At 45.0% G+C, this 57,364-nt stretch overlaps 4 protein-coding genes; 2 read left to right on the top strand and 2 right to left on the bottom strand.

Annotated features, from left to right (window-relative positions):
* Positions 1–19,955: 19,955 nt before the first annotated feature.
* GSTUM_00000938001 (uncharacterized protein) lies at positions 19,956–24,834 on the bottom strand (the record flags this gene model as incomplete). XM_002838176.2 has 9 exons in its annotated part: positions 24,523–24,834; positions 24,266–24,466; positions 22,750–24,186; positions 22,375–22,668; positions 21,606–22,319; positions 20,381–21,554; positions 20,196–20,326; positions 20,071–20,142; positions 19,956–20,009 (listed from the first exon to the last, which is right to left on the bottom strand). The coding sequence occupies exons 1-9, from the start codon at positions 24,703–24,705 to the stop codon at positions 19,956–19,958; spliced, it is 4,260 nt and encodes a 1,419-aa protein (XP_002838222.1). The 5' UTR covers positions 24,706–24,834.
* A 3,016-nt stretch (positions 24,835–27,850) lies between these two features.
* On the bottom strand, positions 27,851–30,559 carry GSTUM_00000937001 (uncharacterized protein; the record flags this gene model as incomplete). XM_002838175.2 has 3 exons in its annotated part: positions 30,339–30,559; positions 29,787–30,285; positions 27,851–29,733 (listed from the first exon to the last, which is right to left on the bottom strand). The coding sequence occupies exons 1-3, from the start codon at positions 30,501–30,503 to the stop codon at positions 27,851–27,853; spliced, it is 2,547 nt and encodes an 848-aa protein (XP_002838221.1). The 5' UTR covers positions 30,504–30,559.
* Positions 30,560–31,122: 563 nt separating this feature from the next.
* Positions 31,123–36,324, top strand: GSTUM_00000936001 (uncharacterized protein; the record flags this gene model as incomplete). The annotated part of the gene is made up of 9 exons (XM_002838174.1): positions 31,123–31,342; positions 31,399–32,129; positions 32,265–32,579; positions 32,643–33,339; positions 33,409–33,554; positions 33,607–34,570; positions 34,627–35,175; positions 35,269–36,161; positions 36,250–36,324. 9 exons carry the CDS (start codon positions 31,123–31,125, stop codon positions 36,322–36,324), a joined length of 4,590 nt encoding a protein of 1,529 aa, XP_002838220.1.
* Positions 36,325–36,913: 589 nt separating this feature from the next.
* GSTUM_00000935001 (uncharacterized protein) lies at positions 36,914–38,697 on the top strand. XM_002838173.2 has 6 exons: positions 36,914–37,099; positions 37,215–37,237; positions 37,326–37,728; positions 37,868–38,006; positions 38,228–38,454; positions 38,530–38,697. The coding sequence occupies exons 1-6, from the start codon at positions 36,994–36,996 to the stop codon at positions 38,610–38,612; spliced, it is 981 nt and encodes a 326-aa protein (XP_002838219.1). The 5' UTR covers positions 36,914–36,993; the 3' UTR covers positions 38,613–38,697.
* The last annotated feature ends 18,667 nt before the right edge of the window (positions 38,698–57,364 follow it).

The raw sequence follows: 57,364 nt of genomic DNA, 5'->3' as shown, positions 1-57,364 counted from the left end.
TCCTTACAGAATAATATCTATATCGTTTACCTACCAGCACATACCTCTCATATACTCCAGCCCTTGGATGTACTAGTTTTTTCTCCTCTTAAGCATGCTTCTCGGAAACACCTTGATGACATGCTTTCTCAACGCTTATATGATTCTACAGTAGCTGGCAAACATGCCTTCCTTGCCTGTTATTGGAAGGCTAGGCAGGAAACACTCACGCTAAGAACTGGGAGAGCAGGATGGTCAGCAACTGGCCTGTAGCCGGTCAACCTGGACAAGCCTGTAATGAGCCACCTCTTCCTTCCAAATTCCAACAATCCCCAGACTGGTGCTTCTGCTACACCTGCTCCAGAGTGGGAGAAATTTGATAACCCACTTGTGAAAGACTTTGCCCCCTCCCAGATACCATAGTCTACACCCCGGAAGCAGAGTGAGTTCACAGAACAGGCCGCACGATTTGCACGCTCAGTTAAGGCCAGACCAGCAGAGAAGGTGTTCCTCCAAAAGGTTGGTAAGGCACTCGATTAAAACCAAGCTGAATTGGCAATCGCCAAGCGCAAAATTGAGGCCCTGGAGGAAGAACTGGTCTCTGTAAAAAGGACCAAGCAGTGGAAGGTCTAGGAAGATCCAAATTTGAGGTTTGAAACAATTCAGACTATAAGGCACGCTCAAATAGAGGCTGGAAGGGTTGAGGCAGAGGATTCAGTTTCAGAGACCAATTCTGAAGGGTCCAGTACTGAAGGTTGTATAGAAATAGGTAGTTCTGATATAAATAATTCGAATTGAACAAGGGGGGTGGATGGTTGTCATGGACTAATACAGTAGTTACAGAAACCCCCCTAGGCGGAAACCCCCCCCCCCTGACTTAATACTAATTATGTTTACAGATAAAAGAGATCAAAAAGTAAGCTCTATGGTACATGTTTTTTGATTGTGACTATAAGTTCTACAATGATGATATGTTTGGCTTCCTTTGCCTTGTGGTAGTGGTATTGCGGTTCTGTCCAACAATGCTTTGTGCTCAAGTAATTTTCTTTTATTGGCCTCTAGGGTCGCACTACTGCCTTTGTAGTTTGCCAGTTCATGACCTCTCATTTGTTGATAGAATAATTTGTTGTAGGATACCCTCTTCCATCTCGTTTCCTAGATTTTCTTCAATTATAGGATTTATAAATACACTATTGTCATCTAATAAAATAGGAAAAAAATTACTACTCTATGTCTTCTTCCATGTTTGAACAAGAAAGAAAAAAAGGAACAAAATCTCAGTCATTGGTTTGGTCTTTGTCGAATTAGGGAGAAAGCAAGACAATACAGAATTCCATTCGACTGAAAATGACTACAAGAACATATCCGGCATTCTAGATTTACAAGATATATCCCACCATTCATTCGCTGAACTTTCCCCTCAACCTCTGTTACCATGTATACCTGATTCTGCACTGTCTATTGATTGCTTTCCTGCAATTGGGTAAGGCAATAGTCAGTCTGAAGTTGGTGGCTAAGTTTGAGCTGAGAGGCTTGAGTGTATCATCGGTAACATTGATCTATCATATAGTACCAAATTTCGTTTAGCAAGTCGAATATTGACAATTCTCGGTCTTCTCGAAAGACACAAATCATAGACTCAATGATATTCGAAGTTTTCTGGCTATAGTACAGTGCTGGATAATAGGCTGCTACCTAAAGGGAAAGGTCAATCTTCATCAGATACTCTGCTATATTTAGATTTTGTTACTGTAAGTCCTCTATATGTCTTGTAAAGTCTTGTTGTGATTTAGAATTCACTGCTTGCCAGAAATAGGTACTTAACTGACCACCATAGCACTTGCAGAAATTCTGTTTCAAATCAAAGCAAAAAATTAACCGATTTATTCTATTTCCATATACTGCACGGTCAGCTGCCAGTAACTATTTATCTCGATCGCTTATTAAAGTCATTCCAATCATTTCTGTAATGGCGGATTTCAAATTTTGCAAAACCCAAGTCCATGATTCTGTGTTTTTGCTTTTGACCACACCCTATACTAGTAAAAGGTTCTCACTATTTCCATTAATACCGATAGCAAACAGAAGGATTTGAATCAATTGTGCCTTTAGGAAAGCTCTATCGACCGCTAGGGACTTTCATATATGTATAAAGAATTATTGAGATTCATCTGAACAGATAAATAACCATTGGGAAGTATTTTGATTGTTTTCTTCTGGGATCTTGATTGTGATTAGGTCAATATGGATATCTGGGTTTTACTATTTAACAAGTGCAATATAGGTAGAAATTTTGGTAAATTGATAACATTGGTGTTCGTGTCAGTCTTTAACCAAAGTAGATTTCATTATTCGAGTTGATTTATAGTTCACTTTAACATGATAGTGAACTCTCAAACAGTCGACTATCTCCTGCGGTTCAGTACTTTTAGTGACAAACAGGTAGAAAGGAACAACGAATCATAACTAAGACTGGATATTGGATACCTGATGATTCGTTTCATGTACTCAATCACATTAGTATTCCTGTTTGACTTTCTCGACTTGAATGTTACTATGTTGACCTATTGAGGCATATACATGCTATATGTATCCTGAGTTATGGTATTTGCATCGATAATCTGCCCGTGTTTGGTCTTTATACGTCAACATAAACTGAAAGTGTTCTTCAATTGACCAGTTTTCTACCTTCGCCCTTAGCTCCTCCAGGTGGTAAACAGAGCTCTGATTTCAATTAGCATTTTTGCTTCGTTTGGAAGACTAGCAGAAAAGTATTTAAAAAAAAAATTCATAATTTGAGGTTTTCTCAGGCTGACAAGTCTTTCAATTCTCAATTGAAAGACCTAAATACTTCTTTTTCCTCGCTATTTATGCTACAAAATAATCTCACTATTTGTTTTGTTTTACTCTTCCTGTCTGTTAGAAAGGAAACCATTGTCATTGCTTGTTATTGGGGTAATAGTTATTTTTTTTTATGTTAGTTGATTGAGCAAAGCCTATTTTAGTTCTAAACCATTTAGTACGCTAGTATATGGAAACATTGAGTAGTATTCTATAGGAAACATCTGTGACATGCTGGTATTGTATAAGTTTTCTTTCTGATAATAACCTAATAGTTCTTTATATATGATACAATATATTACTTTTTTTAAAGTAATTTAAATATTATTTTTACTCTTATCTATCAGTATATTAGAAGTTTTTAAGTCTATTAGGCCTTAAATACTGTATATACAAATCCTGGCTTTTTTAAAATTTAAAATATAAAATATTTATCTATAAAATAATATAGAAATTAGGTTTCATTAGCATTACAATATGAGGAAATTAGTTATTAGTAATATATAGAGCTATAATAGAATAGAAAAAAAAATGTTTAAGTTATTAGTAGCTTTAATACCATGTATAATAGTTAATATTATATAATAATTTAAAAAAGTAAGTTTTTACTATTCTTGTTTATATAATAATTTATTATCAAATTATTATTCTGTAAATATCTGCTCATCTATGTAGTATGTCTATTGTTACTTTTTATAGAACTAAATACCTGTACTTTTTGAAAAAAACAAATCTTATAATAATTTTCTTGTATTTTTATAATAATATAATATTATTATGATAGAAACCCTCTATTATACAAATTATTTATCTTTTATATTATTGTATTATAGTTATAGTCAATGAAATAATATTAATTCCCTGTCAATTATGATAATATTATTATAGTATTTTTCACTATTTCCCTTACTGCAAATTTTATAAAATATAAAATATAAAATATGGTAGTAGAAATAACAGTATTGGAAAATTTGATGTTAGAAACTCTTATGCTATTATTTGAGAAGAGGAAAAACATTTAACGGAAGATGAGATTGAGTTAGCAGTGTAAGCTCTCTCTCACCCGCAATATCTGAGATGTCCATATTTACTCCATCTCCTTCGCCTCCATTCTCATTACTATCGAGTTCAAGATCTTCCGCTCAGTCCGGTGTATCAACTGAAGGAACATGTGAGTCCATTCCTTTCGCTACCTATGGCCAAACCTCATCTTCTTCATCAGCCCTCACGCCTCTATTATCGCTCGCGTCTTCTATCTCGAGCCCCACTTCCTTGCCCTTTGGACCGCACTGGTTTTCGTTATTCTCCTTCTTCGCCCCAACGTCTTCACCTCTATCCTCCTGTTTCGTTTTGCCCCCTTCTTTTTCTTTCATAGGGCTGAATCGAAGGCGCAATTTGGATATATAGCTTTAGATACCCTAAGGCATAGTGTGCCTAAGGATAGCCTTGGTGCTCTAGGGTAGCAGTTCCGAATTCAGAAAATTCCGAACAAATAGAACCTATTACTCAAGTACAGTACAGGGGAACGGGGGAGCCAAACACTTTCTTGAATTTATCAATTGGTGCTAGCGAGAGAGCGGGACTGGGCATGCTCTATGCCTCTCTCTTACCTTAATGGAGCTCGACCGATAATACCAAATGAATTCGTAACCTGTGCATACATCCCCCCTTCATAAAACTCTGTCCACAGAGTAATAGTAATCTGTGAAGATAATTCACTTCCAATCTCCGGCGAGCTACCCTCGGAGTAAATAGGTACCGTATAGATCCTGATATCTAGGAGCCGCGTCAATCCGAGTACCCTATCACTAATGATACCCCGAATATTCAAGAGCAACCGCTTCTAAAATGATTTCGAATCGATACTGAGCTGACCCATCTGGCCAATCGCGGGTTGTCTCACCTGATGGCTCTCATCCAAGTCGGTACGAATCAAATATCGAGCCGGCGGTGGACGAACCTAGACGCCAATATTTCGGACATAGATGGAGCCTCTACGATGTTACCTGAGCCACCAACAGCGGAAATCCCGAGTTGGCACATATCCTCAAGGAGCTGCTTGTAAGATGTGCTTGGAAATCGCGTTCGACGGGATCTCCTGCCAAGGCACCTCTAACTCACCATGCCTGGCGCATGGGGTCTTATGGCCAAAAGTTCTGAATGTGGGTCTACCAGTAAAATGTGCAACAGCGAGTATATCATTGTCAAGCCGGGAGAAACCACCAGCAAACAGGCGACCAAAATCATATAACCAATCCCTACCTTCGTTTCATTCAGAAACGCGGGTACCCGGAGAGCTCTGAACCCACATAGATAACCATATGAGGGCATAAAAACCGACCCAAGCTACTCAGGTTAAGTCAATGACTGCGGCCTCTCAGGTTGGGCAAAATTTCTCCTTCAATCCCGTGGATTCATCCTCAGATATTATCCACATTCGAGAACTCTAAGAGTTCGGAGAGTGCTGTGATAAGCGATCTCTTCAGGGAAGGGACCACTTCAAAGAAGCCTATTTGTAAAGTCAGTAACCCGATTAATATGCGTGAGAGGTTAAAGAAGCCTTTGAATATCAACGTCACAACCTCAAATCGATTAGCAATTTCTCTCTTAATAGATTCTAATATACAGTAAATCAGTTAACAAAGGATGCAAGAAGTCCCTTCCATCCTCCACCTTGGCGTGTATTCTGCACCACAAAAACTGCGGGGACGGTATGTTGTCTGATGGCACTATAGAGCTCCGAGATACATGTCTTCTCGCGATGAGCCAAACAGGCTTTCAGACCCTCCAGCACCGGCTAGACGACAGGTTCATCTCATCCGGTACGATAGCACCCAACGTCCGGCTTCCCTCGTCAGAGGGAACTGAGCATCCCGCCAGGTAAATTCTCCGCTTTGGCCACCCTCAACGGGAACATAGGAAGTCGAAATTATCCATTAAATTATTTTGCTCTGAGAAATTGACTCTCGTCAGGGAACTTCCACTGGGCTCTGAAAGGGCGGATATCAGATTTATTTTACCACAGCAGGGCTACCTGCCAACAATATTTTGAAAGATTTCAAAATACAATCTTTGCGACAAAATTAGTCCCCCCCCCCCGATTCTATACCAAGAATGAGTGTTTTCACTTTGTAAAACCGGAGCTTTTTTGCTCTACAAAAAATGGGAAAATTTGCTAGCCCCTTTAGAGCCATTTGGATATTATCACACATGAGTGACAAGCTGTATTGTCACTATCCATGGTATAATACTAAAAATAATAAAAGAGGGTGAAGGGTCTTTCCAATTTTGTTTATTTTTTCCTGTATATTGTAAAAGGTATCTATGGTACCGGACAATCAAAATCCGTTCCCCCTCGACCAACTAAGTTGGAGACCGAGTGATATGCTATGATGACTTTGGTTAGCATAGTGCTCAATCCTTAAATGCATAGTGGGCCAGGAATGCTTGGGGTGGATGTGGATTGAGTCTTGCTCGCGTTCTTTGTTTCATTTTTCCCCTTATCCAGCGATATTTTTCCCTTTACCTGACCAACTTTGTTATAACAGGAATTAAGGTATCATATCTTTCTCGAATAGGATTCTTTGGCAACTTGGCACCATACCTTTTTTCATTACGCTAACCCATCCGGTGTCATACAAAATGCGCTATTTTTTCACATCAATATCTCATCAAAAAGTCCTTTTCTGGGTGATTTCCTTGTGAATTTCTTTACTAGTTGCTATTCAATATAACTATCAAATCAAGAAGATTTCCCATATCTACAGTTACCGTCGTGTTGTTGATCGCGTTGCCCAATGTTTAGCGGTTTTTGACTGCCCGGCACCATACAGTACAGTACATTGCAACCATGTTCAATTTGGGCCCCTACGCTCTCAGCCATGATGGCGGAATGGGAAAAATTCTCATGGTATGATACCTACACAGAAAGTCTGGGTAATTGCCCACGTTATGGTATTGATTTCATCGGTTCTGTATTGCTTTTAGGTGAGTATTGGCGGTGTAAAATTAGGTACTTTTGGTGCAAAATGGGGTGGGGCAATGAATTTTGTTGCCATGATTGAATCAGATTCTAAGCTGGGTCACCGTTGGTCGCTCAGGTTTAGCATGGGCGAGAAATAATTCCTTATCTCTTAATAGTGGTATGAAGGAGGAGATAACAAATTGAATTAATTGGAAATCAGGATTTTGCAGTAACAAGTGCTACCGGTAACCAAGATTGCGGAATACGGTATTATATGCGAACATTTATGGTCATGGCTTCTCTTCTATATTTGTATGATACCTACTGCGAAACGGCTTCATACCTAGGCCATCCAAAGGAGCCGGAAGCTCAACCTCTCCATCACATTCTGAGTACATTTGAGGTTAACTCAATTCTGACAACCTTTTTTTTACCAGTTGATTTGCCCTTCTAAACTCTCTAACGCTTATTAAACCCAGGAAAAATCAAACACATGACCTTTGATACGGGTGTTCGAGATTGAAATTTAGACTCCCCTAATACTCTCTTGTTCATTCCGCAGTGCTGCTGTCTTGCTTGCTGTCTGACAGCTACCAGACTTGATGGGCACAATATTAGCATATCACTTCTGAAGGGAGTTAGAGTGTGTACCGGGGGCAGATGTGGCAGGGAGTGGGGCTCCGGGAATACGGGGTCTTGAGGCTCGGTTTTCTAGGCAAAGGCGTGGAGAGCTTGTGTGGAGCCTCACGTCAAATGCAATGGGAGTCGCACATCCCGCCATGGCGTGGGGAGGGGGATGAGAGGTGAGAAGGTAAGGGGACGTGAATCGCGTGCGTTGGTTTACCTCTACCCGTAATGTCGAAGTGTTTTTAGAAAAGACTGCTATTGCCTATCATGTCATACCATCAAAAATTGGCCCTTTTCTCGGATCTGGGCGGTATGCAGTAAAAGTTCTTTTAAAAACGCTCCGGCACTGCAAATAAATGGTTTACGGTATATCGTAGCTCATGTACCAGCACTATGTCGTAGGGGTTTGCATGCTCTGCCAGTTCTACCACCTGGGTACCCCCTACTTTCCGACCAATGAAATTCACTGACAATTAGGTGTTAGCGGGTAGAGTTATAATGCGATATCATGTCTTAACATTGATGAGAAGAGTACAAGCACTCGAGTACAGTCTTGGCAAAAAAAAATTCATAGCATTTGGTGATCAATATAATCTGTTGGGCAATAGCACAGAGATCCTCTTTAAACTATGGGTAGTTAATAGAGCGACGAGGATGGTAGGATAACGGGAAGTGCTTATGAGTCAGCGCCTCCCACCCAGTGCAACCCCAACCTGACCCCCGCCATCTTACCATTCTCGGCGTCCTATCAACTTGTCCAGAATTTCTGTGGGATGTTGCTCTCAGACTTTCTATGCGGTTGGAAGTTAGGACTTTGCCAAACCTTTTCCTACTCCCGGGATGAAAGTAGTGGTATAGTGGTACGGCACTGGTATCTGCAACGTTGCTTTGACACCAGCACACCCCTCACTTTTGTCCAGTTTTCGGGGATATCGCTGGCCTTCTAAATTAAATAACGTCTCCTCCACAATAGTGTGGGCAAGCAAAGACCAGAAGATGTTCCAATATACTACCAATGATCATCCCAACTTCTAAAATGCTGGTAACTCCATGAATATGGAATAACTATATCATTCCGGACGATCGGTCTCAACTCCTAGCCTGGCTGTCACCCAGCAGCCCAAGCTATGGCATCGGGACACTCAAGAGTACCACACAGAAAGTGTGGGGGAATGAATGGCTGGTGCAAATCGAAGAAGTTCAGAATTTGGCATGACCGAGTGAAAAAATCAAAGGTGATAATGCGTCTAGTTTTTGCCATGGATATCTGGGGGTCAGCAAGACATTTACCAGGTAACGGGGATTATTATCCCGGGAGAGAAGGAGGAAAGCCCTTGCTAACAAGCTGCGATGTTAGTTTTCTGGTGGTGTGGACAAGTTGTGCGATCAGACTGGAGGGTAAAGCACTGCGGGTACTTGTTTTTTCCCTTCCTTTGCGGCCCGGGGCAGTCTGCGGCCAGTATGCTAGTTCCTTGTTGAAATAGATAGTTAGCAGAATGGAGTGGATTCCTGAGGATATATCATGGGCCTTCCTAGACCAGAAAAACACCATTTGTGGGAACTCACTTTAACTCGATGATATCGTGAAGATTCTACCGGCCATCATGCCCTTGCAGCCCACATCCATGTGCGCTGACACTCTGGGCGAATGTGCGGGGGTGAAACGAGTTGGGCTCCTTCATTCGCTGAATTAAATCCTTGAGAAGTTCACGGGCACTCGCATATCTGTAATTTGAAGGCCATACCATAAGAATTGTAATAATTTAGAATCCCGCTAGGGCATTGGAGCTGCCTCTCCTAGTAAGGTCTTCCTCAGCCTTAGATGAGTGCTGAAAGTGAATCTTTTCGCTGTGTTTTCCTCCCCGTAATCCAATGGGGGGGGGGTGGAAGTCCTAGTGGTATTCTCATCATAGTACTTGCGGAATTCGAGCTGAGATTGAAAAAGCACCCTGTGGGACTTGTGATAAGTATATCCGTAGGTCCCACCAAAAACTATACCATTAGATACCTTGGTATTAGGCCTGGCCAGGACGAAACACCAGGTACCATGGACGAGGGTCTGGAGGAAGAGATTCTGGGGAAGATTCCCGAAAATATATCGGAAATGTGTGCGGAAAAATCATGGTCAGAACACCATCCCATCTTCTGAGCTAATAGATATATTTAGGTTTCTACTCGTTTCCATAAATATTGAGGCAATCTTGCTAGAATCGACAACATATCAGGGATGAGAAAGGGTCAGCAAAATGACAGATGGATTGGAGTTGGGAGATGCTTACAATGGGACGATAGAACGGATTAAGGCGAAGGGTTGGGATAAATCGAGACTCAGGGTGCTGGCTGTGATGTTGATCAGTCATGTGGGGCGGCTGACGAGCTACACACTACAGGCCTCAATACCAGGAATGTTCCTTCGATGTTAAATTGGTGGAATTTTGCCAAGGGATCACTGCTGTGAGTGGGGAGGCATCAACTGTGCGACTGATACACTTTACTCTCCAAGAGTATATACTGTAATATTTCTTCTTCCTTCCTGATATTTTCAGTAGATATCAATTCAGTGTAATTGGAAATTTGTTTGATATCATGAGTCTGAAAAAGACTTTATACAAAACAACTTCCTATTAAATAAGAATTACATATTTAGATTCTCCATACTTAAAAGCACTTGCTGACCAATTTTCAAGGTTGTTTCATAATTATTCGCAGAGTTGTTCAAATTTAACTTCAGTCTCCACTCGTCGCCACATGTGGGCGATTTCTAGTTTGTGGGCTATTTCCCGGTGAGATATGCAAGGCGGTTAAGTAATTTCCTCGCGAGGCGATCGGATACAGCCAGAAGCGAGGAACCTCCACGTAAAATATAATTTGGGCGGACAAGATCGCACGTAATGCCTGATCCCAGACAAAATCAAGGGACCTGCAAAGGGCGAACTTTACGCATTGATGTCGACAAGATATCCACAGTTTGCCTACCAAGCCTGAAAATCGTTAGTACGAAGTAATTGTCCAAGGGACGGGAAAGGTTGTTTTTTTTGTGTTTTTTTGAATGCAGCTGTGATAAACTATTGTACACTGTGCCAATTGCATAGTCGAAGGAGTACCGGTAGTAGGGGCTTTATTTGTATTGTGAATCACTGATGCTCAATACTTTGACATGAACAAGGAGTAATGAGAACAAGCAGGACATATCCAGAACTCCTTATCTCTTGCAAAAAGAACAAAGAAGAAAAATTTGCGAGCCTGAGGGGGGTAATAGTAGCATGCAGAAGAGAAGACAAGCTACAGTGAAGAGAAGGGGAGAGGAGAGAAAAAGCGATGTTATTAGAGGAGGTAAGATAAAAAGAAAAGGGGGGTGGGTAGTATTATCAAAGGGAAAGTGATGATGAAATAGGAAGTAGATGGAACGCAAGAGTTCTCGGATTCATATATATTCAAGGATTCCCGTTTGCCTGTAACTTAGTCGAAGAGCGATGAAAAGGGCTGAGGCTAAGACATCACCCTCCTCCTCCGACATAAGACCGTTTAGCGAGCGTAAAACGGCCAAATGACGATCCCAGTTAACGAAAGTTTGGATATTGAAAGTGTGGATAAGTGGACGACATTGACCCACCCCAAGAAGAGCTACAGAAATACCGCGTAGTACAGGTTGCTTTTATTGTTCTCATCCAGGCGAGGACCACCAACAACAACCTGGCTACTTCCCCCGGGCTGCCTAACCCCTCGACTTGGAGCCTGTCTGGGGCCCACAGACTTTGACGGTCGGCAGCATTTAAGACGGACTGGCCTAGTGTCTTCAAAACCATCACAGGATTGGCCAGAGTGTCGACCCTAATGTCTAGCATTGAGTCGGACTGGCCGCTTAGGATCGCTGCCGGCATGATACTGGGTGCTGGGTAAAAGTGCCGGGAATTGGCAAGGCTGGCTGGGATAGATCTGAATGGGGGATATCTTCCATGAGAGGTACAGCCAGAGCACAGCTTGAGCCGAGTATTGTACTGGCCTTGTTTCCAACAGCTTCTGTGAAGAGGGGGTTTTTTTTTTTTAAGAGAGAGATATTTGTTATAGCTGGGATGCTTGTGTGGCTACCTGGGGTCGCTAGACCCATTCAGATCACCGTCGATCACTCGCTACTCTTTGGATAACATTTGTTGAAAATGGCAGTTAAGTACCCGTAGCTGGAAACTACGGTAGTGTGCGTACCTCTCATATGAGGATGCGTAAGCAGTGAAAAGTTTTCACCTCCCTATTTCTCTTCTTTTCTTTCCTTTCTTTCCTTCTTAAGAAGTCAACCAACTCCACTCCACACCTCTTGTATGAAACTCTCCTCACTCCTCTTTCTCTATTGTTCACACACATACAATACAAGGTTCCCTCATTACCATCAGAGCCAACTCTATCCACTGTGTAAAACCCACCTTTCAGTCATTACTGTTGCAACTACAACCGGTTTTATCCTGTCTGTCTTCCTCAATTTCCAACAACATTGTTGAAACATGCTTCTGATACTACTATGGTATCACGCTACGATAGACTTTTTCCTTTACATCAAACTCTATCACTGGTCCACCCCTAATAATACCCCCTTGCTTCTTTCTCCTTTTTCTTTCCTTTGTTATTGTTATTGTTCACTTGACTTTTTTTGCCTCGCTCTCAGCAGTAGATAGTTAGGGTCTTTTGCTCTTCCAGTTGAGATAGTCAAGCATTCGAGTCTCTCAAGCAATTATTCACTTCGCCATATCATCGTTCCATTCAATACTCTCACAACACGTAGAAACTTGAATAATTGAGCCGGGTGCTAGATTATGTCTGTGAGCTTTCCTTTCTCAGAAAGGTCGAGGAAGGGGAAAAGGGGTTGTGCTTTTGCTTTATTTTTTTTGCTCCCTATCCATACAAGGCGATTTTGGACTTCATAGCACAGGATTCAATTATTCGAGTTTCTGCTGTGGACCGTATGATATCAGATAATTCTTTAACCCCCCCCCCGCAAAAAAAAAAAAAGGAGCTAATCTTGGCCATTACTATGGTTACATACGCAGTTTTGCCCAACCAAACAAAAGTTCACCTAACTCACCCTCAAGATGTAAACACTGCTCAGTGGTATCACAATAGAAGTGGACCCCATGCGTATCACACAGTCACTGCCTGTAGGAGGAAGAGATAAAAACAGAGCAGTCATTTGGGATAGTATAATTTACGGGAATAAAACCGCCGTCGTCCACTCCCGTCATAGGGACACAGTAGAGGAGGTGAGGTAGAAGACAGCTTGATTAATTTGTAGTGGGGGGTGCAAAGAGGCATCGCACACACAAATATCATACGCAGAGCAATGGCCATTCAGACTCTCTAACAGCAATATAGTTACCTGTACGCTATAACCCTTAACCCCTTTATAGTATCATACATATCATATTGAATTCAAGCTTTAGTACCATACCCCGCCACGTCCACCACTGCGACAGTATGATGCCGTACAGTACGCATGAGGTCTCTAAACGTGTCTGAAAAGTGTTTGGGTTTTCTCTTGTTTCTGCCCTCAATAATTCGTGGGGCTAGGGGTATTTTCCTCCTACCAAAAAAAAAAAAAGTCATATTAGCATCACTAGACGCTTGGTAAAACATTACTGGGACAATTCCTTGATTCCCATTGCTCTAAAAAGTAAAAAGCATTTCAATTACAGCAGAATCTATGGTATTTCGTCTCCCCACCACCCCCATTGGCAGCACAGAACCAGCCACCCACCCACTCGCTCATTCAACCCCTTCCCCTTATCCTCCTGCAATGCTGTTCGGGTGGCAACAGTAATTGGTACAAACAATCGCCGCTCTGGCTGTGGCACACTCACGAACAAGTTCTTTAATAAAATTCCATTGTCAGCCTGTGATCAAATGGAGTTCAAATAAAAGGATATGCTTACCACGATATGTTTCTGATGGATATAGAAGGAAACCCTCTTGAGTTCGGTAAGTCCTCTGAGCTATCAAATGCTCGTAAACTGCATCGAGCCTGCCTTCATGCTGTGCATGGATTAGCTTGACATCATTTGCACGGCAGTTGAGGACAAAGGTGGCCCAGCCCTCCCAAGCAGCGATCCCAAGCAGCAAGCCCGGCCATAGCTTTGAAAGGCCTGGATCAGACTGGTCGAAATTATTCACAGCCGCCAAACCCCGGCGGTGCCCGGGCTAGGCTAGGCTTTGGTTTTGAAAAGCCGCTCTCCCGTAGTCCGGCCGTACGCAAAGCCGGACGGACTGGCCACTGAAAAACAGGAGTAGGACGATACCAGCGGATACATGGCTAAAAGAGGAGGGTACCGGTTGGATGAAGAGGGCTGTTAATAGGCGAAACATTTGAACAGTATGGATTGGTGATTGTGGCAACTTTCTGTAAATCCAGTAGGTCAGCATTCGATGTTGTACTCTAGCAGTTTGAAGGATCAAGGTGTGGGGATACTCCACCACTTGTTCCTAATGCCCTGACGTCGGTAAAACCATACTCGAGTAGTCGTGCTGGGCTGGGTGACATGTCGGCATGCGCAGAGTGCACCTTCACGTTTGACATCGTTGTTCAAACTAAAAGTCTACAGCATGGATCAGTACCACACCACCATCCTAAACCATGACCTATTCCAAAGGAAGAATGTATCTCACCAGGTCATCTCCTAAACCGCCGAGACATCTAGAGCAGTTTAGATTATTGAGCACCAATCTACGGTATTTGAGTGATTGGGAGCAAATCTACACAATCTCATTTCCATAATGGCCATGCCTGAGCAGTACCGGTCTTCTCGTATTCTTAGTCTAACACTATCAGTAAACCACTTCTCAAGCGCGAAGGTTTTTCACATCATGATTGCTCAAAAGGGCCAGTGTTCAGCATTCTCAATGCACCTGTAAGGGTAGGGAAAGCCATATCATCATCTCTTCTCACTTGCTTCTGATCGATGAGAACTGAACTGATGTAGCGATTGCTATCCATCTAGAAGGAGACGCTCCATCCCCCCCCGCACCCTACCCCTACCTGACTTGAAGGAAGGGAAGTACGAGTACCGGTACTTGTATGATACAGTACGAGCACATGGAGGAACAGCATGGCGTATGGCGGGGCATTGCAGTATTTGACAACTACCGTACCCTTTCTCCACTTTCGGAAACAAATAAATGTACGAGTACAGTACAGTACTCGTACTGTACGGTACATTACCGGTACCGGCAGTTCATACAACCTACCACACCTACGGGGCCCCGCAAGAAAATATCATTTTGACACTCCTGCTTCCTCTCAACCACTTCTTCCGCAAAGTTGGGCAATGCACAAGTGCTTTGCTCGTGCTTGTTCTGGCTAGCTGGCTGGCTGGTGCGGGAATGGGCTGGCTGCCGGCACCTTCGTCATTCGCATGAAACACGGTTTCACAAGAGCCCCCCTGATCCGCGACGGATAGGATATTAATAAATTTATGTGTTGTGATGATACGATAACGGTACTCGTACGAGTATATTATGGTGGTAGGCGGGATTGGTGTGGCGCTGGTGTGAGATAGTTTTTCCGATTTCCCCAGGGTGCAATTGTGCGGACACTCTATGATACAAGCATAAAATCTCAGTGGTAAAGAGGAGGCTAGACATATGGTAGACTGAGAGCAAGAAGTAGTGATCGTGCCTTCTCTGTTTTACATGACATAACGTATTCCATATGGTAACCGGATATCACGGGAAAGCCGGATGTCTCAAATGATGAGTCAGCCCAGTGAGGCACCCTGCATTTAAATATTATAAGTCGTGTTCCAAGAACTCAAACCACCAGGAACATCTCCTTGTACAACAATGGCACAAGTGAAGCCCAGAAAGGTAACCAAAAGTGAAAGAGAGGAGCAGATTCAGGCAGCATTGCTGCACAGACAGGAGGGAGGAAGGCACCCCATGGGTAACACTCGCATTGGAGCACGGTATTGCAGCATCCATACTGAACGGCCGATGGAAGGGAGTAAGAGAGCAACAAAAGGCTCATTCAGATGAGCAAAAACTTCCTCCCATGGCTGAAAAAGGCTCTGGAACAGTGGTGTCAGCAGCTTGATAATTGGGAATTTCCAAGGAGAATGGATATGTTGAGGGAAATAGCCAACGTTCTGGCTTGCCAGAGAGCTGAGCAAGAAGGAAACTTCAAATTAGCTGTTTTGGGTAAGAACTGGATAACACGCTTCTTGAATCGCCATCTGCAGCTTGCAGAAAAGATTAGTACGCAAATCGATCAGCAAAGAGTCTTTGCCAATAACACTATTACCCTTCGTAATTCAGACACTGCTGCGAAGTCACCATTTCTTACCAGAGAATATCTGGAATATGGATGAAAAAGGATTTATCCTTGGCTTCTCTTCTTGGGCAAATGTGATCTGCCAGACAGCAAGGTGCAATTAGCATAAAAGAAAAGATAGATCCCAGAAGATGTTGACAGTTTTGGAATCAGTCTCAGCAGTTGGAGTGGCCCTTCCCCCCTTTGTTGTTTACAAAGGAAAAGGCCACTGGTATTATATAGACTGGTATCTGGAAACTGATGATCCTAAGACTTGGTTTGCTTATAGCAAAAATGGATGGACGGATGATGAACTTGGACTAGCCAGGCTGAGTGAGCACTTTAAGCCTAAGATCTATACCGAGCACTCTCATCTACTTATCCTTAATAGACATGGGTCACATATTACATATTAGTTCTGTTAGTTTACTTTAGCAAAGAATATTCAGATTATCTGTCTTCCTACTTACTCTATCCACTTACTGCAACCATTAGATGTTGGAATTTTTGGTCTACTCCAGTACCATTATGGGAAGGTGGCTGATACCCACATGCGGGATAATCAAACCAGGTTAAAAAAAGTGACATTTTGGACCTTCTATAGTGAAGCTCATGCTCTTACCTTCCTGCCTAAAACAATTCAATCTACTTTCCAGGCAACAAGTATAGTTTTTTTTAATCCAAATAAAGTGTTAGTAAAGGTGATAAACGTCACCAAAACCACTACTCCAAACTGCCCTGCCACAATTTTTTCCACTCCTCACAACCGCCACTAACTCTGCCAGCAAGCTTTAGCAGCTACAAATCTTTTCCCCTCTTCTCCAACAAGCTCTCGCGAATCCTATCTTGCAGTTGTGCTCTGCTTGGCAGATCTTACTGAGTGTGTACTTACAGAGGTGGAAATTGACAAAGTTGAGACACAAAGACTCCAGTAAGGTTATGAGGACAAGTGGGCAGCTAAAGCAGATCGCCGAGTGCTGTCTAAGGTACAGATTATCACTGAAGAGGAAATTATTCAGCATACGGAGGAGAAGATGGCCCATGATCGGAAAAAGCCAAATCAGGCATCTACCAAAAAAACAAATGGCCCCTTTGCCTCCTTCTACCCTGGCAACATCTTCCTCAGGTCATCATTTGGCACTCAGGGTCCAATTTGTAGATTCTCTGGAAGTCATTGAGCTTCATAGCAACTCTTCCGAGTTGGAGGATGGTTATGAATTCTCAGATCTCTCCAACACCCCTGCTCCCACCCCTTCCCACCATCCAATACTCTCTCCTCTCCTCTCTACTCCTACCAACCCCAATCACAGGCTTCCTGACCACCCATTAGGGATGTGCCTCTGCTCTTGCCCTTAAATTTCACCTTTTACTTCTCTTTTGTGGCCCGTCTCTCTCTGTCTCTTTTTTTTTTTTTTTTTTTTTGGTATGTTTTCACTCTCACCTTCCCTATATACTATTTAAAGCTAATCACCTATCTAGATACATTTACTGGGTTTCTTGCTTTTATTTTCATATTTTTTTGGAGTTAAAATGTTGGGTTTTCATAATATATGATTGATAGAATGGTTGCATTGAGGCTCGCGGTGAGACATCCGGCTTCTCGGTGATATCCGGTATCCCTGTGGGATACGTTAGTGGTGGTTAGGTTCGAAGGGACGGGGGGGTTATGATGGTACTGTACTGTACGAGTACAAGTATCGTAGGTGAGGTGCTAGAGTGAACGTTCGCTGAGCCTTTTCGTTCACTAATTGGATGGGTGTGCCGACCGAGCTGTATGTAAATATCCCAGGTGTCTAATTGCGATCATGACCGTCTCGATATACCAAAAAGATCAAAAGTTGGAAAAAAAATGGGACGTGAATCGATACGGTGTAAATTGATTGACACAGGAGAGAAGCAAAAGAGGCAAAGGATGAACCCAGTTGAGATAGATAGGTAAATTACTCGTCGTACTCGGGCATGCCAGTATGGACGCCAGTGATAAGAAGCCCCCCAAATCCCCACCAGTTCCTCCTCCTGCCAATCCACATCACTACTCGAGTACAGTACCCGTGCAACACTTGATATCATACCCACGCTGCAAACAGTGGTAGCTTATCATAAAAGTGCTTTTTACACATGTCCGGGATTCTGATACCGTAATCTTAGAGGCAGACCCCATCCAACATGGCAGGAAATGGTATTTCCCTGTGAAATGGCGGGGGAATGAAGAATGGAATTACCGGTCTATCGTACTATACCCGGCTTGTAGGGGAGGAAGCCGTTGCAAGTTTCCGGTATGATAACACCGGGGGGCGTGGGCATGGTGCTCGCGCGGGAGCGCGATGGACATGATAATATTATAGGGTAAAAGACAACACACCTCCACCTCCTTCCTTTCCTTTTGGGAGTTCTACTTCTACTCTACTCACTCCGGCTGATCAAAAAGCTTCCTCACATTCGTCGCTCAAAACCCCGAGCACCCCATCCACCACTTTAAGTGGGAACGCCCCTCCGTTACCACCTCGTTACTGGCCCTTGGAAGCGATACCCGATACCGAACTCAGTACTTGTAGTCGGTAGATGTCCTCATTCGCAGTCGTAATACAACCCTTCTTTCCTCCCGCACACCAGACTTTATTCTTTTGGCCGGGATTGGTAGAAGGAGATGAAGGCAGAGAAGAAATAAAAAGGCAAAGCCGAGTTGAAGTGTCACCCCAAAGCTTAGAAGATACTGGAGTAGTCTTTCTATTGATGGTGTGGGTCTAGTAGGGTCGCTGACCTCGAGGTCTGACGAACGAGGATACGGTGATGCCCTCCTGCTCATGACCAGACCAGTGGGCACTGCCCATATGAACGGCGAGGCAGAGTAAGATGATGGATTTCAACATTCTGAATTGGTGTGAGACCCGAGTTCGAGGCTTTCAAAGACGGATGGCGCTAGCGCCAAAAGTTCACCGAAAAGTTTTGTTTCATCGTCACTCGCAAGCGCTGCAAGCGCGGCAGGTTTAAAGCTACTTGGGGCAGGCCTGTGATCGGCTAAGGTTTGGAGGGGGACGACTTCGCCAGAGTAGGCCAAGGTGACAAGGTTGTCGTCAATGGTGGCTGTAACGAAGCCGTGGGTGGTCGTGACAGGCGCTGCGTCTTTCGGTGCCACAGCGTCTTCGCCGACTGTGGGGAATGAGGTGGGTGCTTGGCGTGTGGTGGAAGATTGTTTGGTGGAGGATCGTAAGGTGGAGGATCGTAAGATGGAGGATCGTAAGATGGAGGCCAGTTTGGTGGAGGATCTTTTGGTGGAGGATCTTGAGGTGGAGGATCGTGTGGTGGAGGGCGCTGAGGTGGTTGGTTGCCTCTCAACGCCGTGAATTCGTTCCAGCCGTTTCGAAAGGCAATCTCAAGAGCATTTAAACCGAGTTGGTCCCCCGGACTGAGGATCGTGTTGAAAGTTTCCAGGAGGGCTATTCTCCTGGTTGCTTCCGGGATCAATGCGGCGTCGGGGATATTCTCCCCCGGAAAGAGCTGTCTTGCCCTCTCAGCCGCATGCAGAACCAAGTTGTTTAGTTCTTGATTGGAATCGCTATTCTTGCGGATTCAAATTTTAATTTTTTTTTTTGCTCAAGTTTTATCATCACTTTGACGAACGGGCGCGGAAAAGTCGTCATATATATATATATCCCTGTTCGTTTCCGAGTAGACTAATGGGCTTCCTTCCTATCATATCATACCTGGGGAGATGTTTTCGTCCAGGGTGAGGACCATTTTGCAGATTAACCTAAATTAACTATATTCACTACCCTTCCAATGGGCACTTGTTTTGCTACTATCATACTAAGCGACCAACTGGCTGGCTGGCTACTATGATATTGTGTAGACTAAAATACACGCAAAAGGGGTTATCAGATGGATAGAAAGGCGAAATGAATGGGGGTGAACGAGATGAAAGTATAAAGTATGCCAGAGTCCAACTAAATCCCCCCCTTCCCCTCCTTCCCACTATGGGTTTCTTTCCAATAAAGAGTAAGCCAAGCTACTCGGTCTTAGGGTTGTGAAGGTGATAAGAAATTGTCTTTTTTTTTTCGATGAAAACTGGATTGATAGAGAGGAGAATGAGAAAAAGGAAAATGAGAAAAAGGAAAGAAAAAAAAGAAGAAAAGAAGAAAAAGAAGAAAAAAAACTCCGAAGCCCATTGAATTGAAAAATGAAACTGTGTACAGGGAATCAAGCCAAACCGAAAAACAGCAGGTGATTAAGCAAATGCGTTTCTTGTCCACGAAGGCTTTAAATGCGCGATCGGGATTTTTGAGAGTTGTGGTGGAACATTGTTTTGAAACCCTGATCACTTTTTGTTAGAGCGTTGGCGGTATAGGGGAGGGGGGATGTAGGTAAAACTTACGTTGCAGAGTGTCATGACATCTGGGAATGGAGTGTCCCTGAGCTGGAAGGCATGGGGGATGATTTTGACGGGCTATGAGAAGTGTTAGTGAATGTGGAATGCTATCGCATCAGGAGATATCTTACCCAGCTTCCTATGCGGGCATTGGCGCCGGCCTTATAGAGCAAGTGAAAGTAGCCTGGACGCTGGGTGTCAAAGCAAAAGCCATACATTGACCTCTTCGGGTTGGCTTCGCAGTATTTTTCTAACCATTTTTCTGTGAAATATGAGTGTGTGTGTGTAAACGTGGTTGTAACAAAGGGATACATACCAGCTTCTGCTTTTGTTCCCTGAATAAACTTCGAATGATGACTCAGTTCGTCCACCTTTTTGGCCATAGCCTTGACGTGCGTGACGATCAATTCGTCCAAGTCACTATACGAGAACTTGCCGGATACCTTTAGCGTTTTACCAACAGTAAACTCATTGTCTTTATCCAGTTCGAGCACGTCTATATGCTGGTAGATGCCATCGGATACCTTCCAGGTAACTGCGATATGGTCCGGACCATTGGAAGAGGGCCGAATGATAGCATCGCCGCGAGATTGGCCAGCTAGGAATTCCTGCGCTTGCCTGCTGTTGTACGGTTTAAAAAGGGGATGTTTTATAACCCTGGCTGTGCGTGTCTGCTCCTGGTTGACCACTGACAATCTTGCTTTGTCTCGCTCCTCCCGTACATCATCCCATTCGTCAGGTAAGAACTCGATCCGCTTGACCAATGGGTTCCTAATCTTGTCTTCGCGGAAGGAGAGTTCTGAGAAAAAGGTTTCCTCATTAAGCTTTTCAATCCTCGCCTGTACCGTCTGTCCAACATGGTAGAAATTGGTTGGGAGAAAATGAGAAGAGCCATCGTGCATCTCATCCAATGAGACATTTCCATCTATTCCGCAGGCGAGCCGAACAGCACAATACCTATCCGTAACTCGCCTAATGGCAACTGGAACGACCATGCCGGCGGCCAATGTCTCTTTCGTCTCACCAGTGAGCATAGTGAATATTTCGTCGGTGCTGAGCTTCTGGTACTTGTTCCGAAGCTCCTCGTAAGCATGTTGTAATTCTGCTCTGATAGTCTCGAGAGTGGCACGTTTCTTCTGATTGAAGTTGCGCTCGAGTTCCTCAGCATAATCCTCAAGACTGAGCTCGTTTACCTTCTCATCCTGCCCGTTGATGAGCTCGTTGATAACAGCGCCGGCACCACCTTCTGTCACCATGGTCGCAACATCCTCCTCGTCGATATCGAGAGCATCTGCGGCCATTTTACGCCCCAAGTCATAATCTTCGGGATGTACTCTGGTATTGTCGAGGTAGTCAGAGTTTCGGTCTGCTGGATCGTGGGGTATAATAAGGAAACTAGCACAGTTGATAAAGACCATAGGTCCGACAACTGGCAGAAAACCCCTGTCGCGATCTCCGAGCAATTCAAGACGACTTGATACTCGTCCGCCCTGTTGACTAAATTAGTGATTGAATAGCTGGGTATTGAAATTGGGACTTACGTTTGCTTGGACAACCTTCATGACGCTAACTGCCTTTCGGGGACCGAAGCCACAGACGTACTGAAGCAAGTTTGCAACATATGGCTTGCTGGCAGCTTCGTTGAGATCCACACCAACCAGATTCACCATATCCACCATAGCAGTCTCAAGAGCTTTCTGGAGCTTGTGCTCGGGCAAAAGCTGTTGTGCTGGGTGGAAGGCGATCGAGACAATATCCTTACCCAATGCAGCGTATTCCAAGAGTGGGTTCTGGACATATTTAGCAAGGGCTACACAATATCGCGAAAGCGGTGGAAGTTCCGGATGGTCTAGAGCAGCACGGTCGCTGTTCTGGTATAGACGAGCTACCTCATCGTTCACCAACATCACCTCAGTCGGGGATCTATCGTCCACTTCGTCACCGACAACATTAATGTCCTCCTCCTCGACGATACCACGAATCTCCTCAACAAGTTTATGGGTTTGTACACTGAACCCTGCCACAGCGATAACATCGGGTTTACGGCGGTTGAGAACTTCAATAAAGTTAGTTCGAGACGTGTCATCCTTGAGATCAGTAAACTTGACGGTCTCGAGAAGCCTTCCATCTTCGTCCCTAAAGACACCGACGATAGCATCCCGGCCTCTCTCTCCGTATCCATTCGAGAAGGCAAAGACTCGCGGGATTTCACCAAGTTTCAATGCTTTCGGCTTATAGGGCGCTTGGTCGAGTTTCTACAAGAATAATTAGCTCATCGTTTTTTTTAGAGATTGAACGGGGAAATATTACCTTAAGATAGGATCTACGGCAATCGGCCGCAATAGAATCCTCGCAGGCAGTTCGTAATTCGTCCTTGATGGCTTTTTGAAACATTAACTTAAACTTTCCCATCGCCATGTCAACGACTTCCTTTCGTTCCTTGTTCCAAGACTCTGCGATATCGCTGACGTTTTCAGATGTCATGTACTCGTATAGTCGCCGAGTGAACTTGTCTTCGCTCTCTAGATTGACATCTACGTTGACATAGCCTTCTTGCTCAGCTTTCATCATACGCAGGTACATTGCAGGATGTACTGCAATCGACTGGATAGTTTGATTCCTGAGATATTTGAATTCCTGTGGAAAATTAGCATTTTAAGAGAAATTTGCGGAGAGGGTGTCTACATAGTATTGATGCTGCTCATCAATCTGGCGGACGCCCTTCTCCGTCACGTTAACGTGAATTGTGCCTCTCGTGAACCATTTGTCTCTCATTGACCTCCTTAAAGTCGGATTTGTGAAAAGCTCTTCAGCGAGCATGAGCTTGGCTGCTTGCAATACCGACTCCCCAGTCGGGAACTCGGGATCGTCGATGTACTGATCTGAGATTGCATGGGGATAGTTGTGAGGATCCTCGGCGTATTCACGCTTTTGGTCGAAGCGTACATTCATCGCAAACTGCGCTGCAGATAAACCGAACGCACGGACCATACCGTAAACCTTTCCATTACGGATACGCTCATAGATAGTCTTACTACTCCCAGGCCTCCTATAGCCGTTTCCGCGACCCTCACCGTTAGTGATAGCCATGTCTTTCAGTTGGGAGTGATAGCGGAAATGAATGTAATCGTGCAGATCCTGTATTTGCTCAATAGTCTCCGTGCGCTGGAGTCCAGTTTCTGCCTCCATATCATCCGAGGTATCCGTAACAATTTTGAGATTGGAATAAGTTCTCTCATATGCCCGACATTTATCAAGGAAGGCCCTGAACTTAAGGTCCAATTCAAGAATCTCCCAAAGATCGTCTTGCGTGAGGAGTTTGGTAGCTTCAATCTCGTATCCAGTTTCCCCATCGTTGTGACGACGCGTAGGAACCCTCTCTGTATGGATCAGGTAATCCTTCCTATGCTGGTATATGAATGGAACTTCCATCTGTTCGATCACAATGAACTCTAACACACTCCTGATCGTTTTCATCAAAGGCTCCTCTTGGTGTGGGGGCAAGTTCTTTTTAGCTAGAACAAACTTGGAGATCCATTCAGTTTCCTCCTCGAGTTCCCTTTCACCAATCTTGAGATGTGCAAACGGCCTCCTGGCCAACTGAAATCGCTCCGGCTCGTCAGTTTGGCGGATCACATTATCCTCGTCCGTAAGCATACGCTCCGCCAACTCGCTCGGTTCGAAAACATCCTTCAACTCCAACTCCTTTTCCCTACTCTCCTCTTCTTGTTCTGGATCGTCCTCTGTCACAAGCGCAAAATCGTATTCATCACCTCTTCCGAAGATATCGTGCATATCCGAGATAGCACCCTCACGTAACCCTAGGCGTTGGGGAGCGTAGCTTCCTTGGTGCTGATTACTCTCTCTTCTCCGCCGTCTGACCATTTGCATGTCATCGTCGCTTCCGCCCCCGCCGCGTTCGTCTTCGGACATCTCATCCTCTTCAATGAAGTCTTCAAACTCATTCTCACCACCGCGGCGATTATCGAGGCCCTCGTCGTCATCGTCGGGCTCACCAGGTGCGTCTTCTTCGTCGGAGAAGATTTCTTCTAGGTCGCGAGAGTGTTGTCGGCGGCGCTTTTCGGCATCTTCTCTTCCACGCTTCAATCGTTTGAACTTACTCTTGAGAAAAATCCAGTATGTAAGTTTGAGACGCTATTGTAGTAGTGGTGGGGGGAATGATGAATTGGACAAGACGGACCTGGCTAGATCTATCAATCTCGTGACCGGTATTCTCCAAGACCAAGTCAAGATCATCTTCGTCTAGGCCTTCCTCCTCCTCATCCTCGCGATTAGATCGTCTCCTCTTCTTCTTGCGCTTCTTGACCAGAACCATAGACCCGTCCGCCTGCTCTTCCTCCTCGTCTTCTTCCTCATCGTCAACGATAAAGCCTTCGCGAATCTGTATCTCTGATCAGAAATGCACTCCCTATAGCTCAACAAGGGGGCTGGGACAACCTTTGCCGCCTCTTCGTCGTCATCATCGTCCTCTTCCTCGCTGCTATCGTCAAAGTCTTTCGGCGGTTTGTTCGGTTTGTCGGCTTTTCTGCGCACTTCGCCGGTGTCCTCATCGAATTCTTCCTGATCCAGCTCATCGTCATCATCCATTTCTGCTTCACGATCAATGAAGCTATCGCGCATATCCATGAATTTTGCTCAGTTGTCTGGGGGTTTTTTTTCTTTCTTTTTGGCTACTTTTTTATGGGCAGATTTCTCGGGACTTTGCGACCGGTTACTCAGCGGCCGGGCGATTGTAAATAAGAGGAAAGGAAGAGGGCACGGCGAAAGGTGAATTGAGGGATAGGAGAAAGAGCTGGGAATGAGTGAGCTTATATAGCTAGAAGGCCAAAGGGAATTTTAAGGCCGGGTAAGACAACTTTGAACTCAATAGAAAAAAAATATGATACCCTAACTTGCACAAGCCTTGAAGGCCTCTGTCCTCTTGTCCCATTGAGGTTGGCCGACACAGTGTGCCCAAAAATACGCATTTTTAAGGGTATATTATATCACATAATTGTTGCAATAACATTATTTATTTACCCGAAACCTGACAACCAATGTGACTATTGACCAATGTAAACAAGCCTATCATAATATTATCATACATACAGTAGGACTGCAGTAGTGAGCTGTACACTCGAGTGAGATAATATAAAAGTAGACATGAATCCTTCGTACTCAGTAACTTGCAGCTATCCAAACTGTCTACCCATCTACCCATCTATTTACACTTCAAGATCCTATCCATATTGCCAGCATTATCATGTTCAAAACCCCCACACCTCGAAAGATGCCAGTGCCCGATACTAGGATAGTGTGGCCCAGGACTACGAGTCCGGAGAATCTACAAGAAAAAGGCTGGATATGTAAGCCCTACCGAGCTCCTGTCAAATCTGTAAGAAAAGCCTTCGTTTGTTGACACTGAAATTCCCTCCAGGCAACTGCAATCCTAGGTTTGAAAACACCATGAATCTTCCAGCATCAAGTTTATAAATTAAAAGATTATTTAATCGAACGAACACAATGTCATGAACTAATATCATCAACCATGAGGGTTCAGGGTCCCGGCACCAGTACGCACAGCAAATACGAGTAAAAATCGAGGCAAAAAATGTGAGTGTTGTCTAGAGCCCGAAAGCGATATGTTTTTTTCCCTAATGCCCATTGCGAGGAGATAGTCTACTCCTGCGTGAAAGACAAGGACAATTTGCCTTGCAATTTCTTCATCTGGGTAGAAGAAGCTCAGGTGGTGGCAGCGGCAGCAGCACCCCCAACAACTCCAAAATATCTGCAATCACTGCTATCGTGGCCCACCTCACCCTCAAGACATGTGGCCCTCAGAAAAACAAGGTCCGGTACCCGTTACGCTACAGAAACCACCTCTCCTGCGCTTCCCCCCTCCAAAGCCCCAGCCCCAGCCCCATCACCTTCTTCCTCCCTAGCCAAGCGTCGGCGTGAGTCGTCGCCCTCTAATGAAGCGTCAGAACAAAAGCCTAGCCCCCACAAACACCATAGGCCAAACCGGGTGACGAAAAACCCCTATTCAACCAATCACCCCTCCAGGGTCTCCACTCCCAAACCTCCTCTTCCTTCTACCCCTTCCTCCAGAAAGGCCGCAGGAGTAATCACAGGAACGTGGGACCACCGCTCCATCGCCCCGCCCCCTAGCGAGACGGATCTAGATGGATGTGGCAGTGATAACGCCACAGTCACGCCTTCGCTCTCACCAAATCCGTCCCCCCGCCGGCGGCTCTTCACCTCAGGTAGCGGACCAACCACCCCACCAAGAACAGCCGCGAATACGAGAACCGCTTCGCGGACGCCGGGGTCCCGGACAACCCCGTTTTACAAAGGCGTCCTGAGCAGCCCCGGCCGTGGAGTCCGGTTCGACGTGCGAACGGCAGTGTCCGAGTTCGTTCGTGCCGAGGGGATCGACTTGAAAGGGGCCGGAGATAAACTTTGGGACATACTGGAAAGAGAAGTTAAGCAGAAGGAGGGCGTATGTAAAGGGTATGGATTTATCCGTGATCACAGAAGTTTTTCGACTAACTGGGGTATGTGAGGGGGTTTTCAGGAGGGAGATTGCTAGAACAGCGCATCAGAGGGCCACTGCTGTGATCGCGGGCTTGAATCGTCGAATTGCAGAGTTGGAGAAGGAGATGAATGAAGTTAGGGCCGCGAATTTGAGGTCTATCGTTGCAATAGAAACCAGGCTTAGTAAGTAACTGATCATAGGCTGCCGTTCCTACGGGAAGCGAGGTTGTATGCGGTGATGCTGACATTGTCCGTATGATAGGTAATGCGGGTTTGGAATCTCAAGCCTCAGGTAATTAGTATTAAGTTGTTGTTCAGAGATCCCCGTAGCGGTGTATCATTAGAAAATTAGATCCCAGCATAGGCTACTGCGGGCCCCTGCATAGCTTATATTTTGGCTTGTTATCTTATGTTACTTTGAGGTCAATTAAGAATGAGATGTATGTCGCTTTGCCTGAGAAAAAGGTGCAGAGGGTTAGAGTATTGCCGAAGATGTGAGAAGAGAATCAAGAGATGACTCGAAGTGCCGCATATTTGTTATCACTGTGCTTGCTGGTCTGTGAGCGTAGAAAAGAAAAGAATCACTTGCTCAACTTACTGTATCTGTCTGCCAAGGTCAATGATAGGAACTGTGGGTTATTGTTCCTCCCCTCTCCTAGGGATGTGTGGAAGGTCTATTGGGATCTTTTAGAGGGAGTAAAGTTGATCGCTTCGCAAGGGAATTGACCCTGCCCGATCTCATTCTTTGATGATTTATTACAGCAGCTATAATTCGAGATTGGCAGAAAGTCACCGGACACTCCAAGGCCAAGGGTGAGTGATATCGGGTGATGTAATGTTTGGCCAATAGCAGTGCCATGGAATCTGACAATCGAACCATGCGCTATGTCGATCAAGTTGTCTCCTTCCCAGTGAGGTTTGATGTTTTCTCCTTATTTGTCCAGGAAAGCAGGCTTTTTGCCCCGTTTCTGGCGGGGGAAATTTTGGACTACCTATAAAAGCACATGGTCCATTTATTCGGGATCTCACGGTATTTGTTTGGCTGCTAAATGATTCAAGTCGCTGGTGATTCACTGAATATGTACTAAACCTGCTTCTGGCCACTTCTTCTCATCCGACACTTTTAATAAAGCCCTCGGCCTATCAAACTCACATCAAAGAGTTGCAACATGAGCTCAACAAACTCGCGCCCCCTCCCATTATTCATGCCCATTAACCTATGGTAACGCTCCCCCTCAAGTATCCCCAAGCGCTAGTGTCCCCCACTCCGAATCTCATCGATACACTTCTTCCGATTGTCGTTATCCGCAAACAGCGCTTTGACAAGATCCACCAACTCCTCCGTTTCAAACCCCTCCAAATGCCCTTCTCTAAACATGTACAAGATATCCGCGATCCTGCTATCTAGGATTTGCTGCAGGAACCGGAATTTGAGCCAGTTCTTGCAGTGGAACCCGGTTGTGGAAACTCCTGCTCCACCCGGCGCATCGGGGAATAGGCTTTCCAATGTCGCAATTTCTTCAAAGAATGTACATATCTTCTCGGAGTCGGCGGCTGGGATGTCGGGAATGTCCTCGATGTCGTTGATAAGTTTGGTGACAACAGTATTCAGAAGTAGGCCGACAGACTGAAAGAGTACTGATGGCGAAAGCACTTGGGACCAGCTAGTGTAGATTCCATTTATCCGAGCGACTACTGATGAGATCGCTGTTTGGCAGTCTGCCGATTGGGGGAAGTTGGTGCAGCCCACGAAACCTTTCGCACCATCGAGAAAGTCGCATAGTACCGTTCGTTGAAGGCCTATCTCCTTGGAATAATGGCGTTTGCCAAAGGATTGGATAATATTGATGTCAGTATCCCAGTTATTGTTTGGGTGGGTTAGCTCTACCGTGACCTCTAAGTCTTGTAACTGTTCGGCTATTCGAACACAGTCGTTATAGACGTACATGTTAGATGATATATTAGTGGGATAGGAAGTCGGTGCTAGTGCCCGGTAGGCGGCGAGTACGAGAGAAGGAATCGACAACATGCCAGAAGCAGCTGGCGTGACGGCAGAGGGGGGCATATTTGATAATCGCTTCGCTTCGTCGGCTACTCGCACGATAATCTCCATGATTGCATCGGGTATTGAGGTAATTGTGTAGCTTTCCCTAAGTGTGATGTCCCCAGAGTGAGAACTCGAATATCTTATCGCTGGCTTCGATTCCGTTGGTTTCTTCGCCGGGGCTGTGTCGGAAGCTGCCATAGACTCTCGGGCTTCGATTCCTGGGTCGTCTTCTCCCCATTCCCCCCAATCAAGGTTATCCAAACCATCCTCCTCAGTTGGGACATCTACTGGCTGGCTAGATTTCTCATCTTTTTGCTCTTCGTCTTCGATGTCGATATCCTCGTCTAAGCCCCAACCGCTAGCATCATCGTCGTCCATGTCGATTTGCAGCGAATCCGCTGCGGCAGCAGTATCTACAGGCGCGTCCTCATATCCCCACCCGCAATCGTCATTCCAGACATCCATTGGGGCACCTACTGATTTCCTTCTTTCGGTGGGGGAAGCGACCTTCATCTCTTGTGTCTCTGTTCTTTCTACGACCTTAACATCACTAGTCCCACGTGATAATATTTGCCTGGCTTTGTCTAGTGAAGTTTCTTTTCTCTTTGACAGCCATACTTTCGGCGCCCTCTCAGTCCATTCTCGCAATTCTGTCTCTTTCGTCCAAGATATCTGGTGCAAAAACTTTTCAAATTCTCTCGTTTCTTTGAGAAGCGCTTCAAATTTTGGTAAATCGTCTAACGATGAGGGCACAGAGGATGATAAAGAAGACATTAATCGCGTAGTCAGGTTGGCTATAAAGATACGGGAGAACAACGGGGTAATTCCCGATGGAAGGTTTCTGTTGAAGAAGGTAATCAGCTGGCGTAGGTCGTTAAACATGCGCGTTGCACTTAGGTCGTTGGTGTTTCCACCCATGCATATGGAATTCCCTGCCACCGAGAATGTAGGAGCTGAGCCCTTTATCGAATCGAATCGAGGAGCGACAAGTAATTTATCGATTTGGTGATGCAAGTGATCTATTTTCCCGTTGAGAAGATCCAGTTTCTTCAGAGCTTCAATGACACTTTCGACCAGTGGACAGGAGCCTTATATCTAATATTAGTTTTTTGGGATTAAAGGCCCGGATAATTTTTCCTACCTGCCGCATCTCTGTCGATCGAAATCCCGCCCTTTCCGGGATTGATTCTCAAAAGATACCTCCAGCAGTCCTCTAATTTGTTAACTAGCATAGATCTCAAGCCCTTCGCCTTCTCTTTCATTAAGCTGATAACGATCGTTTCTCCAGACACGGGCAGCTTTTCTAGAGCAACCTCGACATTATCGAGGGCCTCAATGGCCTGGCACAATTCCCCAGTATTCAGTAAATGCTTGACTTGATATAAGGTGAGGTCAATTAACTGTAGCTTTGATAATATCTCTGCTAAAGCCTCGTTGAAATTGATCTCGGATACTAGTAATCGAGCCTGCATAATGGAATCTTCAAGTTCTAGATTAAGCCGTTTCTCCTGTTCCGCTAGCTGTACTATTTCGTCTGCCTTTGTTTTGGATGATTCGATATCTTTGTGGAGTCCTCGGGCTTGGGATATCCATGAATCAACTTCAGGTCCGCTTTCTCGGCTGACTGTTCGCACCCCATCCTGGTAACATTTAGTATAGATTGTTATGAGCACAAGTTGAGGGAAAACTGTACATAGAGGCTTTCTCGAGCCTTTTGTAGGGGGGCGATAATTTCCGGGAGTGCTGAGGCTTCGAGGACAGCTCCCGCGACGTCATCAGAATCCGGATATGAGCCGTCAAGGACTGAGCTAAGAACTGCATCTGCTAACTGGGAGGGTTTTATTTTGGAGGATGCCATGCCAAGGGCTATTTCGCGATGGAAGATGGTATAGCGGCTTATAGCGGTAGAGGGAGCAGTGCACTTTAGGACTGACTTCAAGAAAAGATCACCATTAATACTGTAATTGCTTGGGTGCTGGATGCGGCACCCCTAACCCTTAGTGGACTCAAAAATCTGATAAGATAATATATGGACCAAGGGTTGAGAGATACTATCCTCTAACGTCCTAAATTTTTGATGCGGTGAAGGAGAAGGTATCATAATAATAATATTATTATGATACTAGTTTACTGCCCATTCATCTCATCATTGGAAGTGAATGAGGTTTTAAGGGCTTCGACTAGTTACGGATGTCCTCGCGGCTCAGCTTTTGGCATGATAAGGGTTAGGGCTCAGGCTGGTCAAAGCTTCTTACTTTCTCTGAGCTATCCTACGAGTCCGAGATAGGACTCGCATGGCGCAGGCAGTTTGTCTCTACCATAGTAGGCTACGAATAACTGATCCTGATTGCGATACTACCAGACTACCTCACCCCCGACGCCAAAGGAAATACTCTTGAGCTTCATCCTTTATGCACTTAACGTCATACGCGCAGAATATCCCGGCCCTTGTTCTAGTGAACCCTTGAGAGGATAAGATGGGTCAAAATTATTCCGCCCTCCCAGATCGAAATGTCGGCGGTGCTGGTATCGATATTGCCGAGCTTTCCGACATCAGTTACGAGAAATCCTTAGGGACTAGCCGTTTCTTAAAAACAATCAAGGCGAAACATGCGGATGGCGGCCTTGTTGTGATCAAGATTTTTCTGAAACCAACACCCAGCTTCTCGCTAGAAGAGTATCGCATAAAACTTGAACGTATCACACCCTTTCTCTCTTGAACGTTCCGGTTTAGGGTTCTGACAAGGTTATAGGTGAACAAGAAGCCCTAGCCGATATACCGAACGCCTTATCCCACCAACGAATCATAGAAACCGAAAGAGCGGGTTACCTGGTTCGTCAATACTTGTACAGCAGTCTCTATGATAGAATTAGTACTCGGCCGTTCTTGGAGGAGATTGAGAAACGCTGGATTGCCTTCCAACTTCTTTGCGGCCTTCGTGATTGTCATGCTAGGGGTGTTCATCATGGGGATATAAAAACTGAGAATGTTCTCGTCACATCTTGGAATTGGATCTATCTCTCCGATTTCGCCAAATTCAAACCAACCCAGCTTCCGCAGGACAATCCTGCGGACTTCTCTTACTTTTTTGACACCTCCGGGCGGAGAATATGTTACGTCGCCCCAGAACGGTTTCTTGATGCTGGGGAAATAAGTGGGGATGCGAGTGTTACGGATGAGATGGACATATTTAGCTTGGGATGTGTTATTGCGGAGCTATTCTTGGAGGGTACCCCCTTGTTTAACCTGTCACAGCTCTTCAAACACCGAAGGGGTGAGTATGACCCCTCTCAAACTTACCTTGGGAAGATCGAAGACCCAGAAATCCGCAGCTTAGTTGAACACATGATCAACCTTGATCCTACTAAGCGGTACTCTGCGGAGCAGTATCTGAACCTATGGCGCCGGAAAGCGTTCCCGGAGTATTTCTATAGCTTCCTTCATCAATATATTGGGTTTATTACGGATCCAAACCCTGGGCGGGTATCTGCTTCTCCGGAGGACCAGGGAACAAGGACACAGGCAGACGATAGGATCAATAGGATTTATCACGATTTTGACAAGATTTCTTTTTTCCTTGGATTCGATACATCAGAAGAGGCTGCAGTTCCTGAAAAGAGAGCAGCCTCTAAAAATGGCATAATACCTGTTCGTCTAGATATCCCAAACTACCAACGCCACTCATCCGCGGTGCGGAGGCGACCGGTGAGCGCTGATGATGGTACCCTTATATTTTTGAGTCTTATTGCGTCGTCAATAAGAAACACTTCAAGAGCAACAGCAAGAGTGCGAGCGTGTGATATATTTCTCGCATTTGCAGAAAGGATTACCGATGAAGCGAAACTGGACAGATGTTTACCTTACCTTGTTGCGTTACTTAACGATGATTCGGTTATCGTCCGAGTGGCTGCTGTGAGGACAGTTACCCAGCTGGTATGGCTCCTGGTTTTCTACAGGAATCTCACATACCTTACTTTATTAATTGTTCGAATATAGATGGAGCTTGTTGAAGTCGTTACCCCTGTTAATGCGCACGTATTTCCCGACTACATTTTACCAAAACTTCAAAATTTCGCCTCTCATAATAATCCCCTCATAAGAGCAACATACGCCTCTTGTTTATCTTCTCTCGCCGATAGTGCTTCGAGATTCCTTGACATGGCTCAAGCTCTCCGCGCCGATGGGTCTCTACCTACAGCAGACCCGGAGGCTGAGGATGGATCCGCCATAGGGTCAGCATTTCAGGCTCTTTTTGACCTGTCTAGGAACGACTTGGTTATTTATTTCCAGGAGCACTCAAAGCTGCTACTCACAGACATTGATTCTGGGGTCCGAAGGTCGTTTCTCAGATCTGTATCTAGGCTCTGTGTTTTCTTTGGAACTAGCAAAGCCAACGATGTCATTCTAAGTCACCTGAACACTTATTTGAATGATAAAGACTGGCAACTTAGGAACGCATTTTTTGAGACTATTACCGGCGTAGCAACATATGTTGGGGTTACTGCTTTGGAGGAGTACATCATGCCGTTAATGGTACAGAGTCTCACAGACCCAGAGGAGTTTGTTGTGGAGAAGGTCCTTCGTTCCCTTGCCAATATGGCGGAGCTTGGACTGTTCCAAAGGAGTAAGATATGGGAACTTATTAACGTGGTCGGTCGCTTCATGATGCACCCTAATATATGGATTCGCCAAGGTAGGTTCCCAGGTCAAAAATACCCTAGCATAGAGTAGAGCGAGTATCGGTACTGATGTTCCTGTCAAGGTGCTGTAGCGTTTATTGCTACCGCGAGTAAATGGCTGTCGCCGGCCGACATACATTGCATTGTGAACCCAACTGTGAGGCCATTTCTAAGGGCTGATGTCATTAACATCTCTACGTTGACTATGCTTGAACACCTCCAAAAACCAGTATGTTGCATCCCAAACCAACTATCTGATATCAAATTGTTTACTTGAGCAGGTATCTAGGCATGTATTTGATATGGCGGTCACCTGGGCTACACAGTCGAAGAAAGGGTTATTCTGGCAGGGCGCACAGGAGCAGAGAACCTTTTCCTTTGGGGCAATAGGTGATTCACTGCCAAGGGTTCCGGTACATGATTTCCAACCAGGTGGTTTTGCAAAGGTCCCGAAGAATGAGGAAGATATCAACTGGATTGAGAAGCTAAGAAATTTGGGCATGGGCCCTGATGATGAATGGAAGGTCATTTCTCTGAGGGAGTACATATGGAGAATGGCTTTATCAAAGCCGCGATTACTATCTAATGAAAATCCACCACTGGCGAAGAACACAATTTCACTCCAAGATCTTGGCATCACACCACACACAGTATTTTTTGATGAAAGCCAATCATTCTTCAATCTGAATATGCAAACAACGGATGCTGTTACTGGGAATCCCCGTCCGGCCACCATAGCCGATGCTCTCTTGGACGCCTCTAGGACTATCGATAATTCTGCTCGAAGAACACCCTCTCGATTACAATCGAAGCGCTCTACGGGCGTAGATATTACGGACATAATGCGGTCCCGTTTTAACTCAGAGGCTGGGATCAGCCATTCGGGTTCCGGATCTCCAACTACTTCCAGCCCGGCTGGTTTTGACACTGAGAGTGCTCCAGTATCAGGGTCATCTACGCCATTGGCTGTGCCGCCCGTGACTATTACTGGAAGCAACGAGTCGTCTACTGCAGCGAGTTCAGTGGAAAATGGAAACCCCCTTCGCCGTAGGCCGAGCACATTGAGTCTCTTGGCAAGAAATGCAGAGGCGTCTAAAGCTGCCCCGGAAACTAGCACCGTTTCTGCGACAGCGTTCGGTAGAGTGGAGCATCCGTTTGCGAAGGGTGGCGACCTAAGCCTACCCAAAACTGCCGAGACTGTCCCCGAGCCTGGGGAATTCGATTTTAGGGCAGCCCATTCCTATGGTAAGATAGACCCCGGGAGTGGGTTCTATATCTGGCGAAGCTGACAAGAAAAATAGAGGGAAATGACCCACATATTTTGAAACTGTTAGACTCTATGTATCTTCAGAATTACCCTAGTGACATACTCGAGTTCGGCCCGACAATAGTTCCAGTTCAGAGGAGACAACCGATCAAGAAGAGTAGCGGTCGCCAAGCGGGAGGAGGAATATGGAAACCAGAAGGGGTTATGGTAGCCCAGTACGGTGAACATGCAGCTGCCATCAACAGAGTCATCGTTGCACCTGATCATAATTTCTTCTTGACTGCTTCTGACGATGGCACAGTTAAAATATGGGATTCAAGCAGATTGGAGAAGAATGTGACGTTTAAGGCTCGGCAAACCTATAAACATGGCACCGCAGGAACAGTTCAGGTAAAAGCACTATGTTTTGTAGAGAACACGAGATGCTTTGTTAGCGGCGCGAGTGATGGTACAATTCACGTCATCAAGGTCGACTTTCAAATGACAGCGACAGCAGTTAAGTACGGCAAGTTGAGGCTCATGAGGAACTGGCAGCTGCCGGAGAAAGGAGAGTCTGCCGTCTGGATGGAGCATTTCAAGGCGGGTAGGTTATATGATCGCAATTGCGTGAAGAATCAATAAATTTATTATCCTTGTTTGCCGACCCGGCTTTAATCGGCGGCTAACTTATACGCAGATAATCACTCGATTCTGCTCATCGCAACCAACTTATCAAATATACATGCATTAGACCTTAGGACAATGCGGATCTTGTATACTTTGAAAAATCCTGTGTTCCATGGAACTCCTACTGCTTTCTGCATCGATAGGCGACACAACTGGCTAGTGCTTGGGACATCCCATGGTATACTTGACATGTGGGACCTAAGATTTCAGCTTCGCTTGAAGGCGTGGGGGCTACCTGGATCCACGCCAATTCACAGAATAGCAATACATCCCTCGAAAGGTCGCGGAAAATGGATCGTAGTGGCTGGGGGCACTGGTCATGGAGAGCTCTCCGTTTGGGATTGCGAGAAAACCCAATGCAGAGAGGTCTACCGTGCTGGAGGTGGCAAGGATAGCGGGAGAGGATACGAGCCCTGGAATGTTGATGACGAGAACCCAGAGCAAATGTTGAGCCGTTTTGCAACCGCTCTTAACCACCTTGAACCCGGAGGATCTGGGGGTGTTGATAGAGGAGTTCGTGCTTTTGCAGTTGGCCTGGATGCATATGAGGAAACGCACGAGACGAGGGCGCCTCCTGGGTTTATTGTGAGCGCCGGCGCCGACAGGAAAATCAGGTTCTGGAATTGCAGCAAGGTAGAAGCTTCAATGGTTGTTAGTGGGCTTGATATGGAAGAGCCCAAACCCACATTCACGTCATCTCATCCCACAGCAACTCTAACACTTAATACCGAGAGGCCGCCACAACCCCTGTCTGGGGCGGACGCCACCGGGGTAAGGGGTGACCCTTCGTCCGCGTCTGGGTCGTCGAAGAAGAATAAAGCCACCGTAAAAACACCAAGGTCAACAGTTATCAGCTTGCAACAACAGCAGTTGTTGAAGGCACATCTTGATTCAATATTAGATGTAAGTTCATACAATGTCCACATTTCGTCTCGGGCAAAAAAGCAAGAAGGGGAGGGGGAAGATACTGAGAGCTGAACTACAACCACAGGTTGCATTTTTGGAGGTTCCGTACGGGATGATAGTCAGTGCTGATAGGAGCGGTGTTATTTTCATATATCAGTAGAAGGGAAGTGGGGACTTGGTGGAATCTACAGGTGGGGGAACGTGGCGTTTGGTGGGAAATTTAACTTTGATCTCTTGCCTTTGTTCCGAACTATTCTGTGGGGCTATTCAGCAAGGATGGGTGGGTGCATGGTGAAATGTGTATATCATGATATTCCGTTATAGAGGGTAAGAGCCAAAAACAGAGTATCCCGTTGCATAGTTGACAGTTCCAACATTTTGTCACTGGTGCTTGTGTCTGAGCGTTGTTTCACGTTTCCTCACTCGTTGGCCATTGGCCAAAAGCATGAAGGAATGATTGTCACAGGGATGGCCATGACAAGGCCTAAGTTATTGATTAGAGTAGAGTACCAGTACACCCTAGCTATAGTTACCCGGCGATAGGAGAGTTTGTCCTACTAAGATAGAAGTTCTCGAAGCTTCTCCAAGGGAGCCAGCCTCAGCCTCAAATCTCTTGTTTCTTCATTTATTTAATTAGGCTCGACCCTGTGCTACCGGTACTTGAAACCAATCCACATTCTAGTCTAGATATTCACCTTCCCATCCTCTAACTCCCCTATTGTCCACTACCGGGGCAAAAAAAAAAAAAAGCGGATACCAACTCTAGCACAACCCTTTATTTCCCCTCCCGTTATACTTCCAAACCATTGCAAATTGAAAGATATTGAAAATGACGCAGAAGTGTGCCCACAAAGGCTGTGGAAAGACATTCACGGATCCGGAGGAAGAATGCCACTACCACCCAGGAGCGCCCATATTCCATGAAGGCCAGAAAGGTAAGTTAATTTATATGGCCACCTCCGTGTGGACTCGCTCAGAAAAACACACTTTTTTTTTTATTTTATTTTTTTTAAAGAAAACCGTTGGAGCTAACTTTAAGCGTTATCCCAGGCTGGCAGTGCTGCAAAACAAGAGTACCACCCCCCGGCCTTCTTTCCCCGGAGACGGGAAAGCACTTATTGAGGCTAACATAATTACCTACCTGCCTACTCACCCACCCAGGTTCTCACCTTCGACGAGTTCCTCACAATCCCGCCATGTTCAGTCGGCAAGCACTCCGTCGACGCACCTATCTTAGCACCCGTACAAACATCCGGACCCGGATCACAACAGCAAAAACACCCCGAAGTCGCGCCTCCACCGGAGATTGGCTCGGACGGAACAGAAGTATACGGCCAACCACAGCCATTGCAGAGGAAGGCGCTCCCGAAAGTGGGTGCAGCATCGGGCACTCCTCCGCCGGAGAAGAAGGAGAAACCGTTGGAGCAAGATGATCCCAGTGTACCGGCTCCGCCGGGAGCTAGGTGCAGGAGGCTCGGGTGTGAGGCTACGTACGACGGTGGGAGCAGGGAGGATGAGGATGAGAAGTGTGAGTTTCATCCGGGGGTTCCGATATTTCACGAAGGTGCGAGAGATTTTTTTTTTTTCCCCCCTCTACTATTCTCGTTAACTATGAGGGAGGGGGAAGGGGAAGGGGAAGGGAAGGAGTTGGGGATGAATCAATGGATGGACATATGGAGCTAACGAGGCACCATTGGATATAGGATCCAAAGGTTACTCCTGCTGCAAGCGCCGTGTCCTCGAGTTTGATCAATTCTTGAAAATCCCAGGCTGTGCCACGGATAGACATCTATTTGTTGGGGCGCCCAAACCTGGTGATGATGAGGAGTTAGTCTCGTGCCGGTAAGTTACCTTCCCCCACCTACCCACATCCCACTACGAGTACTCCAGCCCTACATACCCCACCTCCACAAAGTCCGAGCTACGGAGGTGTGGAGAAGCGGAGGGTACGGTCTAGAGCCAGCGTAGTACTCGAGTATATGTGTGGGGAATGTCCGTCTATGCTCGAGTATAGGCACGGTGTGCATTGAGCCGACAGCTTACGGCTGAACTTTCTTTTTCAGAAACGACTTCTATCAAACATACACAGACGTCATCGTTTCTATTTTTGCGAAAAAGGTTGACAAGACCCGCGCGGAGGTTCACTTTTCAGAGAAACAGCTGGATGTGGACTTGCCTATGCCAGATAACAAGAGGTATAAGGTTAGCTTTCCGCTTTATGGAGCCATCGACCCGGCCGGTTGTGAATATAAAGTTCTTACGACGAAAATTGAGCTCAAACTCAAAAAAGGTAATATGCCGCCTTCTGCGTTTGGGGAATATATATGCATATATGCGAATTGATGCACTGACAATATTGGTCTAGCGGACGGACTGTCCTGGCCTACGCTCCGCAGCGACGAGGTCTCGGGTGAGATTATTCAGATTGGAAAGCCGGCCACTGCGTAGAGAGCGAAGTGGGGCATTGATCATGCCGTGTCGCGAAATATCTCTAGATAGATAGATAGATGAGAAATCGATGCTACAGTTGGCTATCGTTAGGTTCGCAGAAGCAATCCATACCCGGGTCTTACAGGCTCTGCCAGATTGTAGGAGACAGAGTGGAGAATTAAATTAAGTTTTCCCAATTAGCTGATTTAATCTGGACAAGCCAAGTTATGACCTGCCAGCGACAGGGCTTAAGCGGCGAAGGCAGTAGCGGTAGCACGTCCATTATACACCATGGTGTATAATAGAGTGCCCGGTATTCGAGAACAAATCTTTCCTTGGAGTTGGGTGGTCCAAGGTAGACTGTCATAGAGTGGCATAGATACACGTACGAGGCTGGCGACAAAAATCACCGATAGCAACCAACAATCTCGTGAATGAATGAATGATAAACTATTTCAAAGGAACAACAATAGCTCAACAAGCGAAGTAGGAAAATTCAGAAAAATCAAGCATAGTAGAGAAGATGAATAAGAATAACGAAAATGCATTAAAACTGTGTTTGCATCCCTTTCCATTCCTTGACTTGCATGAGCCTTACAGGCATACTATCTATATACTGGTTCCAAGCGGATGGCTGTAGATGATCCCACTCTTCCTGAACTGCCTTTCTCAAATCATGGATGTTTTGAGGAAAGGTATGCTGTGCCTTGATCCTTTGCTTGAGGATCCGCCACACATTCTCAATAGGATTGAGGTCAGGCGAAGAAGGTAGTTGATTGTGAAGCAGAATACGTAGTATATTTTTGGTCTCTCTTAACATCTAACCTGTTCCATGGATTGGAGCTTGGTCTTCGATATACTGAGCCTCTGGTGAAGCATCATACTCAAGGAGGTTTATAAAAGCTGAAGCAATAACAGGTTCAAGGACCTGATTCAAATAGTCTTAAGCAATTACTCCCAATGGACCTGTCCCTTAGAGGAAGACAAGAGGAGACTTCCAATCATAACTGGTTACCCCCCATACTATGAAGAATGCTCGCCCACAATGGAGACTATGTTACATGTAATGATCATGGTAGCACTCAGTTGGAAGTCAAGTTACCCAAATGCTCCCTCTCTGGAACGTGTCAAAAATGCACTCATCCGAAATCATATGCTTTTACCACCACTCAATTGACTTATTCATATGATTATCAGCATAAGCTTTACTCTTCAGCTGATTTTTGCAATTGATAAAAGACTTTTTACAAGTCTTGCAGCGAGAATAACCTTCCCGTTGTAAAGCTCACTTATGTAATGATCCCCATTCAGATAGTTTGTTCTTAGCAATAGGGAACGATACCTCTCTTCTTCTTTCTTCTTCACACCTTACAATAGCACTAGGTCTCTGTCCATGTTACTGATAGTACAAAACCTTTGTCTTCTATCGGGAATGCCGATTGTAAGTCTTCTCTAACTCTCCTTCTTGACGAGTATTCTTATCATAGTAGCAATAAATATTATGATAATGATAAAGAGTGTAAAGGTGTTTTATATTCATTAAAGTAATAAGTAAGGAAAGTACTTAGAAGTCAATCTAATTTTTATTTAAACTCGTACCGCTAACACTGGCATATGACGAGCCCCCGCCGGCACAGGGATACCGCTAACCGGTATACCACTAATCCTAGGCTAACTAAGTCTACGGTCCCGCACCTGCCATCCCCGAGTCATGCCCACACGGAAACTAATTACAAGACCATCAAACAACCCAGCGCCCTCCCCGGTCCGAGTCCATAGCCCCTCTGGTATGAAGCCAACCAGCACCAAGCGTAGCCGAAGCCGAGCAAGAGACCAACCCAACCAGGTTCCTCGTCCAACAAAATCAAAACCACTACTACTCGGTCTAAATACCGTCCCGCAACACCTCCACCACAGCAGAAAACCAACAACAAACCAAACCAAATATAAACTACAGGCGACACAATGGCAGAGAGGAGGTGACCAGCATGTCCACCTCTCGCATCCGCATGCCAGGCCGTCGACCCTATAAACCCACTTTGCCAAGTGCCTCCGAGGAGCGTAATGGTGAGGAGGACCTGTACCCGCTGCCTGTCCCCCAACATAAAACACATGAACAAAAGAAATACATAGAGGTGGTGACAGACCGAAATAGTCAGTGGGGCCTATCTCCCACCCGTGGTGCCTTGCCCCTGCCAGCCATGCCCATTGCCAAACCAAAGAAACCAAACAAACTTCCACAACACCCAGCACGCAGAACCCAAACAAGTCCAACCAGGTGGTCGCAATCCACTATCCGCACAGGTGGCCATCAGTCCAGCGGTCCGCCGGGGAGCTTTACAGCACTCAGCAACTTCGCCCAGCTGCCCAAACCGGTCCGGAAACACTTAATTAGACATCGCCCAACCTGACGCATGTCCGACCGGTGCTCGCAGGTGCCTCTCCTCCCCCAATCAGCCCCCCCCAAGCCCCACACACCAGACACCACAGAGCCCATCCAGTCCCCCCAGCCCCTCAGACAGAACAACCATCCGATGGCCACAGGACAGCTAATACCCAGCCCTGCCAGGCAGCCATTGATCTTGGCCACACAAACAGAGCCCCAACCCCCAGCACCATATAGCCGAGGGGGGCCCACCAGCCACAGCCGGCAGCCACAAAGGAGGCAGCACTCATACCCGAAGGCACAGGCACCGGCCACACCATCCAACCCAGCCGAACCGAAATCCAACCGAGTCGGGAAGAGTAAGCAGAGCCAGCCAAAGCCAGCCCCACAGGTCCGGCAACAGACACGGACCGAACAACGGGCAAGAGGCATCCCCAACTGACGCGACAAGATGGAGAAGGGCGAATGAACAGAAGCAGACAAACGGAAGGTAGGCCCCACTTACAATGGGTGAAGCCGCCAACCACAGACCACAACTGAACCACCCAGACGCACAGACAACGCGAGTGCCTGGCAGCCAATCGTCCCACACCACCCCAGGCGGCAAAGAAAAACCACTCCAGGGGGTAAGGTTTTTCAGGGTCAAAGCCATCCCCACTGTAGCTAGGAGGTGATACCTGACTGAACCACCGTATATGCCGCAAGGACAAAACTTCCAAGGGAACGGTGATAAACAACATCGTAGGATTCCGACCGTAGAAACATAAAGTAACGAGGCAGGGAGGGGCCGGTAAGGCCCCCTCCCTTGAGGAAATGATGCGGCCAGTATGACGAGTTGATACTTGGGAAGGTCATCAGTCTAACCCAAGGGCGTTTTGTATCGCATGAACTAAGGACTCCGTTAAAACCCAACAAAAGACATGAGCTGGCCCAAAGAACGACACGGGTGATCCCCCCAAACACAATGTTCAATCCCCCCAATCGAACGCGAAACCTGCGAGTAGACGATAGACAGGAAGCCGTAGACATTTTACCGAAAAGGGCTCGTATGCGACCGTGATGAGTGCTCAAAGTGCTGGTATCGTGAGATAACCAGTCCAACGAAACGAGACACAAACAAGTTATCCGCCACGCAACACCTAACAGACCTCAACACCAAAGACCCCAGGAACTACTGAGCGAACTCAGATATCTCCCCCAGAATCCAAGGCATTAAGGCCCATCATGATGGCGAAAGAAACGCTCGAGGCGAAGCGACGGCAAGGACGAGGAAAAGTACTTAGAACAAAGCGTGAAGAACTTATCCTCCTCGGCTGCATCGATCTCCTTATATAGTGTTCTTCCTGCCCATAGTCTTGTGACCCAAAGTGGTCACATGTGCGAAACCAAATCATAACAAACTAGTCATGTGACCAAGATGGTTGGATGCTCAAAACCCATGATCTCATAGTGTAACGTATTCGAAAGGTGCTAATTATGTTATCGGTAATAGATACGATAGTGGGCAGATAGCTTGCTCTTCCAGACAGGAGGCGAGAGCTGAGAACTAAAGGAGGCTTCGAGGGTGTACTGAGGAATAAAGAAGTAACCGTTCAACCAAGTATATTGAAATACTGTCTGTCAAATTCTATCTTTTCCATTGTGGAATCAGGTGGTCTTTAAATACACAATTCTTGTTCATGTCTAACATGAACGAAACTAATCAAAGGTATCAATCGATACACTTTGGTAAAACTAATTAAGTATCAAAGCGATAGTTAAAACATAACATAAAATAAAACCAAGTATCAAACAATACTTAAAACAAACCAAGTATCAAAGCGATACTTAAAACAAAACATAAAACAAAACCAAGTATCAAACAATACTTAAAACAAACCAAGTATCAAAGCAATACTTAAAACAAAACATAAAACAAAACCAAGTATCAAACAATACTTAAAACAAACCAAGTATCAAAGTGATACTTAAAGCAAAACATAAAATAAAACCAATAACTGAGTACCCAACTGGTTACATTCCCCAAAATAAAACAATTGTTTAAACAAATAAAATCTAATAATCATCAAAAGTAGAGTCCAAGAAACTAAAGGCTTCAGTTTCCACTATCAGCTCTTCATCATAAGTGTCACACCAGGGACAAGAGAAAATCCTAAGAAAACATCAAGACTCAAAGAAATACAGGTTACAGTAGTCACGAATACCAGATTCATGCTGTACATCAACCCAAGCATTATAGCAATCCGGACAGTAGTCTATCCAGAGAATGGCGAAGTAGTCTTCAAGTTGGATAATATCACGGTTCAACAACAGTCCAACAACTAGTTGTCGTAACCTCACCTTGAGTTCCACATAGTTTGACATGGTTATGGTATTCGGATAGAGGGTGATGGTCAGATAAGGTTATCCAGAGCCTATTCCATAGCCTGATTTTCATCATCGCTGCTTTCGAATTCTGACTCAAAGTATGGTGCCCAGAATCCATCTCTAGCTTCAAGTTCTATCTGCCATCACTCAGTCTCTGGCATTGTTAGTGTGCAGTACATGGTAATGTAATTGATCATTAGGGGGAGAGATTCGTTTGGCATGTTGTCTTTCTACCAATGGTTCACTATATGCATAGTGTGCTCTAGTCTTTCTAGCGGTTCCCAGCTGTTTTCGCTTGCTGAGTATCCTTTCCATTTGACCAGGAACTGATCATTCCCATGCCAAAGACGGTGGTCTTGGATTTCTTCAACTTCCCATTCATCTTTCTTATCAACGATGATAGGTGCAGATTGAGAGTGGATTCTTGCAGGGAACTTGGAGTCATCATTTAGGTGGAATCGCTTGACAGCAGAGGTGTGGAAGACTGCAGTATTGCGGCGGTACATGCGTCTATCCATCTGGACAGTGTAGTTTTCTTTATACTCGTCAAAGGATAAAACCTTAAAAGATCCTTGCCATTGGGGTTGTAGTTTCTTGCTGCATCCAACATTGGTAATAAACATGTTTCCATGTACTATGAGCATACCACCTGGTAGGATAGGAACATGTTTACGTCATCGCTTCTGAGCAGTAGTGGTACTCTGGAATCGGGCAGCTTTAATAGCTTGGAAGGCATCATTTCGTATTGCTTGATGGCGGTTTAGGTGGTCATCGGAGGCAGAGACTGAGGAGTTCTTGAATAGAGTTGTAGGTAGGAGGGGGTATTGGCGGCCGAAGATTGCCTTGTATGAGGACATTCCCAAGGTGTCTGAATATCCAGCATTAATATATGCAGCGAGCTTAATGAGTGCTGGTTCCCAGTTCGTCTGCCGTTTATTGATCATATTCCTAAATCCAGTCTTGACCTTGTGTGTAACGTGTTCGCAAGGTGCTAATCACGATATCGGTAATAGATACGATAGTTGGCAGGTGGCCTGCTCTTCCAGAGAGGAGGCGAGAGCTGAGAACTAAAGGAGGCTTTGAGGGTGTACTGGGGAACAAAGAAGTAACCGTTCAACCAAGTATATTGAAATGCTGTCTGTCGAAGTCTGCCTTTTCTATCGTAGAAACAGGCGGTCTTTAAATACACAAATCTGTTCATGTCTAACATGAACGAAACTAATCAAAGGTATCAAGCGATACACTTTGGTAAAACTTCTTAAGTATCAAAGCAATACTTAAAACAAAACAAAAAACAAAACCAAGTATCAAACGATACTTAAAACAAACCGAGTATCAAAGCGATACTTGAAACAAAACATAAAACAAAACCAAGTATCAAACGATACTTAAAACAAACCAAGTATCAAAGCGATACTTGAAACAAAATATAAAACAAAACCAAGTATCAAACGATACTTAAAACAAACCAAGTATCAAAGCGATACTTAAAACAAAACATAAAACAAAACCAATAACCGAGTACCCCTACCAGTTACATTCCCCAAAACAAAACAACTGTTTAAACAAATAAAAACCTAATAATCATCAAAAACGGATTCCGAGAAACTCATGGCTTCAGTTTCCGCAAGAAATTCCTCATCATAAGTATCACACCAGGGGCAGGAGGAAACTTTAAGGAAACACTTAGACTCGAAGAAATCTAAATCACAGTAGTCACGAATACCAGATTCGTGCTGTACATCAATCCACGCATGATCACAATCAGGACAGTAGTCAATCCAGAGGATTTCGAAATAGTCTTCTAGTTGGATAGCATCGCGGTTCAACAACAGTCCAACAATCTGTTGTCGCTGCCTCACCTTGAGCTCCACATAGTTTGACATCGTTATGGTATTCGGATGGTGATTGGTGACTAGATAAAGTTGTCGAGAGCCTGCTCCATAGCTTGATTCTCCTCATCGCTACTCTCAAATTCCGACTCAAAGTATGGTGCCCAAAATCCATCTCTAGCTTCGAGTTCTGCATGCCATCGCTCAGTTTCTGGCATTGTGGGTGTCCAGCACATAGTGATGTAGTTGATTGTTGGGGGGAGGGATTCATCTGGCATGTTGTCTTTCCACCATTCGTTCACCATATCCATAGCGTGCTCAAGACCTTCCAGTGGTTCCCAACTGTTTTCGCTCGTCGGATATCCTTTCCATTTGACTAGGAATTGATCATTTCCATGCCAAAGGTGGTGGTCTTGGATTTCTTCAACTTCCCATTCATCTTTCTTTTCAATGATGATAGGTTCGGGTCGGGAGTGGGTTCTTCCAGGGAACTTAGAGTCGTCATTTGGATGGAATCGCTTGACAGCTGAGGCGTGAAAGACTGCAGTATTGCGGCGGTACATGCGTCCATCCATCTGGACAGTGTTGTTCTCTGTATGCTCGTAAAAGGATATGACTTTGAAGGGTCCGCGCCATTGGGATTGCAGTTTCTTACTGCGTCCGACATTGGTAATGAACATGTTACCGTGAACTAGGAGCATAGCTCCTGGTGAGATGGGGACATGTTTGCGGATCGTCAGTTTCTGGGCAGTAGTGGTGCTTCGGAATCGGGCAGCCGTAACAGCTTGGAAGGCATCGTTCCGAATTGCTTGGTGGCGGTTTAGATGGTCATGAGAGGCACGGACTGAGGAGTTCTTGAATAGTGTTGTAGGTAGGAGGGGGTATTGACGGCCAAAGACTGCCTTATATGGTGACATTCCCAGGGTATCTGAGAATCCGGCATTGATATATGCGGCCAGTTCAACTAGGGCTGGTTCCCAGTTGGTTTGTCGTTCATTGATCATGTTCCTAATTCCGGTCTTAACCTCGCAGATTTTTCATTCTGCCTGGCCATTAGTCTCATGGTATCCAGGGGCAGCCATAATGTGGTTTATTCCGAGGGAGGTCAAGGTCTGTTTCCAGAATCTAGCGGTAAAGCGGGGATCAGCGTCACTGACAATAGATAAGGGGTACCCATGGGGGGTAAACAGGTATCGTTGAAGGTTATTCCAGGTGTCTTTAGAGGAATCGGTAACTTTCATTGGAATGAGCCAGGTATATCCAGAAAATCGGTCCACAGCTACCAAGATGGTGTCATATCCAGCGGATTTGTTGAATGGTCCTGCAAAATCGATGGCATATGATTTGAATATTTCACATGGTAGTTGGAGGGTCTGTGCCTTTCCTTCGGAAAGTTGTGTTCGCTCCTTGTTTGCCTGGCAGAGTTCACATTGTTTGACGAAATCACGGAAATCTTTGCGCATCTCAGGCCAGTAAACATATTCTGAAGCATATTGAAGGTTGCGGTCCGCACTGTGGTGTCCTTTGTTGTGGATCTTCCATATGACATATTCTCTAATAGTCATTCCATTGAACATATGGCCCTTTGGTATGTATAGGCAATGTTCACCATAACGGGTGCTGGTATAGACCATTCCATTTGATATATTGTAGGGAGCAAGGTCTCCATGCCTGGAGCTATCCATGGCTTTGAAGTAAATCGGGTCATGGCGATATCCTGCTATCATTTGGCTTCGAAAAGAGGAGGTTAATTCTTCTGTGGTCGATCTAACATCTCGTTCATCCTCGATTAGGGATCCTCTTGTTGGTTCGATAGGGGCTTCTTCTTCCTCAAAGGTTTCGTAGAGTTGATGCCGATGCTCGGGAATAGTAGGGGGTATGACCGAAACAATGGTTTCATTATTGTATACTTGTAATGGTCCACCATATAGTGGTCGTGAATCGATTATGGGAGGAGAGGATGGCGGGGCTGACTGTGGGGGTTGTAAATAGGATATTGCATCCACATAGGCTGCTGCATGTTCGAGTTCTTCAAGACCTTGGTATCGTGTTGGAACAGGATTAAGGGCAGGAGGAGGTTGGGTCGATTCATCTTCATTAATCATCTCTTCTGCTCCTTCTATGGTGTCGAAGCTGGTGTCTTTGGAGTCGTCAGCAGGCATATAGTACGGTCGTTGGTATCTGTTGCCGAACTTGATCTCAGTCTGGTGAAAAGGGCAGGTGTGGTGATAACAGTGGGACCAGTGGAGTCTGCTTTGTTCAAGTTCATGAGGAGGTGTGCTGCTGAACGTGCAATTGTCTTTCCATTCTTCATCAATGTCCTTTCCTCGTTCTGTTCAGGCAGCACTGTACATGGTGTAAGAGAAAGGATTGGAGGGAGCAGCAGAGCTGGCGGTAGCTATCGATGGTTCTTGTTCATAGGAGGTGTCGTCAGGGCTGTCCTCGCTTTGTCTTGTGTGGTCGTGAACGAGAGGGGGGTCTGCGATGTCTTGATTCTCATATAGGCGGGAGAGAGCATCAGCTAAATAGTTTGTTCTTCCAGGGGTATAGATGATTTTTGCATCGTATTTGCTGATTTCACCAATCCCTCTTGTTCTTCTCCTTCCAGGTATCTTTTCTGTTTTAAGATTGGTGAGGGGTTGGTGGTCGGTAACAATAGTGAAGGTATTGCCCATCAGGATATGATTGAAAGCGGCGAGAGCATCAATCACAGCAAGGGCTTCCTTGTCTGTTGTTCCATAGTTCATCTGTAAGTTAGTGAACTTCCTGCTGTGTAATGCCGCTGGTCTTGCCGTTTCATGGGAGGCCCCTTGCCTAACCCATGCTCCAACTCCAACATCCGATGCATCAGTAATCAGCCATATCGGTTCTGGTTTACTATAGTCAATAGGTTGAATAACGTTGGCGTTTTTAATCAATTCCTTGATGTTGGTAAAGGCTTGGTCATGGGTGTGGGTCCAGACAAATTCTGCATTGCCGGTAAGGTCTGTGAGCGGCGCTGTCACAGTGGCGTGGTGTGGGAGGAACTGGGAAATATAGTTGACTAGTCCTAGGAATCGCATGAGTTCCTTTTGATTCCGGGGTGTTGTCCACTCCGTTAAACAGGCTATTTTTCCAGGAGCTGCGTGTATTCCTTCATCATCTATGACATGCCCTAGGATATCGAGTTTATCGGCAAACAGAATTGACTTGTTTCTGCTAGCGTAGAATTTAGCTTCCCTTAGTTTGGTGCAAACCAGTCCTATATGGTAGGCATGTTCTATTTCGGTGTTCGAGAAGATGAGAATATCATCAATGTAAACCCAGACGAAATGGTGGAGGTATTCGCTTAGGAGGTTTTCCATAATTCGCATAAAGGTGGCGGGCGCATTCATATCACCTTGTAACATAACTCGGCTAATGAAACTTCCGAAGGGTGTTTTGAAACTGTTTCAGCGTTCGCTTTCTGGGTCTAACCTTGTTTGGAAGTAGGCATCGCTTAGGTCAATCTTACTTCGGAATCTTGCCCGTCCAACTGCATTTAGGATCTGGGTTTGGTTTGGGATAGCGGAGCTGTTCATAACCGTGTTTTCGTTCTGTAGCTTGAGATCAACTAAGGGGCGGATTCTTTTGCCATCTGCTTTGGGTTGAACAAACATAGGAGCACTACCTGGGGCTTCTGCCCGGTAGATGACTCCTCTTCTTTGTTGTTGGTTGATCCAATCACAAAGTGGGCTTTTGTATGTGTCAGGAATAGAGTAGGTGGGTTGGTTTTTGAGATTAGAGGGGTCTTGGAGGCGGATGTGGTGATTCACCTCTCTCATAGGCGGTAGTTCTTCAGGTATTTGATCAGGGAAAACATCAGAGTATTCATCCAATAGTCGTAGTGCAGTTGCTTCACAGACTGCATCTCGGTACTCTCCGCTTGTTGGCTTGCATGAGACTCTAACCTTCTGATCTGGGAAATCGATGGTAGATTCCCCACACCTGATTATAGCTTTGTGGCGGTTCAGGAATGGCATACCTATTACGGCATCGTATTTGGCTAAATTCCCAACCAGCATTTCCTGGGGGGGTAGGATTGCAGAACCAAGTCGAATGGTCGCACTACAGGTTTTATGGCTTGTGGATTGTGATCCTTTTACTGCCATATTGACTGGTATGGGTTGGTTAAGGTCTCAGGTTGGGAGTCCATGGACAGAGACAAAGGCATTACTGATCATATCTCTTCCCATTGCGCCAGTGTCGAATAGGACTCGAGCCCTTTTGCCATTGATCAGGATAGTACCTTCCAGAGCGGTGTGTGCTTTGAATGTAGCTGGAGGTCGAACACTGTTGCATTCCACGTCGATATATCCGATATGGATTTCTTCATATTCACTGAATTGGGCGTTATCGCTTTCAACATTGTTGGCCGACGCCTCTTGCTTAATTGCCTTTCCTTTTCCTTTCTTTGTAGGACAGTTCTTTGCCATATGCCCTGTTTTTCCACATTCAAAACATTCTCCTTTTTGCCGTCTCGATTCTTTGGAGGATTTTGTTTTCTTCTTGAAAACCCGTGGGGTATCGTCTTCAGAGTTGCTGGAGGCTTTGTGTCGTGGCTGGCTGTTCCTATTAGAGGATGTCTGTATTTTGTAGGCCTTGGTCTCATGGAGAATGGCGTCCTTTCATTCTGCTCTTGCAATTATTACTGCAATATCATCGCCATCTTCCTCGAGTAGTTCTACTTCTCGCTGGAGGGTAGGGTGCATGGTGTTGTAGAATCGTCGCTTCAGGATGTATTTGAAGATACTTCCTCTCTCCATTCGGTCCTTATACATTATTAGGTCCGTAGCTATATCGGTGATTCGCTTGACATGCATTCCATTAACTTGCTGGAGCTGGTTGAATTTGTTGTATAGGAGGTCGTTGGTTATAGAGGATTGGAATCGTCCTTTCAGGTAATCGAGAACTGTAGATCCTCTTAATCTTACATTCCCGCCGAAATCCTTATAGCATTGGTGGTATGCGTCGGTTGCCTTTCCTTCACAGAAAGATCCAATGATAAGTCCGGTTGTAGGGTCTTCCACATCTTTTCCTTGTAAGAGTAGGAAGTGTGAGAGTTCTGTGGCCCATCGTTCAAAGGCTTCAGGTTTGAGGTCTTTCCCTTCGCCTGTGAATTTCGCTGGGAGGTGGAGTTTAAACTTAGGGGGTTCAAATGCCGCGGGTACCTCCTCTTCTTCAGGCCTTGCCTGAGATTTCCCTCCTCCAGAAGGCCCTCCTCCAGTGCTAGCCATATCTGATTCGCTACTAGATTCGGGGTCGTTTGGAGGTTCAAAGGAAGGCTTCTTTCCTGGAGTAGAAGGGAATTCTCCTGGAGGTTGTGTATCTTCCGTGTTTGCAGGATTGCCCGGCTCTTTAGCAGAGCGCCGGGGTTGTTTCTTCTTTGTGAGGTCTTGCCGTGGGATTTGCTTCCCACTCCTGGTCGTCAAAGACTCTATCTTGGGTTTGAGATGAGGCCAAATGTACTGTGATTCTGCCGCTTCTCTCCGCTAGCGTTCTGAGGTGGATATCTATAGGTTGATCAGGCCTAAATCCGGGGACAGGTTCTTAACCACTTGCTGAGGTTAAAAAAATGTAACGTGTTCGCAAGGTGCTAATCACGTTATCGGTAATAGATACGATAGTTGGCAGGTGGCCTGCTCTTCCAGAGAGGAGGCAAGAGCTGAGAGCTAAAGGAGGCTTTGAGGGTGTACTGGGGAATAAAGAAGTAACCGTTCAACCAAGTATATTGAAATACTGTTTGTCGAAGTCTGCCTTTTCTATCGTAGAAACAGGCGGTCTTTAAATACACAAATCTGTTCATGTCTAGCATGAACGAAACTAATCAAAGGTATCAAGCGATACACTTTGGTAAAACTTCTTAAGTATTAAAGCGATACTTAAAACAAAACATAAAACAAAACCAAGTATCAAATGATACTTAAAACAAACCAAGTATCAAAGTGATACTTGAAACAAAATATAAAACAAAACCAAGTATCAAACGATACTTAAAACAAACCAAGTATCAAAGCGATACTTGAAACAAAACATAAAACAAAACCAAGTATCAAACGATACTTAAAACAAACCAAGTATCAAAGCGATACTTAAAACAAAACATAAAACAAAACCAATAACCGAGTACCCGTACCGGCTACATTGTGGATCTTTCATTCAGCTTGGCCATTAGTCTCATGATATCCAAGAGTAGCTAGAATATGGTTGATTCTGAGGGAGGTCAAGGTTTGCTTCCAGAATCTGGCGGTAAAACGGGGTTCAGCATCACTGACAATTCATAATGGGTACCCATGGTGGGTAAATAGGCATCGTTGGAGGTTATTCCAGGTGTCTTTGGAGGAATCGGTAACCTTCATTGGTATGAGCCATGTGTATCCAGAAAACCGATCCACAGCTACTAAGATAATGTCATATCCAGCAGTCTTGTTGAATGGTCCTGCGAAATCGATGGTACAGGATTCCAATATTTCACATGGTAGTTGGAGGGTCTGTGCTTTCCCTTCAGGTAGTTGTGTTGGTTCCTTATTTGCCTGGCAGAGTTCATATTGTTTGACGAAATCGCGGATGTCCTTTCACATTTCAGGCCAGTAGACATTTTCTGAGGCATATTGGAGGTTGCTGTCCGCACTATGGTGTCTTTTGTTGAGGACTTCGGTAATGACATATTCCCGAATAGTCATTCCATTGAACATATGGCCTTTCAGGATGTATAGGCAATGTTCACCATAATGGGTACTGGTATATACCATACTATTGGATATGTTGTAGGGGACCAGATCTCCATGTCTGGAGCTATCCATAGCTTTAAAATAGATTGGGTCATAGCAGTACCTGGCGATCATCTGGCTTCGGAAAGAGGAGGTTAATTCTTCTGTAGTTGACCTAACATCTCATTCATCCTCAATGAGAGATCCTCTTGTTGGTTCGATATGGTTTTCTTCTTCTCCAAAGGTTTCATAGAGCTGTCGGCGATGCTCGGGAATCGTGAGAGGCATGACAGAAACAATGGTTTCATTGTTGTATACTCGTAAGGGTCTACCATACAGTGGCCATGAATCAGGTATGGGGGAAGAGGGTAGTGGAGCTGACTGTAGAGGGTGTAGGTAAGATATTGCATCCACGAAGGCTGCTGCTTGTTCAAGTTCTTCAAGACCTTAGTATCATCTTAGGGCAGGATTAAGAGTAAGGGGAGGTTGGGTCAATCAATCTTCATCCATTATCTCTTCTGCTTCTTCTGCGGTGTCGAAACTGGAGTTTTTGGAATTGTCAGCAGACATATAGTACGGTCACTGGTATCTGTTGCTAAATTTAATTTCAGTCTGGTGAAAGGGATAGGTATCGAGGTAACAATTGGACCAATAGAGTCTGCTTTACTCAAGCTCGTAAGGAGGTATGCTACGGAGGGTGCAATCATCTTTCCATTCATTATCAATGTCTTTCCCTCGTTCTGTTCTGACAGCTCTGTACATGGTGTAAGAGAAAGGATTGAAGGGAGAAGCAGTACTGGCTGTAGCCATCGATGGTTATTGTTCATAGCAGGTATCGTCAGGGCTATCTTCGCTTTGTCTTGTATAGTCATGAACAAGAGGAGGGTCTGTGAGTTCTTGATTCTCATAAAGGCGGGAGAAAGCATCAGCTAAATAGTTGGTTCTTTCAGGGGTATAGACGATTTTTGCATCATATTTACTGATTTCTCCTATCCATCACGTTCTTCTCCTTCCAGGAATCTTTTCTGTTTTAAGGTTAGTAAGGGGTTAGTGGTCGGTGACAATGGTCAAGGTATTGCCCATCAGGATGTGATTAAAGGCGGCAAGAGCATCGATCACTGCAAGGGCTTCCTTGTCCATTGTTTCATAGTTTACCTGTGAATTAGTAAACTTCCTGCTGTGTAATGCCACCGGTCTTGCCGTTTCATGGGAGACCCCTTGTCCAACCCATGTTCCAACTCCAACATCCGATATGTCAGTAATCAACCATATTGGGTCTGGTTTACTGTAGTCGATAGGTTATATAACATTGGCATTTTTAATCAATTCCTTGATGTTGGTAAAGGCTTGGTCATGAGTGTGGGTCCAGACAAATTCCGTATTGCCGGTAAGGTCTGTGAGCAGTGCTGTTACAGTGGTGTGGTGTGGTAAGAATTAGGAGATATAGTTGACTAGTCCTAAGAATCGCATGAGTTCCTTTTGATTCCGGGGTGTTGTCCATTCTGTTAAACAGGATATTTTTCCAGGGGCTGCATGTATTCCTTCGTCATCTATAATATGTCGTAGGATATCGAGCTTATCGGCAAACAGGATTGATTTGTTTCTGCTAGCGTAGAATTTAGCTTCCCTTAGTTTAGTACAAACCAAACCTATATGGTAGGCATGTTCTATTTTGGAGTTTGAGAAGATGAGAATATCATCAATGTAAACGCATATAAAATGGTGGAGGTATTCGCTTAGGAGGTTTTCCATAATTTACATAAAGGTGGCGGGCACATTCATATTACCTTGTAACATAACTTGGCTAATGAAACTTCCAAAAGGTATTTTAAAACTGTTATAGCATTCAGATTCTGGATCTAATCTTGTTTGGAAGTAGGCATCGCTTAGATCAATCTTGCTTCAGAATCTAGCCCGTCTGACGGCATTCAGGATTTGGATTTGATTTGGAATAGTAGAGCTGCCCATAACCATGTTTTTATTCCGTAGTTTAAGGTCAACCAAGTGGCGGATTCTTTTGCCATCTGCTTTGGGTTGAACAAACATAGGAGTGGCACTTGGGGCTTCTGCTCAGTAGATGACTCTTCTTCTTTGTTGGTGGTTGATCCAGTCACATAGTGGGCTTTTGTATGCGTCAGGGATAGAGTAGGTGGGTTGGTTCTTAAGATTAGAAGGGTCTCGAAGGCGGATGTGGTAGTTAACTTCTCTCATAAGCGGTAGTTCTTCGGGAATCTGATCAGGAAAAACATCAGAGTACTCATCCAAGAGGCATTCGGCAGTTACTTCACAGACTGCAGCTCAATACTCCCCGCTTGTTGGTTTGTATGAAACCTTAACCTTCTGATCTGGGAAATCGATATTTGCTTCCACACATCTGATTATAGCTTTGTAGCGGTTCAGGAATGGCATTCCTATCAGGGTATCGTATTTGGCTAGATTTCCAACTAGCGTCTCCTGGGGAGGTAGGATGGCAGAGCCAAGTCAAATATTTGCCCTACAGGTTTTATGGCTTGTTGATCGTAACCCTTTTACTTCCATATTGACTGGTATGGGTTGGTTAAGGTCTCGGATTGGGAGTCCATGGACAGAGACAAAGGCATTGCTGATCATGTCTCTTCCAATTGCGCCAGTGTCAAATAGGACGCGCGCATTCTGGCCATTGATCAGGATAGTTCCTTCTAGGGCGGTGTGTGTTTTAAATGTAGCAGGAGGTCAGATACTATTGCCTTCCACATCGATATATCTGATATGGATCTCCTCATATTTACTGGATTGGATACCATCACTATCACTCTCAACATTGTTGGCCTATGCTTCTTATTTAATCGCCTTTTCTTTCCCTTTCTTCGTAGGGCAGCTCTTTGCCATGTGTCCTTTTTTTCCACTTTCAAAACATTTTCCTTTCTGTCATCTTGATTCTTTGGAGGATTTTGATTTCTTATTGAAAACCCATGGGGCATCTTCTTTGGAGTTGTTGGAGGGCTTGTGTCATGGTTGCCTGTTCCTGCTGGAGGATACCTGTATTTTGTATGCCTTGGTTTCATGGAGGATAGCATCCTTTCATTCTGCCCTTGCAATTATTATTGCAATATTATCGTCATCTTCCTCAAGTGGTTCTACCTCTCGCTGGAGGGTAGAATGCATGGTATCATAGAATTGTTGCTTAAGAATGTAGTTGGAGATACTTCCTTTCTTCATGCGGTCCTTATATATCATCAGATCCGTAGCTATATCTGTGATTCTCTTAACATGCATTCCATTAACTTGGTAGAGCTGGTTGAATTTGTTGTAAAGCAGGTCGTTTGTCATGGAGGATTGGAATTGGCCTTTCAAGTAATCGAGAACTGTAGATTCTCTTAATCTTATATTTCCTCCGTATTTCTTATAGCATTAGTGGTATGCGTCGGTTGCCTTTCCTTCACAGAATGATCCAATGTATAGTTCGGTTGTAGGGTCTTCCACATCTTTCCCTTACAGGAGAAGATAGTGTGTGAGTTCCGTCACCCATCAGTCAAAGACATTGGGTTTGAGGTCTTTTCCTTCTCCTGTAAACTTTGCTGGAAGGTGGAGTTTAAACTTAGGAGGTTCAAATGCTACGAGTACTTTCTCTGCTTTAGGCCGAGCCCGAGATTTTCCTCCTCCAGAGGGCCCTCCTCCTGTACTAGCTATATATGATTCGCTACTGGATTCGGGGTCGATTGGAGGTTCAAAGGAAGGCTTCTTTGCTGGAGTAGAAGGGAATTCTCCTGGAGGTTGTGTGTCTTCTGTATTTGCAGGTTCTCTCAGCTCCTTAGCAGAGTACCGGGGTTGTTTCGTTCTTGTAAGGTCTGTCGTGGGATTTGCTTCCCACTCCTGATCGTCAAAGACTCGATGTTAGAGTTGAGACGAAGCCGAATATGCCGTGATTCTGCCGCTTCTCTCAGCTAGCATTCTGAGGTGGATATCGATAGGTTGATCAGGCCTAAATCCTGGGACAGGTTCTTAACCACTTGCTGAAGTTAAAAAAATATAACGTGTTTGCAAAGTGCTAATCATGTTATCGGTAATAGATACGATAGTTGGCAGGTGGCCTGCTCTTCCAGAGAGGAGACGAGAGCTGAGAACTAAAGAAGGCTTCGAGGGTGTACTGAAGAACAAAGAAGTAACCATTCAACCAAGTATATTGAAATACTGTCTGTTGAAGTCTACCTTTTCCATCGTGGAATCAGGCAGTCTTTAAATACACAATTCTTGTTCATGTCTAGCATGAACGAAACTAATCAAAGGTATCAATTGATACACTTTGGTAAAACTAATTAAGTATCAAAGCAATAGTTAAAACAAAACATAAAACAAAACCAAGTATTAAACGATACTTAAAACAAACCAAGTATCAAAGTGATACTTAAAACAAAACATAAAACAAAACCAAGTATCAAACAATACTTAAAACAAACCAAGTATCAAAGCAATACTTAAAACAAAACATAAAACAAAACCAAGTATCAAACGATACTTAAAACAAACCAAGTATCAAAGTAATACTTAAAACAAAATATAAAACAAAACCAATAACCGAGTACCCGTACTGGTTACACATAGCGAGGTCATGTGCAAAAACTCATAAACCAATCATAACACAATAAACCAATCATATGACTCCACTAAGTCATATGCGTGAAACCCATGACCTCATAACGAGGTCATGTGCGAAACATAAATCATATGCACAAGGCATGCCTGCAAGGCACACTCGCAAGACATACTCGTCAGGCGCACATCCCATGACTCCTATTTGAGCCATGTGCGAAAGCATTACAAATCCCACACATAATAAATCATATGACTCGAATGAGTCGTATGTGTGAAACAATACCATACCTGTGACTCATAACCATGTGTCATATGAAAACCTTTTCCTCGCCAAGCCATATTCGTGACATTGGGATTCAATTCTACAGGTGGTGAATATATAGAAAATGCAGTACGATAGCATAGGACAAAGGTGGTTCTTGTTCTGCCAAAGAAAGAGTTGGGTATCCCACTTCACCAATGACTAACTTTATCATCAGACTTCAATCCCATAGGGAATGTATGGCAAATTTTCAAACAGCGTATTAAAGCAAGAGACCTCTTCCCTGGAACTCATGCAGAGATGTATTAGGCTGTGCAGCAGGAATAGGATATGCTAGAACCCTCAGAATGGAATGGGCTTATTGATAGTATGTCAGACAGACCAAAGGAAAGTCATGACCGTAATGGTTTACAGACTTGTTATTAATTACTATCCTTTCTTCTTGCTCTTGTAACAAGTAACATACCGAATTGGGAAGCGGGCCGCGATGCCGAAGCTGGACGTGGGGGCAGGGCTGAAAAAGTGATAATACAGAGTGAAAAAACCACAATTCTGTGAAAAGAAAGTATCAACCTGTTCCATTATGAGTCGAGTTAAAGCAAGGAAAGAAGACCTTCTTGAAA

The sequence above is a fragment of the Tuber melanosporum genome (genome assembly GCF_000151645.1).
Source record: "Tuber melanosporum whole genome shotgun sequence assembly, scaffold_234, strain Mel28".
NCBI lineage: Eukaryota > Fungi > Ascomycota > Pezizomycetes > Pezizales > Tuberaceae > Tuber > Tuber melanosporum.
This window is presented reverse-complemented; position numbering and strand designations above follow the sequence as displayed.

Coding starts and splice junctions, on each gene's coding strand:
- GSTUM_00000935001 (XM_002838173.2), top strand. CDS start 36,994: ATGACGCAGAAGTGTGCCCACAAAGGCTGTGGAAAGACATTCACGGAT. Junction 37,238..37,325: donor GGCAGTGCTGCAAAACAAGA/GTACCACCCCCC, acceptor TCACCCACCCAG/GTTCTCACCTTCGACGAGTT. Junction 38,455..38,529: donor TGAGCTCAAACTCAAAAAAG/GTAATATGCCGC, acceptor ATATTGGTCTAG/CGGACGGACTGTCCTGGCCT.